Raw genomic sequence first — 72,089 nt, 5'->3', positions numbered from 1 at the left:
GTCACCATCTAAAAATGCTCTAGTTTTTAATTAATGCTCAACAAAAGAAGGAAACAGGTAGTAGTTAAAGTAGCTCAAAGTAGTTAAACAATTTCCTTACCTTAATAGCTGTTTTCAGGTCTTGAATACATCCTTTAAAAAACAAAATATTCTAGGAATTTCTGAAGTAAAGATCCATTCATATCTCCTAAAGTAATAAAGCTCGCACAAATTTATGTGCTCCTGTTGTGAAAAACACACAGGATAAATTTCAGATCACCTACTCTGGTGCCAGTGAGAAACCTGAAGAACAATTAAGAATCTTGGAATGAATTAAGAGAATCCCATCATTCACTGTCCAGCATGATATAACCCTGAATGTGGTCAGATTCAGATTTATCTTTTATGCCATAAAGTCCTTCAGATAATCTTGATCAGAGCAGCCATGGATATTTCCTCCTAACTCTCATCCTCAATCAGTCTTTGAAAGGCAAGTTTAACCCTCTAAAAAGAGGGGAGAACATCCTTATTCTGGTTTTACCAGTTGTCAAGTACAAGATATGAACAAAAAATACGTACATTATTGAGTGTCTATCCACTGCAGAGAAGTGAACCACTAGCCTACAGAGCCATTTTCCTTTATGATCTCCTTGTTAGCATTTTCTGTTGTTGGTCTAAGCTAAATTCACACTCGACACCTCTTGGGAGAGTTCAGGAGAGGAACTTTGCTGCCTAAGGCTCAGACTCAGACTCACCTCACAGGTCCAGATCAGCCCTGCTGCATGCTGGGGTGGCTGATCCAGATGGTCAGAGTAATCTTGAATGGTCATTTTGACTCTGGGTAAAATCAACAACTGCATAGAGGTAACTAAGAACTCCTCAGTTAATCTGATCTAATTTCATGTGCAGGTTTTTATTTATTATCTTTTTTTTTTAATACTGTTTGCCTTACTCTGGGCTCCCCTTTGAGTCCTGGAATCCTGTCAAAAGCAATGAATGACCATGTATTTGGAGGCTGTAGAAAAAAATTCTCAGCCTAAACAAAGTTTCTTAAATCCTGGTAATTTTCTTTAAAGTAAGTAAAGAGTATGTTCTAATCTGGACTACATTAAGGCATATGGTACAATATTTCATAGTATCATTCAGGAAGGAAAGAGAAACAATCATGAGGATTGTTGTAGATAGCCAAAAATGACTATTTGAGGAAGAAGAAGTCACTGAGCTAGCTAAATTTTGTAAAGGCACACTAGGATTCAAGTGAATGAGGAGAAAAATGAAATGTAATAATACAAGGGGCTTCAAAAATTACATTCTGTCTCTCTGCAGTAAATATGCTGGCTTTAGTTTCCCATTATGGTGTCTGATACATGACTATTATGTTTATGATTTCCATAGCCTTCCTATATAACATCTTACACTGCTAAACTACCACTACATTTAGAAGTTTTTAATAAGATCTAATATAAACCTCCTCTGTCTTAAATTATGACCTTTCTTTTTTTTCCTGACCTGATAATTTGATTTCCATTCCCCTCAAAATGTATGTTTGGTATTTTTCAGCTATTATGAGCACTTTCACATTTCATTTCCTTGTTAGTTTATCTTCCAAACTTTATAAAACTTTATAAATCAAGGTTGGTTTTTTTTTTTTATTTTCACTATGACCATTATTTGCATTTTTTTCTAATGCCTAATGCAACTTGTCTTGGGTTTGTTACTTGAACACAATAACCTCCTTGAATATTCTTTATCAATTAATAATGGAAAAATAAATCTAAGCTGTCAAAATTATTACAAATTAAAAAATTTATGGTCATACTTTCAGATTACAAATATTACACTAGATAAATACTTTCAAAATAATCTATGCATTTCTTGCAAAAAATAGCTCATAACAGAGGTCAGTTGCCCATTACATTCAGCTGATGTTCATTTACAAATTGATAATGTGAATGTACACAAAATTTTCATCTAGAATGCACCTGACATTCCAATGAAAAAGTGTGCAACAAGGAGAAAAGACTTTGGCCTCCATTATGAGCTTCTGCACTTAAGTCTAAGAGGCTTCTCTAAGAATATGATGAAACTGAGCACCTTTGAATCTCTTCTTGTATTTCAGCCATGTAATGTTATTTGTGGGAAGAACTCTCCTTGATGGTGTTGACTTGGATATTATCAGCTACAATTCCTTTCAGGTATGCCTGTTATGACAGATCTGTGGCTCTAAGACAGTCATCATATTCAGAAGATGTCTGTATATCCATACAGACTATATATATTCTTGCAGAATATACAGACTATATTTCTTCTTGCCCTTAGTATATATGAAGAAATGAGGCTTTCAGGGTTTTCCTCTTCCTAAAGCCTTGTCTCCTTTTTTTCCCATGTGATTTCCATGTATACCCACACAGACTCAAAGCAATTCAGAACTCAGCCAGTAGTAAAACAGAGGTTTTTCTATAGTGGATCATAATTCAGTGCAGTCAGATACACAGTAACCAATTTTTTTTTCCTTGTGCAGTTCATTTATATTCCTTTTTCTGCTAGAGAAAGCTGTTCTATTTATTTCTGTTGATCTGGCTTTTTGTGTTTGGGTTTGCTCTGCTTCTTTTTCATTCTAAAAGATGTGAGTTCTAACAAATGTTTATTATTTTGACTGCAAGATAAAGAAGCAGGTAGAATTTACCCCAGAGATGGATTCCATTCCTGGTTACAAATTAGATATAACATCTGATACAAAACTGTCTTTGTAAAAGTGACATCTAGATGAATGGTTACAATTACGAATGGTTACACAATTAATCTGGTAATGGGAAATTAAATGTGTTCTCTTGCATGAAGAATAGGGGAAAAAACCCAACCACCCTACACACAAAGAATCTGTTGTAAACCCAAAGATGAATGGATGAATGTGGCTGTCAACACAGGGACATTCCCTGTCTCCCATTGCCCTTGATCACCATTTCAGTTTGTGTTCATAGATCAACCACTGGACTACTTTAACAAAATAACTGATTTTATCAATAAAATTTACTACATCTTTTCATTTCTATGACATGTTTCCAACATGTTTCTATTACATTACAACATGTTGGAAATTATCACTGGCTTTGGCCATTGTACGACTTTTTTCTCAATTTTCCAAACTCTTTTTTTGGAGTACCCATGGATTTCCCACGGACCTTTTGCCCAGCAGGTCCTGGGGTTTATCAGGAGGTCTCTGGTGTGGCTGCCACCAATCCCTGCAGGCAGCCCCCCGTAACCTCTGCAGGCAGCAGAAATGAGTCAGATGTGTTCATGCGGAATTGAACTCTGGAAAAGCTCCTCATCAAGGTCCTTACAGAGAGTTTTCCTAAAATGGGAAGTTGACCTTTGTCTCTTGGAGTCCTTCTGGACATTGCTGACATTGTCAGTTGCCCAACAACTTTGAGAAAATCAGTTTATCCACAGATTCTGCACCAGCTCCTTGCATGGGAGAGGGACACTATGAGGATTCTCCCTGGAGAGCTGCTGAATTTGGAACAGTGAAAAAAACCCAAGAGGATTCTGAGGCAACAGATTTTCTTCTGGTGAGAAACATGCTCATAAGAACTTTTGTGACAATATAAGTGAGACAAAAAGACTTTAGTATTCTTGCTGAAGGTTTTTGGCAGAACAAGATGAGACCTGTGACCTCTGCACTGCACACTTCAAGTATGAAAGAAAACTGAACTGTGGAAGTGTCTATTATTTTTTATTGCCTATAAAAATGACTGAAGGTGACTTGTCCAGATGTAGGCTTGTACACTGTAGGCATCTGCTGACAGTTGCAACTCATGTCAAAATATACATTTCAAGATTGTAGCAGCAGTGACAGAAAAAAAGCTTTATAAAGTATTCATTATTTAAAGTAAATGTAAATAAAAAGTATACATAATATAAAAATGAATAATAAATTATTACATATACACAAAACCTACAAAACCTCTCAGTTTTATCAGTAAGTTACAGACTTGACATGGATATTGGTATGTTAGTCCCTGGCCTACTGTATAAGCACACAACAGTATGTTTTGGATAAAGGGGTAGGGTGAAAGGCAAGAGAGAAAGGAAGGATGAATTAAAGAAAGAAAGAGAAGGAGAGAGAGAGAGAGAGAGAGAAAACTTACATTCTGTTATTGAAAAATTTATGTCAATACACAATTAATGTGTGCATTTGCCATGTAAGGGGTTTGAATTCTATTTAATTTTCACCGAGAACCAAAATGATAATTGGTTTATTATTGTTTCTCAATAAGTACAAGTGGTAGAGAATTATGAGATGTGTTTGACAGGATACTGTGTGTGCAATATTTTTGTTCAAAATCATGTATTTAGAAATATTTATAATATATTTTTCATTATTGAAGTGAATGAGCAAACATATCTAGAATTCAAATTTATATACACCTTTTTTGGGTTGATTCATGGTTTATATGACACACATATAAACCTAACACAGTGCAGTTTGAGGCCATTTTCTCTTGTTCTGACACTTTTTACCTGGGAGAAGAGACTGAACTCGTGTTTACAACTTCCTTTCAGGCAGTTGTAGAGAGTGATCATGTCCCTCCTGAGCAACCTTTTCTCCAGAATAATCACCCCAGCTCCATCAGCTGCTCCTCAGTAGATTTGTGCCCCAGACCCTTCCCCAGCTCCCTTGCCCTTTTTTGGCAAGGCAATTTCCCAATTTACCCTCACTGTGTAAGAACATATTTCCCAAGACAATGATACAGGGAGGATGCTGATCAGAGCCTTGAGCAAAAAATGCTGCTTCAGGATACAGACTGCAGACAGGCCAATTCAACAGATTAGCAGGCAGCAAATCATTGCCTGTTCTCTTCTGAACTCAGGACTTTCCAGCTGTTAGCCTTGAGGATTCTCCACACGACAGAGAAGAATAATAAACTGGTGGGGAAAACAGGAAAATAGCCTGCTCTGCTTTTTGCTTGGTAGTACTTAGAGTTTCAGCAGGAGTGGAAAGGAGCTGCCAGATGCCCACAGAACACTGAAGGAGCACTTTTCTGGATAGAGTTTGTGTTTCTGACTCACACAACTATAGCCTTCCACACGCATGGATTGGGATAGATGGTACTGTAAAATAAAGAGGATGCTGCAGCCTGAAGCACATGCACATATCACAGAAGTTCCTGAACATATCACAGAAGTTCCTGAACATATCACAGAAGTTCCACGTCAGCTCCAGAACGTGTGACTCACACCTATAGGAACTGAGAACAATTATCACAGTCCAGCTCAAGTCTATTAATAAACTGCCACTCTTCAAACCAATCTGCAAGGCAAGCAATCTGCCTTTAGCTGTGCCAGTTTTGTCTCCCAAGTGTATGAACTGTTCAGGGAATGCCAAATTCCTTATTGGGGCTGTCCTACGACATACAAGCACAGAGAATCCAGTTCCAGGAAAATTGCCAGGCACTCTTACTTTTACTAATATAGCTGATGCCTATAAATTCAACATATAACTGAGGGAAGGGGAGATATACTGAGTAAGAAGACATGTTTCTTTCTGTCACGTGCCACCAGATAATCCATGAGAGCAGGTCATGTCAAGGTTCAGACACTGCTGAACCTTACATGTCTGTAATGAATGGTTTAACTGCAAATTGGGAATGTGAACAGAGTATGGGATTGAATTCATACGTATGAGCAGTTTGATCACAAACACAGGAGTCCAGCCCTGTGGCATCTGTGCCTCAGAGAGATTTAAAAACTGAGCAGGTACAAATGAAATATAAGGCCCAAGCAGAGCAGCACCCTGAAGCACGAGCCCTGCTAAGCCAGCAGGACTGTGTCAGGTCTGTGAGCTGGAATCACACAGGGCAGTGCCTGGCATCCCACCAGCAACTCAGCACAGAGGTGACTTTCCATCAGGGTGACTCTGGAGCAGCAGAGGGCACGCAGACAAACAGCCTGACAGGGCTGTGTGGGATATCAGTAACACAGCTTGCCAGCTGCACAGCACATTAAAATAAGAGATAGGCACTGCAGTGACTTTTGAGAAATGTCACCCTGCATCCCATTAATGTGCTGCCACAACAGATTTAGTATTAAATACAAAAACACAACATCCATTGCCAGAATAAACAAAACGTTTCAGACATTGAACAGTACAGCACAGGGTAGCTCAGGTTATCCTATGGAGCGTCTTAAACCTTGCAGAATCTCTAATGAGAAAATTACTCAAACAAGCAAATATGAAAACAGACATTGTACAAAGAACTGGCAGATTCTGCTCCGCATTTCAGTTAAAGGAAGATTCAGATTAAGCTAATTTTGAGACATGAAAGATGTTAGAAAGAGAAGAAATTAAAGAGACATTTTCACAAAGCATCTGTAGCTGCCAAGAAAAAAAGATCTCAAAAGACTGAAAAGTATGTCTACCTAAATTTGTAACTTTGAGAATAAAACAGGAGGGATATTTAATTCTGGAAAAGATTGCCTGGTTTTGAGAAGCAAAAATCTTCATCCCTGAAGGCATAGACTAATGTGCTGTCTGAAGGTATGGTGGTATTCCCCATTTCAGCATGTCATTTTATAATCACCCAATTACATTTCTTTTTACCCTTTGTTGAAGGCACAGACCCACTCCTGTCAGTGATTTCTTAAGGAACAACACTTAGACACTGCTGGCATTCATGAAATGTCTGTCTAGTCTTGTAGGCTCTTCCCTTTCCTTTGTACCTAAGTCCTGACCTCAATTCTTTTAACAGCTGAGGTTTCAGAGTTTTACATTTTCCCCATCAACTTATTGAATGTGGGTGGAGTTCTTAACATTCTTGCTTAGGATCTCCCTTCCCAAATACCCAGGGAGCCTGATCTGTGCTCAGTCCATTCAGGAGAGTGATAAAAACATTTTGTTTTTGTTTTTCCTTCCCTATCTAAGAATGGAACATTCTGGGGTGGAGGTCAGCCTAGCTCAGGAAGGCTTTTAAAGAGCTCAGCTGTTTAAAATTTCTGTAAGGGGAGTGGGAGCTGAAAAGAATGAGATAATTTCCCTTTTCTTTGGAATTCTTCCCAGGACAATTTTTTTTCTAGGGAAAGTGTCAGCTAGAGTTGTGTTAATTAGTACACTGCTTCATAATTAGAATGGAAGAATACTAAAAACATCATTAATAATTAAAATTCCTGAAGAGTTAAAATTCCCAATATTACCTCGATAGGCTGCATGGTTTGGGATGAAGTTTGTCATGTGCTGCAGGATACCATCAAGACAGAAAGCATTTTAGGTCTTTAACTAAAGGCCTTTAAAAGTTAGGGAGATCTGACTATGGAGAAAGACAATGTATAGGACTAAATCAGAGGCTGAAATGGTTACAAACCACAAAGATAATAAGAGACAACTTTGCTTCTCTGAAAAAATTACTTTCAGAAGTTACCCTGAGCAAGATAGAAGAGTTTTTCCAGAATTATTTCGACATTATGGATTCCTAGGAAATCTCTCTTTTGCCTTACCACATTTAGGAGTCATGCTCCACCCTTTTAAATATTTAAGTTTAACATAGTGTTACAATGAAATGAATCTTTAAAAAATGTAACAATGTAAAAAATTTGTTTAAAAAAATCCTCTCTAAAAACTTATCAAAATAAAGTTCTTATTTAGTTATTATGTCCTGGAGTGTGAATGAAAGAACAAATATAATGAATCAGATGTCAGCCAGCTCCCATAAGTATGTAATATAAGAATCCATGAAGAAAAAAAACAGATCTCTTCAGAGCATTAGTTCAGCACCAGAACAAGCTCTTCTGCATTAATTTCTATAGGTATTGTTGCAATATGGCAACATCTCTAATGGAAACTTTGTGGAGAATGCAGAATAGCTCAATTCAACTGATGTCCTGGAAGTCACTCCAAGCTCTGAAACTGCACACTTACATCCTTGTCAGCATCCAGAAATCAGATTTATCCAGCCACTACCCAGCTGTGTCAGGGCAGAGCTGCATGTATTCTGAGGAGGGCACCGAAATCACAAGTTTTCTTAGCTGCAAAAAGTCTGCCAAATTAAAGAGATTTTAATCTGCTGGGAAAAAAAGTCTTTATTTTTCCCATAATTTGTGTTGCATGTTTGTTCAACACTAAGTGAAAAGGTTAAAATATTTGTTATTTAAAGGGCTCTACAAGTCAAATCAGAATTGTGTCTGCTTTTATTCTTCATTAATTTCTGGCTATCATGGAACAATGGGACTTGATGAGTCAATACATAGCTCTGGTGGGAATTGGAATTGTTCAGAGTGAGATGTTGGCAAAATATTTCCCCATTGTTTTAAGCTCTTTTTTTTTTTTTTTTTTATGTACTGTGTTGACTGTTCACCTTGTACTAGAAACTTAATCTTTTCTTCAGAGCTAGCAGGCATCCCCCATTTTCCCATTAAGATTCCCTTTTACTTTTTTTTCTTTTTTCTCCCCCTGCAAAGAACACCAGGTGCACCTCCTACAGGAGTCAGCAGGAGCGAGTCTTGGACGATCCAGTGGGAAACACATGAGTTCAAAGACCACAAACCATTTTATAATGCACTAACTCCTGACTGTTCTTTTGCATTTTCTTGTGTGAATCAGCAATAAGCCACAAGAAAAATTAAACTTACCGCAGCAGAGAGATCATTTGTTAATCTTTGTAGAAAGATCAGAGCCTGAAATATTTGCTGTTTTTATGTGAGAAGTCAAGGGACATTGCCAAGCTCAGTGCAGCTCTGTCGAACACATCCCAGGCATCCTCTAAGCACAGACTAGAACAGGAGTTTAGGAATGTTGGTTCAAGAAGGGGTTTGGGCTTTTATAGCTTTGCACTGGATGTTGCTTTTTTTCTTTTTTTTTTTTGCTCTGGTCAGCCAAATATATATATATCAAGTTTCAGACTGTTGGAATGACCAGTTCTTAATCTGAGCACAGCAGCTCAGCCCCACATCTACTGTCAACAATTGGCATAGGTTTCCTGATACCACAGACAAGGTTTCAGCTGAAGTGCTGACAAACTTGTCAGAACTCAGTGGGTCTTACCTGACCAATACTCAGCCACTGATTCTCCCCTAGTGCTCAATAACCTTTTCTCACACCGTGTGGCATTCCATTGAATCAGCATGAGCTGCAATTACAGAAGGAAGGATAATGAAAGTACTGAAGCCAGAACAGCTCACGTCTGCCATAGTGGGACTAAGATTTTCACAAAAATGGGAAAGCATTACTGTTCATGTCAAAAAAGTTTGACAGGATTTAAAACACAGGAACCCTTTCTTGTTTTTAAAGTATTTTCTTTGATCTGTAATATTGTTTCTATCCTTCCCTTTTTTCACCTCTGTAAAAATGAATGACCACGTCATTCCTTTTACCTTTTGCACAGAATAAATGGCTTTGCAAATATTACAGTACCATCACTGTACTAATATAGAGCTAACATGGCTTTGCAAATATTACAGAACTAAATGGCTTTGCAAATATTACAGTACCATCGCTGTACTAATATAGAGCTAAGGCCCAAATTTCCTTTTTCTTCTGATATTCGATAAAGAACTGAATGGCTTTGCAAATATTACAGTATCATCACTGTACTAATATAGAGCTAAAGGCCAAGATTTCCTTTTTTCTTGTGATATTTGGTAACATTTCCTAGAGAGAAGATGACAAATTAGGGGACAAGGGGCTGAAATGACATAAAAATTAGGTTTCACTTAGATTTTCACATTTATATTCTGTTTGGAAAAAGGAAACAGAAAGCTTCAGAAGAGACAGAGAAAATAAAAAGAAAATCGTTCAAGCTTTATATTTTTGTTAATATTCAGGGTAAAAAAAAAGAAGCAAATCTAAGGCCTTACTGGCTTATAGACAAGCTTTATAAATTAAAGCTAAGGTAAAACTAGTTGAAATTTCTCTAAAAAAACAATAGAACTATTTTTATTGGGAGGGACCTCCTGTGGTCTCTGGTCCAACCCTCAGCACAAAGTAGAAATAAGTTCAAACTTCAAGTTCCCCAGGCCTTTTCATTGCTGAATTATGAAGCTTCTTCAGGGTCCACCTTGCATTCTTGTGCAGAGCTCCCAGGAGGACCAAGATCCACCTGGCCCTTGTCCTGCAGCAGTCAGGCAGTGCCAGCGCCTGTCACAGACATCCTTTTGTGAAAATCCTTTCCTTGGGATTTTTTATTCCTGAGAAGCCGAGAGGCTTCAGGAATAAGATGTAAATAATGGTTATCTGCTGCTGTGGAATGCAACAGGTGCATCTGTGATTGGTCTCATGTGGTTGTTTTTAATTAATGGCCAATCACAGCTGAGCTGACTCGGACAGAGAGTCTGAGGCAGCTGCCTTTGCTATCATTCTTGTCCTTTCTATTCTTAGCTGAGCCAGCCTTCTGAGATGAAACTTTTCCTTCTATTCTTTTTAGTATTGTTATGATGTAATGTATATCATAAAATAATAAATCAAGCCTTCGAACATGGAGTCAACATTCTCATCTCTTCCCTCACCTGAAAACCCCTGTGAACACTGTCACAAGTGCCCTGCCCTGTGCAGGTGACAATGCAGCCCGGACAGGTCACACAGCAACACAGCCCTGTGTGGGGTGACAATGCAGCCTGGACAGGTCACACAGCAACACAGCCCTGTGTGGGGTGACAATGCAGCCTGGACAGGTCACACAGCAACACAGCCCTGTGTGGGGTGACAATGCAGCCTGGACAGGTCACAGCACAGCCCTGTGTGGGGTGACAATGCAGCCTGGACAGGTCACAGCACAGCCCTGTGTGGGGTGACAATGCAGCCTGGACAGGTCACAGCACAGCCCTGTGTGGGGACACTGCCTCAGCTCCACACACACCTTGACCCCATGGCTCTGCTCAGTGCCAGGGATAAAGCTCTCAACAGGTCTCAAAAGCTAAAATAAGTGTCATTGAGCAGGAATCTCTGCGCATCAGTAATGACCAAAGTCTGGATGGGTTTGTCAGTGTTTCAGTGGGTGTTTTTCCCACTGAAATGTTGCCAGTGGATATCTCAGCGGCACGTTGCAAGGAATTCATTAGTCAGACAAAAGAGATGAATGGTTTCCTCTGATTGTAAAAGGCATTGTACTGAAAATTTTTCAAGATTCCTATATTTAGAAGTATACTAAAGGATTTGCAGAAAAAGTTTCTAAATTTAGAGAAAACTATTCTTTCTAAAACTTCCTCCTTTTTTTATCCGTCTCATTCTGCTAAATTTATCAGGGAAAGGGCAAAATATTCATTTTAGTGAAAAAGTGGAAAAGGTTACCAAATTCCAGTGTGAACAAATTGTAAATGCAAAGACCTAGAGAGAAAATAGACAAAACTTTAAAAGGTTTGGATTTCCTAAGCTATTCCTCTTTCTTTGACTGGGACATGTTTAGTACTTTCGGTAGAAACTGAAAATTAGAATGAAAACCTAAGAACTTGAGAATCCTGTTACCAGGACAATCTATATTATTTGCCAAAAAAATCCCACACCTTTGTAACTTTAATATGAAATAAAAATTTGCAACTGGAATCCGAAATGGCCCACCCATGAATTCTGAAGAGATCACTTGAAGCAGCCTCTCAGGCAGTCTGAGAGCCTGTACAGCTGCAGAATGCTTTGGTGAGCACTCTATATTATCAGCACCACCTAGAGTGAATCACCAGAAACAACTTCAGCCCCAAAACTAATATTCTTTACAAAGCATAACTTAATTTCAAAGCAGCATTTTCCAGAATCACCTTCAAAACCTTCCATTCAAAAAAAGGTGGTTGAAACAATAGAAGAGAAATAAGGTGAAACCATAATTTTATTATTGCATCTAGAAGAGGTCAAGAAAAGATTCCAAAAAGCATTTTAGAATCAAGTAAACTCTGTCTATTAGTTCTGGCTTAATCATCGGCAGAAATTTCCTCAATCAAAACATTGTTAGTGATGATGGAGAGGAAGAGGATGTCTAAAGCAAAACAGAATTCTGTTTACTCACTAAAGAAATAGAAACAGATTGTTATGGAGTCTTTTATTAATAAACTATTAAGAGTTTGAAGGTAGAACTGAGTAAATAAAATAAATAATGTAGACACTGCATGTTTATGAAATAGTTGTTTTTTATCTTTATTTGTGCACATTCTCTTTACAGTTTGCTTGATTTAGTCACCTACTTTTTTAAAGCCAATTTTTGTACAGAGTCATAATAACAGAGAATGTTAGGAAACTTCTATTATGGGATGCACATTGATTTTCCATTATTTCCCATCTAGGAAAAAAATTATGTAAATGAGGATTCATTTACACTCATCCAGTAAACTGAATGGTTTACCCTTATCCTCTTCCACTTTCATACCACAAAAATAAAATGCAAAATTAATAGAGTTATGCTAGTAAATATGTAGAACAACTCAGTAGTGAACTGGGCCTGTAATTTGGAGATGATTTTCATCTCCATGATTTTTGATATCAGTTAAAGTTTAGTTCTGTGAGTTTTCAGAAATGTTTACTTTTCAACCATCCTGTAATCCACAGGAACACTGTACTTGTCTACAGTTCTGATATACAGACACCTGGCGCTGATATCACACTTCCACAGTTACTTATTTTCATTTTTAAACAAATCAGTCGCTACTGTGACTGTGTAAAGACCTAATGGTGGCCTGTTTGAAAGAATAAACAAATTAGTAATATAAGATTTACAAAGCAGAGAATTTTCTTGCATTGCATATATGCAAAAATTCAGCCATCAGCAGGCACGGATTGTTCACTTCAGGCAACTCAGTGCAAGGAGACTGAAAACTGCATGGCTTTGTGGGCTGTTGACTGAAGGACATACTGACAAAATTATAAAAGAAGAATATAATGACAAAATATACAAGATTAATATACTGACAAACCCCAGCTTTGTGTCTTTACTGCAGGTTTTGGTCTGAGCGTTGAGCCTGAGAAGTCAGTCAGAGCTGAACGGGATGAGCACAGCCCAGCACCTTCTCTTTTGAGAAGGCAGCTCTCTGCAGCACTAATAGAATAAATATCACTCAGAATTCAGAGTGCATTGTTGATATTTATTCTGCTCACTCTCCTCTTCCCCACCCAGCAGATTTGCCCTCCTGTTGCCTCTGGGGGCCACACAGCTCGGCTGTGGGGAAGTTTCTTTTCTCTAGGAAGGGATGAGTTTGCCTCTGGCTCTCTTCCTCATCTATCTTCTGACCTAAAAATACTTCCAACATAAATCAAAACAACCTGCAGGCTTATTTTGCCCTTAAACATTATTTTCATGCTGAATCTTATATATTTACATACTGTGAAGTTAGAACATTATTAACTAGTATTAGTGGATAATTGGAGAATTGTAATATCATTTCACGTTTATGCTTTTTATATAACCAAAATACTTTATAAAGTGAATAAGTCTAGAATGAATTCTAGTCTTTCACACTCGTGAGAATTATTTAATTTAAATCCTTCATCTGAAGATAAAGGGCAAAAAAAAGTATTTTTTATCTTTTAGTTCTGACAGTAATTCTACACTTTTTCATTGCCACACTATTACAGTAGGTATATTTTCTCAATATACTGTTGACTCCACATGCCAAGTAATATTTCCATCATATCACATAAAACATTTCTATAATATTACTGCACTGTGAAGAAACTAACATGAAAATATTATATCTGTGAGGAGAATCTGACCAATGTCCTTTCTTCATGAGAAAAGGTGCAGTATTTCAGCCAAGACTCAAAACTACTAATAACATATTTTTATTAGCACTTATTAGCATAATTTATTAGCATTAACAATGGCAAAGACTCTGACATTACTCAAGAAATTACTCAAGGAACTTTTGCAAAAAAATATTAAAAAGATATTACAAATTACTGTAGGGTGTCTTTTACCCCTCCAAGAAAACAAATGGACTTGCCATAATATGAAAATGCAGCAAACGTTCCACATGCTAGTTAATAAATCAAAAATAATCAAAAATGTCCTTACTATGTAAATTTAAATTCTGTCATTTAAAAACTAGGATACATATATTTAGAGCTATGACCACTGAGAAAGATGAAAAACAAAAAATTGTAAATGCTAGGTTTTTTTGCTTCAGGGCATGCATACTGCTTCAGAAGCTGAAAAATACTCTGTAGTTACTTCCAATCCTGTTTCAAGACATTTTGCACATTTTTTGGAGTATGTCAAACAAAACCTCCCCGAACAAGAAGGGAGGTCCTTGGTTTGATTTTGAATGGATAACTTTAATTCTCAGACATCATAACACTTCATTTTTGTGTTGCTATGCAAATGCTTGACTACAGCATCTCCAGGTCATGTGACAGGTGAGAAGGAGCATTTGATTTGAAGGCTGGCCAGAGAGGCCCAATGGGATTTCAAAATTTTCCTTGGGCCCTGATGGTTGTCCTTCTGAATCAAAGCTACTGGTCTGATAAGAAGTAAATCAGCTGCATAAAGAGAATTGTTAACATCTCAAGATGGGCAGTGGAGCCAGCTCAGAGAGCAGGGACTCAGCCAGGAGATCCAGAGAACTGGAAAAGAAACTCCAGGAAGATGCAGCCAGGGAAGCCAGGACAGTCAAACTACTGCTGCTGGGTAAATAGAGTAAAAATTGCTCATAATGCTTTTCCATTGAGGGGTTGTTTTTCTCTGGAATTACATTTTAGTACTGTGAATTTCTCACCTCTCACTATTTTATTTGAAGAAGACAATTCTGTAATATATGTTTAAAATATTCTCTTGGTTGTGGTTGTGGCCACTCATGAACTCACAAGGAATAGGCTGGAAATGGCTGTGTCACTGCAAGTATTCAATTTTAAATGTTATAGATCCTTGACTTTGAATACTTCTGAGAAATGAAAATTTGCTGTTTGAATAAATGCTATGATACAAACATACAGAGAACACACAGCACACTTATCTGTTTTTTTCATGGATCTACATGCATTCCTTTGCAGGAGGATTAAGTTAGATAAAAGGTTACATAAAAATCCACGTGTCACAAGATATTGATATTGTTTATCTTCCAAAGTGTTTCATTCCATTTTTTAAAGAAGCAGAAAGTTATTTAGAATGGCTTTTTTGGATGTATAATGTAGAATGCAATGAAAAGTACACAGATAAATATTCTCACAAACTACTGCTTTTAATCCCCACTATGATCAATTTATTAGCAGACAGAGGCTGTAATGGCAAAAGAAAAGACATTCCTTTTCTTAATACAGCTGTATTCTTGCTTTATTTTTTTCCCATGGTGATGTGCAGCTTACAAGAAATATCTGAGAGCACATTAACACCACCACAATATTTTTTTCTAACAGCCTCCTGTAAAAGTTAGCAGTGGTTTCTCCCAATGAATAGAAAAAGAGTCTTTGATCATTGGAGTGTTTCTCTTTTTGCCTTTCTTGTAATTGCAGTTCTTGCAAATGGTTTTAAACTGACATTTATTCAGACAAAACTAGATTAGATAAAGTAAACAACTCTGTTTTGTATCTTATGAAAAGGTCTATTTATACCTGTTAAAATCAAAGAACAATTATTCAAAAATAAATAGGAGAAGAACATGCAGGTTTCTCAAATAATAATAGGAAAGCAGAAGTTTGATACTCTAGATGTAAAATCAGTATTTGGATTGTGGCTTACAAAGCTTTTCAGTCCAGTTAAGGATAGTAAGAGTTTCTGTACCACAGTAACATAAAATATTGCTCCTAATGAGGAAAGCTTAAGTCAGTCAAAAAATCCCAGAACAATATTTTCATTTAAAATTCCATAAATTTAAAGTAATTTAAATTTATTGTTACAAAAAGAAATTGGGACACTGAGTTAGAACCAGGATCCATCTAATTCTGCATCCTGCCTTTGACCTTATCCAACCTTATCCATGAGGAAAAAGTAAGAAATCCTTTAAGAGGAATGTATAGGATAAAGAGGAATTTTCCAGATAAAGAGGAATTTAAAAGTTAAGCAGTGTTATCTTCAAGCTTTTGTGCCCTTACAGTATTACTGAAGGCTGCTTTACAGCAGGACACCAAGTAAATTACCCCCCCACTGAACATATGTATGCATTTAGTATTAAGGACTTAAGTTTTAAATGTTTCCTAATGTATATAACCAGTCTTCTTCTGACACTATTAAGAGCAGCCTTGAGATACTTTTAGTAAAATACTTTGAAATTCAATGCAATCTACATGAAATAAACTTCTATTATGTTCATTTCCAACCTGAACATAGTTCAGTTTCATTAGCTACACAAGCACTCTTTTTATAAGACAAGATGATTGTTTGGATCTGAAATACTTCTTTATAAATTTTTACAATATCTTCCTTTACTAATATCACACATGATAAAAATTCAAATTTTTCAGTGGGTAATGTTTTGCAAGGCTTTTGTTCTCCTGAACAACAGATGAGAAAGTCTTCATTAAAAATATATTGAAGAGACAGAAAAAAAAAATGTTCAAGAACTTAAATTTTCTTCTTCTTAAAAAAATGAGAAGTGAATAAACTGTGTATCAGGGGAGTATTGCTCCACCAGAGTGAGAGAGTCTCCTGAACATCTGGAGCCAGAGATGCTGAAGCAATGTGCAGAATGGGCACCACATCCTTCCACAAGGGCTGTGAAAATGGCCAGGTAGGAAAGGATTAAATCTACCATGATCAGATTTGTACCTGTTATCTTTCTATACCTCTGAAGGGATATCAAAAATTATAGAAATTTTAGAGTTCATAAATAAAGGGCAGCTTTATTCAAGCCAGCCTAGTCCTAGCTTTCTGCTCAGTCAGACTTAATGTTGCCTTTGTACTTCAGACCAGATGTCATAGTTTCTTTTTGCAATAGGCAGGTTGGTAGAAAATATTCAGAAAAAATGAGATTAATATCATAGGCTTTTCAGTGTAATCACTTACACCTAAAATGTAAAAAAAACCCCATGTATTCTGACTTCTTTCTGAGAGTATTATTTAAAATCTAGTGTGGTGTCTCTACAGCCTCCAGCAGATCCCTTTACAAAAAATAGAACTTCTATTCAGAAGAAAAGGCACTATGTTTGTTTATGTCAAGTTCTATGACCCAGACAAACACACTAACTGGGTTGAGGTGATTTACAGTTTTATGGCATGTTTTTATGTGCCTATAAACTGGGGAAGGGGGAAATTATGTGAGGATCTGACGTTCCTCACAAGCTGGCCAGGAGCCAGGAGCGTTAAATCCTCTGTTCTCAGTGCTCCCATGCTGCCAAAGCCATCCCTTCCCCCAGCATTTCCGTCTGGTCTCTGTGTATTCATACTTCAAAAAGATCAGGTTGTTTTTTGAGTCTGGAACAAACTCCAAGGTGAAAGTTTTATATCCTGTGTATCAGGGCGCTATCTGGCTGCCACATCACCTGTAATTTGTATTTTCTTGTAGGATGCCAACTTTCATTTTATAGGTGTGCAAAGTGCAGTGCACGTTCCAAACATGGCCAAAATAGCTGATGCTCACAGTGATGTTCCACAGAATAAGAACTTAGCTTCAGTTTAAACAATCACTAAAATTTTAACTTCATTTTCAAAGCACTACTCCATGTCTCATTGTCTACAGTCTTCAGTGTCAGGAGAAAAGCCACCCTCAACAGCAATGGTCATCCTCACCTGTTGGGGCACAACTCACACAATTTAACTTAAACATCTGCTTCAGGGGAACAGAAATTGAAGTTTAGTTTTTGTAGCAAATATTTCTCTCCACTGACTAGAAGTCTCTGGTAAATAGTCTGAATGTAGAAATTTATAGTACAGATACTTTACACCAGTTAAATGAAACAGTTACTGTAGTATTGAACCTTAAATTCCTGTTACTAACACCTGGCCTGAAAACATGGAGTTTGGGCACAAAGCCCAAAAATCTCACTGATGGGAATATACTGATTTTCTTTTTTGGAGAGTGGGGCAGTATTTAAGGATGTTATTCTCTCTCAAGAGTGTTAGATCTTAGATTTCTTTTTCTCGAGTTTCTTTCTCTCATACACTAAGTTGAATCTCATAAGAGGACCAGGAAGATATGATTTCCATTCTAGTTCATAATATCAAGACTTCTGAATGGCACAGACAAAGATCAGACAGGGGTGTGAAACATTTTCTGATTTTATTTTGAATATTTTCCTTTTTATTTGAATATTTTCTTTTTTTATTTGAATATTTTCTCTGCCTGCTTTTTGCAGATTTATGTAATTGTCGGTGAGTTTTATGACAGGTTTTAAACAAAATATTCAGCAGGGGTTTTTTATTTCCCTGTGTTTAATTCTGGAAAATTTTCTAAATGAAACCTTTCCTTCCACAGGAATAACAACTGTAAAGAGATAATAATTCTTTATCTGAGACACAAAAGCACCTTAATATGGAAGAACCTTCCTCAATGTGTCAGCAGATGCTAATCTTGAAAGCTTGTACTCTCCACAGCTATTCAAACAAATTCTGCATAGAAAAACAAAAATGTCAAATCACAGCTGAGGGCCTGGGTTCTGTTTCCCCTTGAATTTGTGAGATTCTCGCTGGGTTTCAGACACCTCTAGTTTTTTTCTCAATTTCTGCTCTGCCTACATGCTGTAGTGTCCTGCAGGGAGCAGGCGGACCACTCCAGATCAGGAGAGGATTTGTGTCAGATTGCTGGGGGGCAGCTCCTTTGCAGCCTTGCTGCATGGCTGCTCTTCCTGAGCCTGCTCTTCAGCCCCAGGATGCCCAGAAACATGGAAGGCTTGGGACATGGTGGGATGCAGATCTGGAGCACCCAAAGCAAGAGGAGACGCAGGTTGCAGCCAGCCAGAGTTCAGCACCCGCAGAAGGTGAATGTGGCGTGCCCTGGGGCATGGTGGAGCTGATCTCTGGGAAGAAGTGTTGATGTCACCAGCAGTGGGGACATCTTGCAGCTCCCAGGAAGTTGAGAAACTTCCTTAATATCCCTTCAAGTCCTGCACCCAGGTCATTTAAGATGATGCTGAAGAGAGCCAGGCTGAGGATGGAGCCCAGTGGGACCCCAGCAGTGACAGCCAGACTTCCAGGCAGTGACTGGGACTTTTGTGCCAGTGTTCTCTGTGCAGTCATCCCTGTCAAAGGAATAGAGACAGAAATGAGGAGTAAATTTCATCTAGATCTTAAATATGCAAAATATAGAATACGGTGATGACTAAAATAGGGTGATACCTGTCAGGTAGAGGTATAAATCTTCAGAGCTGACTGAACTTCTCAAAACCCTAATTAAGTTCTTTCTGAGCTTCAGGACAAGACTGTTTGTCCTAAGTTCTTATCTATTATTCAGAAAATCTAGGCTTGAAGAAGATGCCTTCAGCTCCCTGTGTAATCACTCTAGGTCTTTTGTGATGCACTTTTGCCACTATTTCTGCAAAGCAGATATCCACTACAGAAGGTGGAAATGCAGTCCTAACTCTGGTTTTCCATACCACAGACTGGCCAAAGAAGGAGGCTACATGGTGAAGGGGAGGAATTAAAGAAGCAAGTGCAAATAAAATTATTCCTGACCCACTTCCTGGGATGAAAATACTGCTACAACTAAGATGATACTCTGTGGCGAAGCCAAAGTCTGAAAGTCACATGTTGTTTGGATAAAAGTATTATTGGAAAATAAATTAAAGATGAGCAGAGATAGAAAATTGCATCCAAAAATTATAAATTACATCTCTTACTCTATTTTAACAGTGTCTTTCAGATCTGGAAGAGAAGTTAATTTCTCTATTATGTTTCCTATCATCTTTCCATGAGATGAATGCACAAATTCTCAGTACAGATTCCTCTCTTCCCTACAAAAAGTGGAGCAAACACTACCTCGTAGACAGGGCTTTACCAAGTTCTTCAGGAGGTCACTGAGAGGATAATAAATGATCTACCAAAAATTTGCATTTTTTCCAAACTGTGGCAGATGGCAGCATCAGCCCATTTTGCATGGGCCTGTTTTTCTCTTGCACTTTCTACCGTTCACATCATGAGTTTCAGAAAATGCTTTGAGTGTGGTTTGCTGTCTCTTGCGGTTCATTTGAGTAAATTAATCCCTGTCACTTGAATACTGTTACCTTTACAGAATGTGTTTGACAAGTCAGTAATCAGTTGGTTCTATTTACTGAGAAGTCCTTGGTTAAAAAGCCTAGGCCTCGGATTTTGGTTCAGTCAGAAGTATTGGACACCATACCATGAGGGAAAAGGTAATCTGCCAAGAGAAAAGCTGTGATGAATCTTGTTGTACTTTAGCAGAGCTTTTGATACTTTCTCTCACAAGGGATAAAACATCCATCTCACAGCTGGAAAAGCGAGTTACACAATGGGAGAGCAATGGGCTCCCGTGCCAGGCACAAAGGTGACAGGGAATGGGGACATGAGGCTGGGGACTGTCACTGCTGGGGTCCCACTGGGCTCCATCCTCACCCTGCTTCTCTTCAGCATCATCTCCAATGACTTGGGTGCAGAACATGAAGGAATACTGAGAAAGTTTCTCAACAAAACTAAATTTGGATGAGCTGTCAATTCCCTCCTGGGCAGAGAGGCCCTGCAGAGAGATCTCAACAAATCAGAGGGATGGGCAGCCACCAACCACATGGAGCTCAACCAGGGAAAGTGCTGGGTTCTGCTCCTGGGCTGGGGCAGCCCTGGATGTACAGACAGGCTGGGGAATGAGAGGCTGGAGAGCAGTGCTGGGAAAAGAGACCTGGGGGTGTTGGTCAGTGGCGAGTTGGACATGAGCCAGCAGTGCCCTGGCAGCCAGGAGGGACAGATCTGTCCTGGGGAATTCAGGCACAGCATCAGCAACCAAGAAAAGAGCACAAATTCTGGTGGTGAATATTTCAGTTTCTTTAAAATATGAAGAATATTTGTCACCTTGAGCCCTGTGTGCAGTTTTGGGAAGCACAATATAAAAAGCCAGTGAATTATCAGAGAGCATCCAAAGGAGGGCCATGAGGATGGATGGTGAAAGGTCAGGAGGGGAATCATTATGAGGAGCAGCTGAGATCTGTTCAGCCTCAGAAAAGGAGTCTGAGGGGAGATCTCACTGCAGTCTTCAACATCTTCCTGAGGGAAAACAGACAGTCAAGCACTGATCACTTCAAGATCAGTGGCAGGACTCAAAGTAGAGCATGAAGTTGTGTCAGGGGAGATTTAGGTTGGATATCCTCATCCAGAGGGTGGCTGGGCACTGGAACAGGCTGCCCAGGGCAGTGGTCTCAGCACCAACCTGTAGAGTTCAAGAAGTGTTTGGACAATGCTCTCAGGGTGTGATTCTTGAGGGGTCTTATTCTCTGATTCTATGAATCCTATCCCATGGATTCACAGAATTAAATTCTCTCTCCAGGTGTTTTCAAAACCCATCTCTTTTTTGGCAGCTCTTGCCAACCCTTATCACCCTGACTGACCAAAGATGATAGTCAGTCACGCGTGTTGATTTGCCATGGACACACTTTGCATTGATTACTCCCTTTCCATGAGATAAGAGGGCAAATTAGCGGTGCATAATCTGGCTAAACCTGTGCCCCAGTTCTTGAACTGGCTGTGTAAGCAAATGCCTGCACCTCCTCAGCAGCTGTGGGGTTTTCCTGCAGAATCATTCCCAAGGTGGAACTGGTGCACTGCTCTGCAGGTTTCCCACTTCCAGCCACAGAGCTCCATGGCAGAGGAACAAAAAACGGCATCAAGACTTTTGCTCATGTGCTGCCTCTGCATCATGACCTAGACCACATACAAATTTTTACACTCTGGTTTTCCAGTTGCTTACAGAAGTTGCCTTAAAGGGCATGGACCTGGCTCACTTGGCTACAAAATGTCATAATACAAATTAAATACAAATCAGGTAATAATGGGACACTAAAAGAGGCTGTATGTTGTTCATGTTTTCCTGCCCATCTGCCAGAGATGAAATCAAAATATTATCCATATTTTATTTACTTGGTAACTAAAAATTCTGTAATTTTCTTTAATTGACTGAATATTCACTTATTTTCAAGTGTTCCTTTGCTTTTCATTATTAATACTTTAACCCTTGACCTTGTTCTTTTTAAATCCAAATGGACATTAGGGAGGGTTTATGCTTGGTACAATGAGAAACTAAGACATCTGTACCTCTCTTCATAGACAGAAAATTCTGTGTTCCAGAGAGTTATTTTTAATACTTGCTTCTTATTCATCTATCAATCATATCTTCTCCACATTCCCCTTCTGCAGGTGCTGGAGAGTCAGGAAAGAGCACTATTGTAAAGCAAATGAAGTAAGTATCTGAATATGCATATCAGCTTCGAATTTGGTATTTGTGGTATAAGCTGTCTAGCTAAAATCCTATTACAATATTTATGCTTATTTGAATAAAATGCAAAGAAACATCATTCAAATCAGGTTTCTATTCAAACACACTATAAACAAAATCACCAAGTGTCTGAGACACACAGGTGGATTGGTAGTCAAATCTGAATGACCAAATCATGCACTGGGGGCCCATGCATGGAGAGCAGGGAATCTGCTTCCTTGGCTTTGGTGGGAATTACTGTGGTGGAAATATGACTGTGAGAGACAAGCAGTGATAGCTGAGGCAGAACCTGTCTCCAGCAGATGCCAGTGAAGGATCTGATGTTTGCAAATCATCAGACCAGCCAAGACAACACATTTGTGCTGGATGCCCTACAGTATCTGATGATCTGTGCCTTGAAACCATCCTGGACCACTCTGTCCCTATAGCAGCCCTCAGCTCATTCATGTCCACCCCTGAATCTCCTGCTGAACCAATGTAAACTAACAGCATCCACAGCACTCTACAGCAAGTAGTTCCACAGTTTCATTACGTTGGTGTGAATGATCTCTCCTATTAATTTAATTTCATTGTATTTCAAGAGTAAATATCAAAATATTTGCATTGTACCATAGAACACAGAGTGCTTTCTTCCTGGTTTTTTGGGGGGGTGAAGTTATTTTTTATTTGTTTTGGTGGTATTTTTTTGTTTTGTTTTGGTTTTTTGGGGGTTTTCTTTTTGTTTTGGTTTGTTGTTGTTGTTGTTGTTGTTGTTGTTGTTGTTGTTGTTGTTGTTGTTTCATTGGGTTCCCCCCAAAATGGCCTCTATAGATCATTCTTGGTCTCCAGAGCTCCTGCTGAGGTTAAAAAGGTCTCCCACAGGCCAGGAGAGAACACATTTAGCCACTAACCTGCTAAATGTGAGCAGCTGCTACCCACAATACCATGGGTAGGGATTAATGTAAGAACTGCTTTTAGTAAGAAAATTATCAACACAAAAAGTTTTCATACATTAATCAATCTGGAAAAAAAAAAAACCAAAACAGGCTGTACAAGCTCATGTGCAGAAATTCCTGCTCGAAATTTGGACTGACTATCTGGTTACAGAGATATTGTGAGTGCATCATAAATGTACTCCAAGAATATTTGTAGCTGTTTGTTCAAAGTGCACAAATTCCCTCACAGATTGAAGTCAGGAACTTCATTTTCCTTGGCTTCAGAAGAAGGTTGAATCTCTCTACACGTGTGCTGATTTACAATTTAGTTTGATAATATTTTCATATAAAACAGGTTACAACTAAATTCATACATGTTTTTAAGGGCAGCGAAAGTGCTAATTATGTATCTGGTTTAAATTAACAATCCACCAAAGTTCAAGGGACCATATTTACACTGATGGCAAATCCTCCTTTACTGCACAACCTGATAAAATATTGCTGGTGTGTCTAGTCTTATTTTCACAGAGAGGTCCAGGTCTGATTCCTAAACCTGTCCAAATACAGAAAAAATTACACAGAATTGCAGCTGTTAAGACTTGATCCCACACTGTAAGCACCAATCTCTTCCTGTGTAAAAATCAAGCAACCTGTTTATGAAATCAGTAATACCATTCTGGACTTAAGTTCCCCTACCTATTTATTATCTTCACCAATGCATTTTAGAGAGTTAAGTAAAAAATATTATGTCATAAGAACAATTTTCTACTATTTAAGCAACTCATTTTGTAATAAAGCAGATTCAGAACCATCCACCAAATACTTTGCTAACCCTTTTTTTCCAGTTAAACAGTAAATAAATTTATTACTGGTTTGAGTTCCATGCAGGAGACCTTCCCTGTTCAGCAAACCATTGAGGTGTGTTGTGTTCAAATCTTCCCCAAGCAGGGGCAAATTAAAGATTTTCCTCTGAACTGAGCACTTTAAGAAGGCTGATAAGTTTTAACAGTATGGAGGAAGGGGAGAACACTGCAAAGCTGAGAGTTAAAGACTTGTGCATTTATGACCTGTCAAATTGATCACAAATATAAATTATTTTACAGGAAAACTGTTCACTAAATTGCATTTTTTCATATAAAATGTTGTTTTTTGGTCACAACCAAGGACTTTTCAAGGGATTTTTTTCAGTTAAAACCCCCAATATTAGTAAATTTTTTTCAGTGAAGCATAAAGTTTTCTAAAGAACACTGATAGATGTTTACAAAAGAAATAATTTTGCTGAAAATACAGTTTCCAGCAAAATCATGGTAATTTTATAACTATATATTTTACAACATATAAAAACTATAACTATAATGGTATAGTTTATAACATAATTTTCTAATTAATAAATCACATTTTTTTTCAGTCTTAATCAATGTTATATCCATCCACTAAACATTAAAAAATATCTTCTGATATTCAAAATACAGAAATACTGCAAAGCCCTTGCAGCATAAAAAGATGAGGATGGTTATGAGAGCTACTAAAAAGAAAAAAAACATTTCTGGAGCTCTGTGCTTCTAACTGCATAATTTCCAATGTGCAATCTAGCTTTTCTAAAACCAAGTTGCATATCTTTATGCTGTGCTCTTATATAGCAGTTTGAACCTTCTACAAATATTTCAGTGAATGAAAAGCAGAAAACAAAATATTTGGTAACTCATTATGCCTGTTGAGACTGAATCAAAGCCACCTATCTGATGAGAAGCCCTGCTTTTGTGAATAAAAGCCTCAGAATCCTCATACATAAGATGGGGATGGTCTCTGCTCCATGAGCTCCTCTTTTTTCTTTCTCCCAAGTTCAATAGGACTCCTTTGAATCTTGCAGAATTCATCTGAATTCATGATGAAAACAGCATTCAAAAAAAAAAAAAAAAAAAAAAAAAGGCAAGGCTTCAAAAGAGAGTTCATAAAGTTGCCTCATCAAGAAGAGATTGGGAAAACATTTTAGAGAGATTTTTTTTCCCTACAGATGCCATTCCTACAGGAACAGGAATGCAACTTTTGAGTTTTCTGACATCCACAAATCAGAGAGATGTTAAGACACTTCAGTTGTCATCTGGGTTTTGTGTGTGTGTATGAGTGAATTGTTTTCTGACAGGGCTGACTTGGCTACTCAGGTATCTCCAGAGTGTATCTCAGGCAAGATGGGGCAAAACACCAAACCCCAAAGCCAGAAATTCTGTATTTAACAGCCTTCATCTCTGACCAGCTGAGGTGAGGGAGAATAGAGCCTTGGTTCCAGCAGCCAAAGCAGTTCCAAGTCTGTTCACTGAGAGCATACCAGGCCAAAGTGGGTGAAGATTTCATCCTTTTCCCCAACTCATGGAAAAAAGATGTCTCTGAGCTGTGATATAATCTGCACACTGATTTGGAGAACTTCAACCACATGCCATTCCCCAGTCAAGGAGGATTATGACATTCTAATTCCTCTGTCAGAAAGATTACTGAAGCTGATTACTAAGGCTCTTTACCCTATGGAGTAAAATGTAAGTCTCTAAAGCCTGGAGATAATAAGACCTTGTTATTACTGTAGAAACTATATCTGATGCAGAAAGAAATACTCATTTTTTTTTTCTTGTTTTTTTGATAATTGCCTCCCAGTGCTGAAACATTTTTGACAATAATTTTTCTATCTAGGTAAGATTCTGGATAAAAATCAGAATGGCTGAACAAGCAGCGACAGCCCATGACTAATATTGCAGTTTCCAACAGTAAAACATTTGGGATCTAAGTACAGAAATGTGTCTTGCCTTATTTCTCCAGCGATGGGCCTGGCTCTTGTCCTAGACTCGTACTTTGTTTTAGATTAACCCCCAAGCAGAAAAAACAGCATCTATTCTCTCAGACTGGCTGCAGACAACTAACCTCACAAAGACAGAAACTGCTGCTTTCCTGTTCTAGCAGAGTAGGCAGATCCACCATTGAAAAATGCTTTTCCAAGGGCCAGATGGATTCAGTTCTTTCTCACACTGACTACAAAAGTGCCTGATCTAACTTTTCATTACTTTTTTTTTTTTTTTTAATGTATCCCATAAGCCTTTTTCTGTTGTTTATTTTGTCACCAGAATCATCCATAAGGACGGTTTCACCTTCGAGGAGCGCATGGAGTTCAGACCAATCGTTTACAGCAATGCAGTGCAGTCTATCCTGGCCATTGTCAAAGCAATGACTAAGTTAGGAATCAGTTATGAAAACCCTGGTAGAATTGTGAGTATGACACCCTTTCTCTTGAAATAGGTATTGGAACACTTTATTTTTTTTTTGTAATGTAATAGTAGAGATTAGTAGAACAAGGAGGATCTGGTATTTTCTTTATGACAGTGGAAACTGAGTTCCATTTGAGTTATATGTGACAAAATGTCCTCACTTATTTTTATATTCTCAAAACTGATGCCTAACTTTTGCATAAACTCCTATTTTGATTGCTACAAAAGAAATTTTCAAGTTGCAAAGACATTAAAAATAAAAAACAACAGAACCTTTTCTTAGCTGCTTAGCCACTTATTTATTGCTATTGGGAAATGTAAAAAATATTTTCCTTTTATGACCAAACGTTGGGGTTTGTGAGGACAGGTTGTGTAGACGTGCTGGGAGTGTTTCAGCCATTGCTGCTGGAACAGAGACCTCCCTGTGGTGTGGATGCACTACTGGCACCACAGGGAAGTGGCGCCCAACATTCCTGACAGAGCCAAAAATCCTCTACACAGGCAGATGGAGGCAAAGCCACAGGAGGAAGACCTGTTTTCTTCTGTCAGTCACACTGAATTTTCAAGGACAGAAATAAAGGGAAAACTTTTCTTCTCCATGCAATGATTTAGTCTTTTAGCCTGTAATTCAGATCTTGCTGAGAATTTCTCAAATGCCTGTCAGAATATCAGTTGATTCCAGTTTTGGCAAATTCTGCCTAATCCCTAGAGGTTTATCTTGGAGGGAGTAACATCTGCTTATCTGAAAGAGCTGTACTTGCTCCAGAAGTACATTTCATTATAATGACATGTGGTACTTTGACCTAAAAAATGATAAACAAAATCTTCAGGGGTCACTAAAGCTCATACAGGCGTTTGAAAAAATGGAAATTAAATATTTTCCACGAATGCAAGACATTCAAACAAATGTAACGAGGCCCAAAAGCAGCACACAGAAAACAAGGCAATGTAAATGTGCTGTACTGCATAAGGAGCCACCAACCACCCTGCTTGGCCCAAGCCAGGGCTCCAGCTGGGCCTTGCAGTGCTGGCCACAAGCCCTGCCTGGCTCAGCCCATCATCTCCTCCATGTGGGGCAGACTCTGCCTCCTCTTGCTGAGATATGTTCTCCCTGTGCCCCAATATTCAGTCTCTTTTCTCAACCCTGACAAACTTTCTGAGATATCTGTACAGGCTCACTCTATGCCAGTTTCACAGATTTCCTCTTTTCAAGGGACTTCACAGCACGGAGAAATTGTTAAATAGCCCAGTTTCTTATATATTTTTATATAATATAAATATAAATATAAATATAAATATAAATATAAATATAAATATAAATATAAATAATATAAAATATTACAAAATATAAAAATATTTTAAAATATTAATTTTAATTAATCTTATTTTAAAACATAAAATTGTAAAAATAAAATATAAAAATTATATTTTTATATGTATATATTATATATATTTTTATATATATAATTTCTTAGCATTATATATAACCAAATGCAGAAAACTCAGCTTTTTAAAGTTTATCATTTATAGCACAGACAGCTGACTCTTGTCATTGCAGAAAAGGCTGCTAGGACCACAGGTAAATCCAGCTGTATAGAATGTTTGCAGTGCCTGTCTTCTTTTCCCCCAGAATGACAGAAGAGAAACCTGCATATGATTTTTAGAGAAAATAGAAATTCTGGTCACATTTATTTGAATAGCCACTAAACATTGCCTTCTCTTCCAAAAACCTCAAAAACTTTATCTTACATTTCCCATAAAATCATAAGAAATTGATAAGCTTTAGTTGTTTTGATATAAGCAGTGATTTCAGCTGGACTTTGTTCTTGCTGTGTGTTCTGGTCCAGATTCAGCTGCTCAAAGTCATCTAGTTCAAGGACTGGGATTATCTTGGTCCCCAAAGCAGTGTGCTTATCCATGTTCCAAGTCTGCCTGCAAAACATCTTAATGGTATGGAAAAGGCCTTAACACTTAATTTAAACAATATCTGTTCTGAAGAGTGAGGTAATTTTTTCTCTTTAAAATATCATTCCCATCTATTTTTGTGTGAAAATCATCTAAGTCTTTGCAAATGCCGGAGATGAACAAAAAGTAGTAAAAATCAGGGTGACGATTGATAAGTTCAATCTGCTGCTATCTTCCTTTATTATTGTCCCGGTTTAGGACAAATTTGGGAGAGAACGTCCAAAGGAGTTCCTCTGGAAAGCAGATTCGAGCAGCCCCTCCCCCAAATGGTTCGGGAAAATATTTCCTTGGAGAAAAGTGGGCAAAAACCTGTTTATTTAACAGGCAAAGCATTCACCAGCACAAAAAATGAACAACATTAAACAATAAAAGCTCTTGCTGCTCCAAAAGCGATGACAGACTCAGAAAGTCCCCTTGGTGGGCAGTAGCTCAGTAGCTCAGCTCACCCAGTGTGTTATCAATCCCTCCTGCATTGGAAATGCTGCATCCCAAACCTGAGTGGGCCACAGGTGTGAGCTCCTGGTGCTCTTCTGGGTGTTCAGTGCAGAACAGGTTAAAACAGGTCCAAAGAAAAAGAAAAAAACACACTCCAGGGAACTTTTCTGCCTCAGCTAGCTAAAAACTAACTAAAAGCAAAGGAGAGCTCTGTCCTGCTGTGCTGCAGAGAGCACAGTCCAGGAGAGGATGCAGGGGAGCAAGTGCAGTTTCTGATAACAAACTGCACTTCTTCTCTCCCCCCTTCTCTCCCAGAACCAGCCTTAAAGGTGCAAAACTTATTTCTGGGCTAAACAGAAAAATGGGGATATGAGCATCATAAAGCCATCCCAGGATATTCTGCCTCTACTTATTATTATTCTTATTACAAGGACAATTATGTAAGCACAAAAATCCACATAGGTTCCCTTTTGCATAATAATCAATGAACATTTACCCTCTACACCTGGAGTCTCTGAGCTCAAGATTGTAGGCCATGCAACACACAAATCCAGCCTGGTAGGTGGATAGCTGTAATCATTCCGTGATATGTCATATCTTGAAGCAGAGAACATTGCAACTCTTATCTTTCTGCTGAACAAGTGTGCACCCTGGAGACAAATGTGAGGCACACACGAGAGAGTGACTCGCTTCTGCTGATCCCAGCACTGCAGGAGGGCATGGGGGTGTAAATGGAGCTGGTGCTGCTTGATGTAGAAGGGCAATTATCCTGCTGTCCTCCCTCTTTCCAGTGAAAGCAATTTTCTAGTGGTTATTTCCTAGTTTTGGTTTTTTTCCTCCATGCCTACTCAATTTCTCTTTTTATTTTTTTTTCTCCATGCCTACTCAATTTCTCTTTCATAAAAAAAATGCAGTGTTTAATTTTTGATCTGTCTCTGACTTTTTATAAATTTTCCATAAACTGCAGTTCCTCTTGAGACATAAAGATATAACACATTCCTAAAATAAATTTGTTAAAAATTTTTGTGGAGATGCCTCTTGGTTTTGAATAAAATATACTCCCTGCCAAAACAGTGTCTGTCAGAATCCATTTATACTTTTGCAACTATTGACTGCAAGTCCCTTGAGTTGTCTACTTCTATGACTAAGAAGGAGCTATATTTTATAATTATCCCTTGCTGTGGCAGTGTATCAAATGACTCTTTTAATCATGCTCTTTATTTACAGTAAATTCCTAAGCTGTTAACTACTGAAAAGAAATATTTTTAATGAACTAGATTATTTAAAATATTTTCATTTGGCTACAAAAGGAAGAAATTAGAGAATAATATATTTAAAATATTTGGGATTTTACTCTGTACAGGTTTCTTCTTCCTCACATAGGGGAAATGCATTCACAAGCTTTATTCACTTTGTCACTTTTCTCATTGGGGTCAAAAGCTAGAATTTTTTTCTTATACACACATTCAAAACCAACTTTAGATATAGATTTCTGCATCAATGTAATTATAATACATTTTAATTTAAATGTCCTTTTTAATTTAATTTTTGATACCCTATTACTTTATTAATATAAAAGCCTTCCATCCAAGTTGGATGGAAGGCTTTTATATTAATAAAATAATAGGGTATCTTCTTCTTCCCCACATAGGGGAAATGCATTCACAAGCTATATTCACTTTGTCACTTTTCTTACTGGGGTCAAAAGCTAGAAATTTTTTCTTACAAACACATTTAAAACCAACTTTAGATATAGATTTCTGCATTGATATAGTTATAATATGTTTTAAATTTAAATGTCCTTTTAAATTTAATTTTTAATACCCTATTACTCTCTTAATATAAAAAGCCTTCCATCCAAGCTGGACTATTTGTGAATGCCTATGGCAAGATGAAACTGAGCCCTCATATCAAAACAAAACAAAAAAAGATGAAAACTCTGTGTATCACAATTTCAGCCTAACCTTGGCACGACCTAAAGGGAAGTGAGCCTGTAAAAAGATGTTTACATGCACAGGCGAGTGCAGCAACCTGCAAAAACCAGCGAAAACGAGAAATTTTTGCCCTTTCGACTCATCACAGACCAAGCTCATCCTCAAGGAGGTGAAGGGGCACGGCGCGCTTGCACAATATTTACTGAAATTTCTCTTTAGGAAGACGAAAGGAAGCTGTGTGCCATGGCAACAGCTCTGGAGGATGGCAGCATGTCCCCGGAGCTGGTGGAGCTCATCAAGCGGCTGTGGCGTGACGGCGGCACCCAGGCGTGCTTCGCCAGGGCGGCGGAGTACCAGCTCAGCGACTCGGCGGCATAGTAGGTGGCACAGCTGCTCACAGCTGGATTCTGCAGCGCTACAGTAACTGTCCCCCTCGCAGAACGGCCTCTGGAAATCATTGCTGGCTAACCGGGAAAAATGAGGGGGTTGATGAGGTTTATAATGTGTCAGAAATGTTTAGGCGGAGAAAGACGTGAAAGCAAAGTTTCAGAAACAATTTGTGTCTGTGGGTTTGTTTGAATGGTTAAAAAAAAAGAAGTATTCTCCTTCTGAGTATTTCTAAGATTGACAAAATTTTGGAAAACAGCTTAGGTTTTATCTAGAGTGATATTTTGTGTATGTTGCAAGATGCTAAATATAAGTCAGGAGGAAACAATAAAACCTTTCCTCTAAACTAACCCAGCTGCAAGGACAGGTGTTCCCTGGGCCTTTACCACCTGAGCTGAACCAGAGGTGCTCTCCAAGCCTGACATCCCCAGGTCCCTTTCTGAGCCCTGGAGGCACCAGGCAGATGAGCAGGGGGCTGACCAGGGCTGCTCAACCTCACCCCCATGCAGGATCACCATCTAGCCGGGGCACATCTCTCACCTCAGATGAATCAGTGACTTCAGACTTTTCAGGAGCCCCTGGCTTGGCCCCAGTCCTGCTTGGCCCCAGTCCTGCTTGGCTGCCTTCTCACCGGGCTCATTCACTCCGGGAAGGGAGGTGTCAATGGGTCAGAGTCTTTCGAGAGTGCTCAAGTCTGACTCCAGACCTTTGTTCCAGCCGAGGTCCATCTTCTGAGACCCGCAGGTGGAGATTTCCCCACTCCTGGAGCTCCTCCTGCAGGCTGAGGGCGCCTGCAGGGTGGGGCATTCCAAGGTGTTAGGTGTCCCTCCTGCAAGGCAGGAAAAGAGAGGCATCATTGAGTGTTGGACCTCAGGAGGCAACCTGAATTGATCCAAAGTTCAAAAATTGTAGATATAGTGCAGGGAATGTGCAGAAAAAAATATTAAAAATTCTTCATCTCTTTATATCTTCCAAACAAGAATGAAGATCTTTTGCAAGAGTCCTAAAGAAAGAAAATATTGCCTATGTTGATTTGTTGATTTGACAGCATTTTATAGCAGTGTTGTATTTTTATAAGGATGGTACAAAGCAATTTTTTTCTACAAAATCCCTTCTGACAGGTTCCGCTGCCATTCCCACTAAAAGCCCATAACAAACTAGTCATAATAAGTAAAAGGAAAAATGCCTCTTAAATTTAAAACAAAATTTAAATCCTGTTTACCAGCTAACACTCTTCTGTGTACCCTCTGCCAGGCAAATAAGGTTTGTTGTCTACAAAGAAGATAGAAGATCATAAATTAATTCCCTTTCAGTGTTAATGTTTGTGTCCTGAAGTAGGTTTCAGTATTTAGGGAGGTTAATATAGGTTGTGTCTGTAGTTATTATTTATTGCTAGACTTACATTAAAAACAGCTACAGTGAGATGTTTTCACTCTGCTGGAACATTTCTGCTAATTTCTTGGAAATCCTGCTTCTCTGGCTTCATCTTTTGGTACCTGATGCTTCTAAAATTCTAGCCTTTGGCTCTGAATCATTAAAATCAACTTAATGTTTGCCCTTACTGCTGGGCTTCTAATGATCAGTTCAAAGTCAGCTACAATCAACCATCTAACGCTGCAGTTCAATGTCTTTTAAATCCCAAACCCTGTTTCTCAGTGCCTGTGAACCAGCTCCTACATAGAATCTTGATTAATACTGAGTAAACTCTGACTTTCTGAGTTTATGTCCTCTGAGATTTCTCATTATTAATTCATGCTAATGAAGTCTGATCACTGCTTTTCCTTTGTGTGTTTTAATTAAAAAAAAATTACTTCTTCTGAATAATAGAAAAATTCCCTCTTTGTCAAATTTGGCTGGAATTTCTCCCTTAGACTCACCTGGAACTATTTCTGTTTTAAAATGGAATGATGGGCATGGAAGGGGCAAGATTGGGATTATAAATGGTGGCTTTACATGTCATTGTAGTACATGGTGAATATTGCTAGCTCAGTAATTTTCCTGTCAGGGTAGGAGTCCTGTCACCTCATCCAAGCCAAGGAAAATCAGCATTTACTGACCCCCAGCTTCCATTCCCTCCTTGCCCAGTGAGGAGATGATCTGCAGTCTCCCCTTGGAGCTGCCTAAGGCTCTGGAGGAGCCTAAAATTGCCTCCTGCTCCTTTAACTGCATAATTGACTTGGTCTAATTCTTTATGCAATTACAATTGGCTGTGTTGAATTGAATTTAGGCATTTGTGGCTAAGAACTGTCAGAACTTTATTTTATATTCAAGTGTTTATTTTAGTGCTTACATGTTTTATAAATAATAAAATGTCTTTTGTTTCTGCCTTTCACAAAAATGAGCTGAGTTTGCCTCAGGCTCTACTCAGAGAAACAGAGCTATATTGCTTTTTTTTCCTTTCCCCAACAGATTGTTTCCTGGCCTCAAATAATGGGAAAACATTGAATTACTTAGATCAGGTTCAACACCCCTTGCAGACTGGATACAGTTTATTCAACTTAAAATAGGAAAATCCCATTTCCAAGCATTACTTGGAAATATCCTAATGAAAGATTACAGCATTTTAAATTTTTTATTTTATTTTATTTCATTTTCTTCTTCTTCTTTTATTTTTAACTTACCGATCTATTAAATATTGCACACAAGGATGATGATCTGTGAGGTTTCTTTTGGAAGGTTCTGGTTAAACTGAGCAGCAAAACTTTCTTCTGGGTTCAGTGTAGAGGCTGTAGACTTAGTGTAGAGAAGAAAAAAGAAAGCATGGAACCTAACAGCCATTAGAGACACCGTGTTTATTTGTCAGAGACAGGAGGCTTCAAATAGGAAGGTACCAAGTGGACACTGAAAATGCTTCAGCTATTGTGTGGCTGCTTGCTTTTGGCTTTGGTCTTTATTTGAACATTGGTAGCTAAACTGCAGGAAGTTACTCAGGCATCACCTTTTTCTTTTCCTTTTGCCAACTCATAACCCCTCTGCACAGATTCCCAGAGCAGCCAGCAGGATTCAGAGGCTCTGCCCAGCCATTCAAAGAAAGGTGTCTGCCCCTATAAGAGACAGGAAAAGTGTTGGGCAAAAACATGCCTCAAAGATCTGGTTTGGGTTCTCATATAATGTAGATTTTATCTGTGTATACCAGAAATAAAAGCAGATAATCCACAGTTTTTCAAGGGCTCTTCAGAAGGGGATTCTCAGCTTCATTTAATCTTTTGGTTTTGACTAAAAAATATATTTTTTTAAAATCACCGTTTACCTTCTTGTTGTAAATTGAGAGGTCTACAGAGAACACAGCCCTTTAAAGTGAATTCCTCAAAAATTTTATGCCCTCCTTTTCACTTAGGAAGGAAAACACTGTTGCAACCAGTCTGACAGCTGAGACGATTCCTTTTGCATCTGCTGCTGCAGGATATTTGTGGTTCTTGCCCTGAGATAGCAATTCCCACTTGCTGAGAGAAAATGGCCAAAACCCCTTTGCTGACAAGGTGGTTTTCAACCATCCTTAGGGAAAATATGGATTTTCCTTAGCTGCAAATGTAAGAAAGATGTTTGCTATGTGCAATTGAATTACACTTCTATATACAAGGAGAAATAAAAAAAAAAGTCTGAATTGTGCAACTCAGTTGTATGAAACCAACAGTACTGTATATAAATTTGTATATTGCATAACATATTTAAAAGGGGCTCGACATGGAGTGATTATGCAACGGACATTTCACTTTTTGAATTCACCAACCACCATTTCTGTCTCACCCTCCCCAGTTACCTCAATGATTTGGACAGGTTGGCAATGCCAGACTATGTCCCCACGGAGCAAGACGTCCTGCACTCCCGAGTGCAGACAACTGGGATCATAGAGACTCAGTTTTCTTTCAAGGATTTGAACTTCAGGTATGAAAGCCACATTTTACTCTTTTCTTGGGTTTTATTTTTCTTAAGCATTTTCTTTAATCTCTTGACTTATTATAATACAGGTGATGTCATTGTGATACCATTGAATCCAGTCTTATATAACATTTTCACACAGCTGAAAAAGCGAGATATTTTATTATCAGTACTCCAACTCTGAGCATATAATTGACCAGTACAAACAGGTCACAGAATACTAGGTTTTAAAAGGGCATTTTTACATATGCAAATGTCTAAAAAGCTTTAGTTATATCCTGCCATTTGAATAATTGTGCCATTTATAAAATTTGCCTACTTAAATGTCCTTAAGAGCATGCAAAAAGCATTTGATTCCTACCAATTTGCACATACTCTCCACCTTTCACTCTTCTTTTGAGAATGGAAATAACGGCTTTTAGCGCAGGAATGCACTACAGTTGGCCAAAATAAAAAAAAAAAAAAAAGAAGAAAAAACCAATCTGTCCCATGGGGAATTTCAGCATTATCAAACATATCTTCATGCTCATTTAAGAAGAAAACCAAAATGCTCAGAAAAAATTTTGAAAATAATGCCTCTGAGAAATTTGACTGAAATGTTTTACACTTTCAGATATTCAAGATCTAGCTATGCTTGGTGAACCAATTAAAAACATCTAATTGCACATGAAAATGGATTTGAATGAATTATTATAATTTCAGAATTCTATAATCCTTTTCTCTGTGGACTTAAATCCATTTAATTCTCAATTTAAAAGCTGGGGCACATATTGAGGAATGCAGTCTAGACAAGAAACTGCCTGTAGAGACAGACAGATTTAAAAAGCATGAGGTTTATAACTTTTACATTTTTCATTTGGCTTCTTTCTTTCTCCTCATGTGCCAATTAAGCATTCCCCAAACCATCTATGCTACCACACAGATGCTTGAACACAACAGAGATTGCACATACAAAATGAGATCCTGAAGTAGATGTCTTACAAATAAATTATTATCATCTATCAATATTCTGGTCACTCATGAAAATTCATGATCTGCCCTAAAATGCTACAGTGCAATGTCATGGACATCATCTTCTTTTTTCTGATTAATGTATTTCCAGCTTTGTTCATTGGAAATTCGAATGCCACCAGTTACAATCATAGTTCATGTATGAAATCAGCTCAGGGTGGAGAAAGAAACCACCAGAGGGAAATCCTCATTGACAAGGATGATGTCAGCCCTGATATGTGAATATCAGCATTAGTGTTTGGGTCTAGCTGAAATGCAGCACAACTGGGAATTGAGTTTACAAAATTTAGTCTGCAAAATTTAGTTTGCAAAATTTATTCTGCAAAAAAGAGGAAGGCTCTTAAAGCCACCACAAACACAAGCCCCACTGGTTTTACCCTCTGCTGTGCATCACAGTGGTGTTATGTGAGTAAATTCATTGGTGGTTTCAGGGAGTTGAGTAATATTAGGTAATATTAGAAAAAATCACTACCAAGGAGTCTGAGGGGTTTGAGCTGCTAAAGGGGTGCAGAACAATTATAAATCCATGTTAACCAGCCAGGAACTGCTGCTTTGCATTGCCATAGCAATGCAAAACAGCTAGAGGATCCTGATGTCTCTGCACCAAGTTTGATAAGTACCATGGAAACATCTCTAAAGAGAGGAACACTTGCACATTCAGAGTGAGTTTTGGCTGATGTGCTGTTGGGGCTTCAGGTCACAAGCCATGCATGGAAACAAAAAACCCATGAACAGATGCCTCATTTACTAAACACTTGTCCCTTTACTGAACTGAATGAGACAGAAAACATTTTGTAACTGTGTAGTAAAAGTCTAAATCCCAGCACTGCTCCCAGGAACTGAATTACAGTTGCACAGAAAACATTGATTTTTATTTGCTCCTTGCTTAGCAGTTACTTTGCTGGTTTAGCGCAATTTAGCTTCTGTGTGCTCTTCAATTTATTTCACTAATGTTGACTTAAAGCTTAGAACATATTTAAATGTTTTTCAAAGGAGATCTGATCTTCATAGTTCTTCTTCTAGTGTCCTTTCTATTGGTGTGCTAGGAACAGTTTGAAATCAGGCAAGCTTTATTTTAATCTTCAGACCTCTCTGTGTGTACCACTGAAGGAGTAGATAGCTAATTCTGCATCTGCAGCTAAGCTTTTCAAGAGCAGTACTGGTAAAATATAGAGATTTCTAGACTAACTTTGACTATCTTGGTAAAACAAACTCATCTCATTTTCTACCATTTATGGAGGGATTTTGGTTTTACATGTGAGTGTGTTAAGTTCTGGGCTGCGAATAGAGAAGCAAACTAAGGTTAGTTCAACCAAAACTCCCCTTAAGCACTGCCTCTGGCCTTGGTCTTGTCCTTTTTAACTGGGTTCTCTTTAATATTCAAAGGCCATATGCTAAAAGTTCACAGGAAGTGAATACTGATTCACATGATTACCAAAACTTTCCTGAAGAATAAATTTTGTAGCTTTTATTATTTGTTTTCCTGCCATAACCCTGATTTCAGTTATACACCACAAATCAAGAAAGGCATGTAATTATAGGTGACTTTTGAATACTAATCAGAGACAAAAGTGAAGATATTTTATTTGTGCTGATCCCATGGTTCAGTAGACCTCCTGAACTGAGTGAAGATATGCTTGGAAGAATGTCATTGCTATTATCAAAATCTTGCTCCACAAAACCTTCCTGATTTCCAAAATAATTCACTTTTATTGACACCCAATTAAAAAAAAAAAAAGATGAAATGTCCCAGAAAAAGAAAAGATTACCCCTCAGCTGCAGAAACATTTCATTATGAGCACTGAAAGGGTTTTTCTTTCCCTAAAAAGGAAGAAAAAATACAAAAAATAACCTTTTTTAACATCAACTGCATTGCTGATGGCGGAGGAAACAAAGGATTAAGATACTGCAAAAACCAGCATTTCAGTAACAAATTATTTTTGCTCTGTTTACTATTGACATGATTGCTCCTTACTGAATTCCATTATATTCATTGCTGTAAGAATTGTTTAATTTTCAGATACTGCAGGATCCAGAGATCTAATGCACATTCTTGAAGGAAGGAGTTATCCAAGGGGGGATTAGGCTTTACAGTATTAAGTTCAACAACAGGAGGCACAGGGAAAAGTCATCATGCACACTAGGAAACAGAAAACCTAAGGGCAGGATAAATTTGATTTTTTATGTTTTCCCTGTTTTCTAACACACTTGAAAAATCTTAAAGTTTGGCACCTTTTGTTTCAGAAAAACAGTGAAAAGAAAGCCCTAGCCCTTATCACTGAAAAACTGCAAATGTAAGTGGGAGTTTTGGAAGTTAGGGCTAAGGGCCTTAAGTCACAGCCAGGTGAGCCCAGATGTCTTTGGATCCCATAGAGAGCCCATATAAAGTTCATATGATTCTATCCAAAGGTAGTAGCAATTCCTGGCAAAGGTGGAAGGAAATCATTGCAGGGAAGGACAGCCCTACAATTCCCTCTGTACAAAGGAAAGGGCTCCTGCTCTCCAGGAATTGCTGCTGAAGAGCAGCCAATGAAGGTGGAGAGACCCTCCAAAGTGGGATGCAGGTCATGCAGTGAGCTCAGATGGCAACATCTATTCATGCACAGCCAGGGGGCAAAGTGTGACTGGCCTTCAGTCCTGTGTCTTATTGGTCAATGTCAGTTCGCTGCAAGCAAAACCATTAAGTAATAAATGAGACTGTATTTGAGGGTTTTCTATCAATGTCTCAGAACTCTGCCCTAAATAAATCCTAGCCTGCAAGTCTTAGTCCTGCAGTGAGCCCCATTTCCTCAACACTTCCTTTTCTGGGCCCCTCAGTTTGGGAAGGACATTGAGATGCTGGAGCATGTCCAGAGGCTGGTGAGGGGCTTGGAACACAAACCCTGTGAGGGAGCTGGGGGTGTTCAGCCTGGAGAAGAGGAGACCCAGAGGTGACCTTATCACTCCCTACACTCCCTGAAAGGTGCCTGTGCTCAGGTGGGGTCTCTTTCTCCAGGCAGCACTGACAGAACCAGAGGACACAGTCTGAAGCTGCATCAAGGGAAATATAGGTTGGCTATTAGGAAAAAGTTTTTTACAGAAAGAGTGAAATAGTTCTGGAATGGTCTGCCTGGGGAGGTGGTGGAGTCACCAACCCTGGATGTGTTTAAAAAAGCCTGGATGGACGTGGCACTGGGTGCCATGGTTTAGTTTAGGTGTTAGAGCATGACTTGGTCTCAATGATCTTTAAGGTCACTTCCAACCTGGTGATTCTGTGAATTCTGTGAACACAAAGTGCCACACGTAAGTGCTGACTATTAATCCTACATGCAGGTATTTAAGCCTTTTTATTTCATTTTATACCCACTACAAAACCATGAGTAACAACGTACAGCACTCCTTGACCTTTTGGGGTAGAAACAGACCAATATTTGGGAAAGCTGGGTATTTGTCATTCATCTCCATTTGAGCTCTGTGCATTAAAAGCATGGCTACATCCTTACGAGTGCTTTACATTGTACATATGCTATTTTCTCTGCAAAGGATGTTTGATGTGGGTGGACAACGATCAGAGAGGAAAAAGTGGATTCACTGCTTTGAAGGAGTCACTTGCATCATATTCTGTGCTGCACTCAGTGCCTATGACATGGTTCTGGTGGAAGATAAAGAAGTGGTGAGTCAGAACACACAAACAACCCCTTTTTGCTTCTAAGTTTTAATGTACTCTCTGATGGTACATTCCCATTGTCCGATAACAATTTAAAGGCTATTACACTCTATTGGTTCTTTCCAGTAAAGAACATCTCAGTAAAAATTATGCATGGAGATGAGATTTTTCAGTCTCATGTTTACCTTTTGCATCTCAACAGAACAGAATGCATGAAAGCCTTCATCTGTTCAACAGCATCTGCAACCATAAGTGCTTTGCAGCCACTTCCATTGTGCTGTTCCTAAACAAAAAAGACCTCTTTCAAGAGAAAATAACAAAAGTTCACCTGAATATCTGCTTTCCTGAGTATGATGGTAAGTTTGGAGTGTTCAGAAGAAAACACATTCAGATGTTTTGTGTAGGCCATGAATGAAACACTGACTTTGACTCATGTCTCCTATTTATAAGCATTTAAATACTAAACCTCTTACCTAAGAATCTTCTCATGAAAGAATGGTATGAGACAGACACAGTTAGAATTCAACTCATCTCACCTACCAACCATGATTATCCTATAGTGGGTTCATTTCTCTCCCTTGAGTTCTTTATTTCTGTCCATTGGTGGTACAAGAAGCTAAGAGTTTAAAAGATTCAGGTGGCTGAAGGGTGCTGTGATGGACTCAGCCAATAATTCAGTACAAGTCAGTATTTTATCACTCGCACACACGTCACAACTGAATCCAAAATTTTTCTTCCCATTTTAAGAACTCATTCCATAAGGGAAGTCTGTCTCTTTTTGTATGTCACAGTAGTGTCTACTGGAAATTAAAAAAACACCAGATGTTCCCAGCTGATGCAAGAGAATATATATGGCTGTGTCAGAAATTTCCAGAGAAAAAACAGTATAGATACAGAATTTTCAAACCTAAAGTATGAAGTTAAGTCAAATAGAAAGAAAGGGGGAAAAACCACAGAAAACATTATTTCTTCTCTTTTTGCAGTTGTGAGGAAATACCAGTTGAAATTTGTCTTTTTATTCATTTACTTTTCTTTCTACTAGGACAAAATACATTTGAAGATGCTGCAAACTACATCAAGAAACAATTTCTAGACTTGAACATAAGGAAAGAAGATAAGGAGGTATATTGTCACTTGACCTGTGCCACAGACACTCAGAATGTCAAATTTGTTTTTGATGCAGTCACAGACATAATAATCAAAGAGAATCTGAAAGACTGTGGGCTTTTCTAACCATTCATCCCCTCGCTCAGAGCTTCAGTCCTCTTTCCTCTCTTCATCTGATGTGATGACTGAAATAGAAAAAGAAATCCTCTAGGTAAGAAGCAATATCAGCTAGGCACCTGTTAGTATCAGTGGAGTGGTAGGTACAGCCTAAGCACTGCAGACCAACAGAGACCTTCCAGATATCATAAGGAGATTTAAAAAAAAATGTCTTGTTCTACAAAGATGACAGCTGCTGATAAACCCTGCTGGAATCAAAGTCACATTCCTATTTAAATCAATATCATAGAATCATAGAATTCTTTGATCTGGAAGAGACCTTAAAGATCATCTTGTTCCAACCCCTGTGCCATAAGCAGTAACATCTTCCACTAGACCAGGAATCAGCACTTCTTAGCAAACTGGGGACTCCTCAATATCCTGTGTCTTCTAGTGATACAGGATGAAAAAGAATTTATAATTGAGGCCTAAAGAAAACTATAGCTTTAAACAGTATCAATACATAATTTATGTTCTGTTTTGTATTCTGTATGTTACATAAACAACTGAAAGTGACCTGCCATTTATTCAGCAAAAGCAAACCCCCAGACTTAGATGATGTATGATGAAGAGCAGTGCAAATCTGAATGTTTAATGATATTGTTTTGTTGGAAGATCTGAGGGACATATGCATAAAACTGCACACATACAAAATTGACAAAATTCCCAGTTTTAGAAAAATTAAAATTAAACACAGTAAGATGGAGGCAAGTTTTGTAAATCCCTAAGGAGAAAAAAAAATTATAATGACTGTCGGTTTCTGCATAAGGCACAAAGGCAAGTTGAAACATTTTTGGTTTGAAATTAAACATGAGACTTTCTTAAAAAGCAATTAATAGCCCTGCTACTCAACAGGAATGGCAGCAGTAACTTCTACCACTGCAGAGCAGATGTAAACCCACCAGTTCTCATGGCAAAAGCACATCCTTGGGACTTTGGCACAGAGCACTTTTCGCTACACAAAGATCTTGCTAATGCAGAACTAATCTCCCTTAAGTCCTGTTGATTTGTTGTGACTAACTATAGGAAATATTTGACTATTTTAAATAGAATGGGACTTTTCCCTGGTTTCAGCTGGGTTAGAGTTAATTTATTTCCTAGTGGCTGTCCCAGTGCTGAGTCTTGCATTTAGTGTAAGAATAATGATAGCACATTGATGGTTTAGCTGTTGCTCAGTGGTGCTGATCCTACATCAAGGACTTTGCAGCACCTCATGCTCTGCCACTCAGAGATGCCACAAGATGCATGCATGGCAAGGACAGCTGGCCTGAACTGGCCAAAGGGATATTCCATAACATGGAACATCATGCCCAGTAAGGAAACTGGGGGAGATTGGCCAGGAAGGCTTGATCACTGCTCAGGGATGGACTGGGAATGGGTCCCTGGCAGGCAATGAGCAGCTGCACTGAGCATCCCTTGTTTTTTATAGGTTGTATTCCTCTCTCTCTTTTTCATTCTCCTTACTATTATTATTATTATTATTATTATTATTACTACTACTACTACTATTATTATATTTTACTTTTTTTGTGTTATTAAACTGTTCTAATATCAAGACATGGACTTGACCTTTTCCTTATTCACTGCAGGTTTTGAAGTGTGTGTGAGCAAGTGGTTGTGTGGTAATTATTTGCCAGCAGAAGTTAGAGCATGACAGAGTTCTAAAAATATTCAACTGAAATTTGAAATTTGGCTTTGAAACAACACTTACTTTTAAAATAGAATCATTGATGAAGGGTTTCTTTCTGCCTTTGTCTTTTTTTTTTTAAATACATTTCAAGTTAATATTCACCACAGACTCCCTGTGATCTGGTTAATCTAATTAGAACAGGGAACTCGGCCATTGAACAGCAGCATCCTGCAAGCTGTCCACATAGGCAGGGCCATCAGGGTGTGTAGGTCTCCAAAAGAAGTGGGAAGTGAAGAGCCAAAAAACATTTTGCATTGCCTGTATTTCTGCTGCTGCCTCATTTGTAGTGCTTCACTTGATTAATTTCTTGTTTTTATTGAAAGTAATGGATTTCCAGTGGTAAGGATCCTGGAGTCATTTCCAGCAATAAATCTAATTTGAAATGAATAATTTGAACTATGGAGACATCAACAATAATTTCTGACCAATATTTGGAAAAGCTGGGTATTTGTCATTCATCTCCATTTGAACTCTGTGCATTAAAAGTATGGCTACATCCTTATGAGGGGTTTACATAATAAAAGCCAAGATCTTTAAGAAAAAAATCCATGAATAAACAAGTCTCAAACATATTCTTCAAGCAAATGTCTGAGAAGTCAAACAGCCTTGACACCACAGGCCCAAAGCTCATACAGGTAAGACTGCTGGGATTGGGTTTCAGTGGGAATCCAGAGCATCCCTCTGGCTGTCCAGGATGGCCAGGACCCCTGCCAGGGGGCTCAGAAGCCCTGGCGCAGAGCCAAAACACCTGTGGGTTTGATTATGACCCGTGGAGAAAATTACCAACCTTATATGAAGATCAGCAAGCCACAACAGTTTAAGCAGAATAATAGTGAAGTTACCACAGCATGGAAAAGTAGATTTTGGGGTTTTTATTGTGCGGGCTCAGGAGACAAGATGGAGGGAACTAGGTGTGTCCAGCTTTTCTTCTTCTTCTTCTTCTTCTTGGCCTTCATCTTCTGCTGTGCTGTTGGCACTTTCAGATTGGTTTAGAGTAGAAGCTCACTGTCTAACATAGGTGACAGATATTGGAAAGTAATTGTAAATATTGTACACGTAGTTTTTAGTATAAAGACACAACACAGCCCTGGGGGCAGGCAGAGTGCCTGGAACTGTCCTGCTGGACAGACCTCGGCCGGCCAGAGAAAGAATTTTATAGATAAGATACAATAAACAACCTTGAGACCAAGAACTGAAGAGCCCTGACTCCTTCTTCAAGCACCGGGCTGGGAAAAGAGACTTTCTAACATATCTCAGGGTCACTCTGACCAGCTAAATATCCCGACAGGTTTCCAGCTCACGTGGAAGAAGTTTGGGAGCCCTAAGCCTGCCCAGGGACAGGAGTGAGCTCTCAGCTCGTGTTCCTCCAAGAGAAGAGGCTGCAGGCAGTGTCACCAGGACCCAGGGCACTGAGGGACGAGCTGGGGACACAGCACAGGACAGGGTGCTCGGTGTCACCTGCAGCCCAGCCTGCAGCTCCATCTGCTGGTGACACCACAGGGACAAGCTGGGGACACAGCAGAGGTCAGGGTGCTGGGTGTCACCTGCAGCCCATTGTGCAGCTCCGTCTCCTGGTGACACCACAGGGACAAGCTGAGATGGGTGCCTGTGCCCAGTGCTGTGTGCAGCAGTGCTGCATGTAACCCTGTGCCTATATCCCAAATATCCCGTTCCAGGGGCTGCTGCTGCCACCCACAGCCCCAAACCAGGCAGGAACAGCACCCAAGCCATGCCCAGGAGTGCAGCCTCATGATGCCTCTAATTCCTTCCTACAGACACACAGAGAAGGAGGCAGGGAAAGGGCCCAAGGCTGGCAGCTCTTACTGCTGGGGTGGAATCCAGGTCACCTGCCCCTGCTTGGGCTGAGCTACCCCAGAGAGAAAGCAGGATCACTTTCTTCTCAGTCCTGCCTAATCCCTTAAGGTCCTTAAGCATTTCTGAATGCACCTTGTGGAGTTGCTGAATTTCTGGCTCCAGACACCCACCTGTGGTCAGCAGTGCCAAACCTGCACTGACACCCAGCCTGACCCTGCATAGCCCTGCAGCAACCTGAGCTTGGCCTGAATTACCTGGAAGGGCCAAAAAGTGAGGGGTGAGGAGAATTATGGAGAACAAGCTGTAGTGGAGGACAGGAAGAAGAGTGAAGGCCGATATCTGCCATGTAGGTTTAGTACATGGTGACTTTTTATCCTTTCCTCTCTATGCACACACCTTGAATTTTTGCCTTAGCTAGAAGCAAAGTTGAACCCATAAGCTGAAAATTATGAAGAAAAGGTGTTCTCCAACAGTCTGAAACCTGCTCTACGCACACCAGCTGTGCTGGGGACAAAATGACCCGAAATGGCCACTCAAGAAACACCAGAGGTTTATTTTTCCTCACTGAGGATTGCAAGAAGATTTTCTACATTGGTGCTAAGAGAAAACTGATGAGGAAAGGTCATGCTCCTTTTCAACTCTGAGTCAGCCACTTGTCCTAACAGATTGAATTAACATCTCTGCAGTTCATACTTTCATCCACTGGGACATATAAATTTGATTAATGTGAATGAAAGTAGCAAGACACTCAGAAAAGCTAACATATCCTTCTTACAATGTGTACCTATACGATGCATTGCAAGTTCTGAAACCACTTTCTGTAACATCATAAAAACCTGCCATAAATACAGTCCTTTTCTGTAACATTTTAAAAGCATAGGAATGGCATATAAATCACAGGACAGTGAGACTCTGAGGATGAGCATTGTGAAAGCTCCTTATCCCAACCCATTAAGAGCAAATCACAAATTCTGAAGTAGCACGTATGAGGATCCTCTGAGACCTGAGATCAAGGGGCACTTACAAGCTGAACAGGCATTGATCAAACCTGTTAGCTCTGTTTACCCCCGAGTGCAAATCCTGTCCACACAGGAGCAGGGAACTGTAAAATGAAATTATTCAGCTACAATGAGATCTTACTCAAAAGATACTAAGCTACAATTTGCTACCTCACAGGACTGTTCAGTGGGTGGTTTTGTGATAGCAAGATGTGTAGAGAGCAGTGAGATAGACTGATACTCTATTTAGTTTATGAGGGGAAAGAACACAGCAGATCTGAGGATATTTTTGCAAGTTGTGTGTGTTGATTAAAGCTGTGATAAAGAGCTGCAGCTTAAGGGGATATCATGTTCATTCCAGTTAGAAGTAGAGATTTGCAAAAAGGAAGACTTAATGTCTCTTTAAGTGTATTTTTTCTCCTGTAAAATAGGCAGTTATTTGGCTTGTGAACTGCACCCAGCATAGAGATGTCATGGTACTGCATTTTGGTCAGAGCTCACCATGAATGAAATGTTACTGGGTTGTTATGTATAATGTCAACAGCATGATGTACTATGACTGATACATTTCCTCCTTATTACTTTGATTTTATAATTTTTTTTTTATACCTTATTGTGCTATCTCTAAGAAGTCAATATAACCTTGTTTAGGAGTTCTGCTTAAAATTGATTCTCATTGTATGTTGTATTTGTAATAAAACAGCAATTAGTAGTTAGTTTATATGTTGGATCTTTGAGAATTCCTGCTGTATTTTTATGTATACAAGTGTGGAAATGACGAAGTTTATTTTCTTGTCTTGATTTCTTAAGTTTTAGCTTTTATATTTTTTCGTTTCTGTACTGCCTTAGGGTGTGACTCTGAACTTCATATAAAGCATTAGCAAGTTCTCCTCACAGTTTAGTCAGACAAAACCATCTATTTCCAGCCCGAGAACCAAGAACACCATTGCAGCTTTAGGCTCAAGAAGTATAAACAGCAGGGAATTGAGGAGAGTAATTTGGGAGGATGGGACTTCACAAGCTGAAGCTGTAATTGGACAATCAACCCCAATATGTAAATGGACCAAAACTTATAAAAGTGTGAAAACTCGGGACCAGTCATCCATCTTGGGTCCCTCTTGGGCAGAGAGACGGCTGGGCTCTTGCACTGCCCAAGGTGTATCCTTTGAAGGCCTTTCAATAAACACCTACTTTATTCCTTTAACTCTGGCTAGCCTCTGTTCCAGGGAGCCTCTCAAGGCGTCAGTAAACAACCAGACACATTATTCAACAGGGTCATTATTGATCCCATGTAAATTGAACAAGGGAAGAGACTGATGCCTAAAGAGCATCAGAACTCTGCAACAGAGGCTAGACAGAGTTAAAGGAATAAAATATTTATTAAAACGCCTTCAGTGGATACACCTTGGGCAATGCAAGAGCCCAGCTGTGGCTTTACCCAAGATGAGCCCCAACTCATGAGTTTTCGCACTTTTGTAAGTTTTGGTCCACTTACATTTTGGGGTCAATTGTCCAATTACAGTTTCAGGTTATGAAGTCACATCCTCCCAGATTGCTCTCCCCAGTTTGCTGTTGTTTATACTTCTTGAGCCTAAAGCTGCAATGGTGTCCTTGGTTCTCAGGCTGGAAAAAGATGGTTTTGTCTAACTAAACTGTGAAGAGAACTTGCTAACACTTTATATGAAGTTCAGAGTTACATATTAATGCAGGACAGAATCTGGAAAATATGAAAGCTGAAACTTAAGACATCATTACTTTAATGTACTTCCATCAGAAAGAAAAGGAAGCCATTAGGTAAATAGAGACAGCAAGTAGAACTTTCATGAAAGTAAAATGATATCTAGATGTTTATAACATACTTTAGATGTCTTCTTTGTAATAAACAAACTCTCATTTGTTTATCAGCGCTCTTTCTCAGCTGGTGTTTTTCATACTACAAGTAATTTGAATTTCTAAATTAATGCCCCTCTGAAAAGGCACATGAGGCAGAGAAAATACTTGCAAAACAGTTTTGGGGCTTCAGAGAATAGTAGCTATGGGAAAAAGGTGAAAGTGGCCAGAGGAAAGGCCCTTTTCCCTTAGAGGAAAGGGGATTAAATTAAGGATATATATGTTTTCAGACTAAATAATTTTCTCCCTTTCAAAACAGTTGTGGGGTTTTTCTTTTGGCTTTGTTTTTGGTTTTGTTTTTGTTTTGTTTTTTGGGATTTTTGGGGGGTTTTTTGGTTGGGTGTTTGTTTCTTTGTTTGTTCATTTTGTTTTGTTTTGTTTTGCACATTATAACAGAAAAGTTTCAAAGTTCAGAATTAAACCCTTGGTTTTTTGAAATAGAATATTGTGATAGATCCCAAATATTTCCCTTGTCAGGTGTGAAGATATACCAGCATCTATTAAAACCAGAAAGAAAAATAAAGGCTGAAAATGTCAGGACCTACCTGATGGGGAATGCCCACTCTTTGCACAGCTCGAGGCAGCAGCATTTGTTTTCTCAGAGTTGGTTTGGTTCAGCAGAGTTTTCCTAAGCCTGACTCCGCAGCAGCAGAGAGCAGCAGTAGCCCCATCGTTAAGGGCTCAGCCCTGCCAGATGTGTGGGTTGTGTTTGATCTGGGGACACAGTGGGGTCTCTGGGCACCAGTGACAAATGGCACCCAGAAAACTCTCAGGATAAGGTCTGCTTGCCATGCCTCAGTTCCCCCAGCTCAGGAGCTGCACAGGTAGAGGTATTTTGCTGTTTTCCTTTATGTTTTTGTTTAGGTTGACAAGAACAGTGAGGAATTATGCCCAAAATATTTGCTTGCCATCCCTGAGCTCACAAATATGAAGGAGCTGCTGCTTTCTCCTTTAAATATTTAACATGCAGTTGCTTTTAACTTCTGTTTACTGAATTTAGGTTTATTGAATTTTCTTGCATAAAACAATGTTTATATACATATACATTCATGTTTATATTATAACAAGATTTCTACTTTTTATGAAGACTGCTCAAGCAAACACAGACTTTGCAGATCCATGAGGCCCCAGCAAATGCCTGTTTGCATTATTCCTGTGATCTGTAACAACCGAGAGCCCAGCTGAGCTCCTACAGATTTACAAGCCCAATGAATCCTTGAGGTTAAGATATCAAACATCCACTGGCTAATGGTGACATTAATCTCACACTGTCTGCTGCTGAGATGTTATTGCTGTACTAGTGCCACGTTGCCATTTAAAGCCATTTCATCCTGTAGTGCAAGTCATGTGGTTCTGTCTGCTGGTACAGATCCAACAGATGCATTGAGGAGAAGTAAGAAGTAGAAAGCAAAATGCAAAGAGACTCATTGATTTTAAAGTATGGCATATTCAGGGCTAGCCTTTGCTTTTCCATGAATTGGTTTTTAGGAACATTAAATAAGGTGGGGGCTCTCATATCCAGTAGTTCAGGCAGACACCCAGATCTGGGTGCTGGGGAATGCTGCAGTTTACACAGCAAAGGGATTTAGACACAGACAAGCAGCTTTTGAAGCAAAAATTACTCCCCTGAATAGAGAGTTAAAGTTCCCTACAAAGTGAGAGGGGAGAGTTCAGCAAGGGAGCATGAGCTACCGAGAGTCAGCATGCAGCAGAAGGAGCTCAGGGCAGTCAATAGGAAATCCTGCAGAGAGGGTTTTGCTGCAGAGATCAACTTTTCTAAACATAAGTGGGAATCCAGACACCTCTTTGAAGGAGCATCTGATGCCAAAAAAGACCTTGCTATGTAGGTCCTCTGTGGAAGGACTGGAGCACTTTGCTGGGAGTATTTAGCACCTGATAGAACTGGAATCTGAAATGTTGCATTCTTCATAAAGAATGGTATATGATAGACTTTGTGAAAATAGGCAAAATTTCCTGAGTCTGAATGTACCTCAATGTTTCCATCTCCATTAACTGAATGCCAAAATCAAATAACATCCACCTAATGGCAGAGAAACATATCTTGGATTTTATATATACAATCAAAAAGAAGTGTAAAAGCTGAACCCTGAGTGGTCATAAGACAATGTTGAAAACACTTTTTATATTGAAAAAAAGGTATTACAGAGAACACATTTCTGAGGCAAAAGAATGTATGGTATCTTTAAAGATTATTGCAGGAATATTTTCATAGACAACAAAAAACAAACAAGGCTTGCATTCACATTTTCAGTGCAAGTTTTTATGTCAGATTCTGACAGACGTGAGGCCAAGACAGGAAAGTTGGGAAAGCTGCAGCCCATTCTAGGGAAGCAGCTGCTTGCAACTGGAATTGAGAGAGAGTTGTCATGAGTGAAAAAATGTTAGCCAAGAAAAAGCTGCCACCTGGAATCTTGTAGAAGGTTCAGCCTGTTCTCTCTCTCCTTCTCCCTCTCTCTGGATTGTTTATTAGCATGTGGATCTTTCCTGCTCAGGTTGAAGCTGCCACAAGCCAGATTTTTCTAGTTTATAGAGTAAGCTATGTGATTCTTCTTGTTAGTTTCCCTGTTTAGCTTCTACCTCCTCAAGTTTTCAGTGGTATATATTAATGTACAATACAAAAGAAAATTTTAATTTAATCAGCTCTGTGAAATGGGATTAATAATGACTGTTCAATCTGGCAGGCTGAAACAGAAGGTTCCTCATAAATAGGTCAGATTCTGTATTGCTAACATCGAGTTTTTCCTCCCCAGGTTCCTCAGCTTCACTTTCTTCCTCTGAGGAAAATGATTTGCAGGGAAACTTTTTGTACCTTGGCAATTTTGTTCAATGAGAAGAAAACATTTCCACATACTGAGGGCTGAACTTACCTACAGAATTTCTCCCAGAGAAGTTTGCAGCCCTCAGTGAGACTGATTCACATCTCCAGTTCATTTTTTTTCCAAGGATCTATGTGAATATTTTCCAGTAACCCTTTTTGCTGTCTGAGGAGAGGGCCGGGTCACCAACACCAGCTGACCACCAGAAAAAGAAGCTCAAGTATAGCACTGGGATAATATTTTCACTCACACCTTGTCACAAACAACCCAAAGGCTTTTGGACCTCCTGGAAAGGATTTCTTTTTTTCCCATTTTTCACAGGGACAAGATGACCTGGATAATTTTGCTGACTAGAATCATCTGATTATAGTTGGCTATACCTAGCACTAATTATAGTCCCTGGAAATTATGTAGCCCCAACTTTGACCTCTCTTCAGGCCAGCTGACTACAAGGGAGGTGAAGATGTTCAGCCAGGTCTCTCTGTAAAAGAAATGGCAGAAGCAATCTTGGCCCACAAGATGAAGCTCTGTCACTGGCCATAAGTCAGAGCAGCAATGTGCCAAAATGTGCACGTGTGCACATATGCATCATCTTTATATGAGCATATGAAAAGTTTAAAGGTCGCTTTTGATATATTCAATTCCACAGAACTCTCCTGGGGGTAAGAATTCCCAATCTCTCCATCTGTATGCAATATATATTTTCTCCCAAACAATTCAAGTGCAACATGCCATTTTCTGCAGCTACAAAAATTACAGCGCAGTTAGGAGGCTGCTAACCCAGCAGCACATACAACTTGAAGCTTTAAACTCATAATCATCTGAAAGCTTTTCTTAGCTGTAGCAAAGTGTTTCTTGTGCTTCTAGTAGCCTATAATAAGGATTCAAACTCTATCCCCCAAAATTGTGAAGCAGGCATTTAAAGTGATAAAGCCATCATTTGCTGTAGAATTTTCTATTTCAAAGAAAAACACAAATTCATGTTTATCTTCCAGCTCACTCAAGACTGGGATTCTGTATGAACTTGTGCTGTTGGGAGAGGTATTGTTTATGAGTTTGTCTGTGTGCCACTATAAACACAGGCCTGCCTTTGTGTGCATCAGGCCTTTGTGTAACCACTGTGAGGGACGTGGGGCTCTCAGAAAGCAGCACAGGCCAGGGCTTTGTCTGCAAGGGTGGGGATCTTTATTCCTGGAAACTGATGGGCTTTTGGGATGTCAAGATGACACTGTTCTCCCTCCTCCCTCCCTTGCAGGCTCTTCAAAAGCTCCCTGCCATTACATTGTCTGCCCACAGCAGCATTCATCACAGTACAGGCTTAGTGGCTGAATCAGAGTACCAGACAGAGCATCTGATAAATTCAGCCTTCTTTTGGCTGCAGAGAGACAGCTCACAGCACAGAACACAGGGGAATGGTAAAGGTGGTGAATGGAGAAATATCTCCCTTCAAAAGGAAAAGCAAAAACCTAGGAAGGACATTTCTCCTTCCTCCTCTGCTGGCCACTCTCAGGAGGGTGCAGCTTGCAGAGCAGCCCTTCAGCTGATCTCGGCAGCCCAGGAGAAGGCTTGCACACAATGACTCCTCCACCTTGGCCTCTGGCTGCTAATTTTAAAGGACTGACTCAGTTGTGTTTATTTTGACACACGAAACAAAAGTAGCCACCAAATATCAGAGCTTCCCTCAGGTCCAGCACTGGGGTAAGGTTAGTCATGTTGGAAATTCCTTGGAAAAATTACTTTGACACAGAGGAGACTCCTGAAGGGAAGAGAAGCATCTCCTGCTCATTCTGCCTGTTTCAGTGAAGCACAGCAATTTTACCATTGTTACTTTTAAGAACAGGAAGCTATCCCTATGTTCACTAAGATGTTTTTCCTTTAGCAATTGCTGTCATTAATGCCTCACTCTGACACAGGACTTTAGACCTGAGGAACTACATAGTAGTGATGTCTTGGATAACCTTTGTTCCATTGGTGTGATCCCTTTCCACAGAGCACTGGTCACTACTTGTCCTTATGTTGCAATGCCCATCACTGCTGAAGCTGATCTTTTAAATCCAAGCAGAATCAACAATTCACAAGAGGTTTCAGAGGCAATACAGCTCCTTTCATCTTCCCTGATAGCTGCTTCAGAAAAAAATGCTGGAGATTTTTTTGTGAGTCCAGATGAACAAGAATGACAGCAGTACATCAATAGCACCAATCTGTAGCTCCATGGAGCTGAGAAAAAAAGTATTTTTACTGCAAAAGACTGGCATATCATTTGTCTGAAGGCAAGATGAAGTAATTCTGCACTTTTACTATAGCCTGGGGTATTTAGGATGCAGAGGAACAGATTTTAAAAGTGAACACCAATCCTGCCTGCTCATGGCAGGATGCTGATGCACAGCTTCTCCCAAAAATAGTTTCCCTGAATCTGCTTAGAATTCTCTTAACATCAGCCTCAGATGTAGGGAGACAATGAAAGTCCAGGTCAGCAGACACTCCAGTGCCCAAAAACCCTGGTACAAATCTCAGCAGTCCTGGGATCACAGCATAAATCATAATGTTATGGAAACTGGTTTTGAAGGATAGACAGACAGTCAGAGCTGGAAGTGCTTTTCCCTGATACCAGTAATCAGTGCTATTTCTGTCAGTGATTATACCCAGTGCTGCCATTAGCAAAGGCAGCATCTATCAAAAATATTTTTAAGTTCCTGATTTAGACTATTGCAGCTGGAAACATTTTAAGCAATCAATGCTTCTCCCTCTACAGATTGTCTGAGAATGGAAGTTGTTTTTCAAAAGAATTTCAGGATTTCAGTGTTCGAGTTTTTTCTGATAGGAATCAGTGCTACAGATTTTTCCTTGAAGATAAGTCTCAAAAGCACAGAAACAAAAGGCTGTAAGTATTCTCAATGTTTACTTTCAGAAAAGCTGAAATACTTTCATACTGACTTTTCAAGATATGTTATTTGGGTAGTTAAAAGAAAAACTCTTAGGAACTAAACAGAAATCCAAATGTCTTTCTCTGAATTTTTCCAAATAAAATTACATTACTGGAATCTTTTCCATTGAAAGAGCTCTGGAGAGATCAATCTGATTTTACAATGTGTTTTAGATCCAGTTGAAAGCATATTCAGATGCAAATTCAGTCCATCAAAATTGCTCTAGCAGTTCTACTCGGGATACAAAAGTTCATCTAATTGGCATCCACCAGGATGCTTATTTGCTCATTCAAGATGAGAGACCGATTTTCAAAGCAAAATTACATCCTCTGAGTAGAATAGGAACCCTGACATGACACTCAGCTTTTCAATAACTATTTTCAATGCAAATAAGGTTTCAAAGGACTATTCTGAGAAAAAGAAAAACTCACAAAGTGAACAAGCTCCTTCCTGTCTTGTTCTTAAAGTATACAGTATGACAGTTTGAATTACTAATATGAAGTATGGGCATAAAATATATTTTCTTGGAATTATAAGGGCCTTTACATGTTACTTCTCTGTCTCTCTCTCCATTCAGTGAAGATGCAAACAAAACATCGTTGGTAGCTTCATTCATTTTGAAATGTGAATGGAGGTAAGAGGGCCCTGTTACTCTGGCCAGCAGCAGAGCAGGGGCTGACTGAGGTAAAACTGAAATTAAAGCACTGTCAAGGCAGCACAACTTCTTGTGAAGGTTTTTAAAATGAGTTTTATGTCATATAAAATGTGACTAAAGCATCTGTTGCACAAGGACTTGTGATTATTTTGTTACTTCTGGTCAGTGTCTGTCTTTCTGTGCATGACAGACCTAGTGCTGCAAGCAGTATTGCTAAGTATCTCATTTAAGCAACACTGGCAATAAAAATTAAGCAGACAGCGCTTTTCTGGGAGGGGGCACTCAGCTGTCAAAAGCACTTCTTGAGTTGCTACATCACACTTAACCTTGCTGCTATACTTAAAGAACCATTCCTTATATAAATACCCTATAAATACCACAGACATCAGCTCGCTCCCATCGTCACACAGAGACTCAGAGCAAAGCATAAATAGAGCAGAAAGCAGACTGGAGAATGAGGTGTTGCATCCACGATAAATTCCCATGCTTTCCTTCTTGGCACACTGACATTTTTAGAAGACTTCATGCTAGCTGAGATAAAGCCCATGTTTTGTTGATGGGAGGGAAAAGAGTTACTTCTTGCTTAGAAGACATTCTGACTCTGTGCTGACAGGCATAATAGAAATGCCCACATAGATTAGAGCAAGAGAAAGAGGGAAAGACTGCAGAGCTCAAGCTCTGCAGATAATCATAACGTAATAGGAATATTAGATCACTGCAATTTTTTTCTCTCTGTTACTATTTGCTGGATTCTTTCTTGGGGCAGAAATGTTTAGGCTGTGATCCTGTTTTTCCTCTCCTCAATCTCACGCTGCTATCTGAATCACTTGTCAGATAGTCACCCATCATGAGCTGTCACCCATCATGCTGGGGATCCAGTTTGTGCTGCATAAAGCAGTGCCTGGGAGGGGTATCTGGGCATGGTGACAAATGAACAGCCATAAAGTCTGAGTTCATTGCTGATGTCACTTTACAGCCAGACTGGAGAAAGAATGTGAAGCCGATGTTGCATCGTAATATTTCAAGTTTATTGATGGTTCTATTTTCATGCAGTTTAGCAGGGAAATTTGCTGCTGCAGTATTTTCCTTGGTCAGAGGATGCTGTGAGCACAGCCTGCTGCCTTTTCTCACCAGGAGCAGCCCCAGGGCTGTGCTGGAGGCACACACCCATCCCAGGACCTGACTGCCCACCTTCTCTCCTGGATTTTCCCTGAGCTCTCTGCAGCCCTGCAATACCCCATGGGCATTGGCAGAGTGCTGCCATTTCCTGAGCACTCTGGTGTAAATCCCACGTGATTCCAGTGGATTTGGGAGATTTATTTTGGATTTGCACTGAATTTGCTGATAGATTGTTCTTAGCCCTTAGTATAAAAAGGGGGTGAGAGAAATAAATTTCTAAGGAAAGCTGAAATGAGTGACAAACTTTGAATAATATTTATATATTTCCCACTGGTTTTCATGGGATGGCCCACATAGATGAACATGCATTTGCAGACATAATCTCTGATGTGTTAGAAGCATAGTTAAAAGGCTTAACTTTCTATTTGCAAGACAGAAAGCAGCTGACACTATAATTACAAATCAACAAAAGCAGGCAAATAATAAAAACTACTTTGTAAATTAAAAAAAATTAATACAAAATTATCTGAAATCTTTCTAAGAATTTTTCTACAGTAAATTAAAAAATATGTAATATCCTAGCAACTAAATGCTTTCCAAACTTCTGCAGAACTCAAGGTTTAACCTCTGTTTTTCCATTTCTATCAGAGCTATCAGCTATCAGAGTTTCAGTCATCCTGAAGTTTCAATGGTTTCTGTAAACATCAAGGACTTCCTATGAATTATTATTTGCTTTCCTCAAAAACTTTGAAAGCTCTTTTGTGAGTAAAGGGATTTTTTGTATGTTTGTTTTTTCTTAGTCTATTTGGAGCTTCAGAAATTAACAATGGAAACAGAAAAAGTGAACTGGCCTTACTTCATTTTAGGGCACTTAAAAACATAAATCCTCTGTTAGGTGATTATTGTTATCTTTAGCATGTAGAAGTGTCATAATTCTGTGTCAGAATTCTTTGGAAGTATTATTTCCAAAGCAACTTTTGTATAGAGTGTGATACTCACTACCAATGGAACAGAGTGAACTAGAGAAAGTACATAATAATAGAATTTTTTCACATTTGTATTTTCCATGAGCTCCAAACTGCACAAGCAAACACATTCACACACAAAAGTACAGGTCACAGACAGCAAAGTGAAAACTGCTGCTCTGCCTGTTTTATAAGAATGGAAAAAAGAGAGCTTGCGTCCTCAGAAGCACTCTCAAAAGTGGCAAAACTTTAATTGAAAATAAACAGTGGAGCATTTCAATGATGTAAAAAACGTCGGCACACACTGCCCACTGCCCACAGGTGTTTCAGAGATCAAAAGTCACACAAAAGTCACACAGACATCCCTGAGGTCGTGTGGGAGGGACACAAGGGAAAAGGAGGTCAGCTGTATTCTGGGCTGTTATGATGAATACCCTTCACCTAATGAAATTCCCCTCTAGCATGGCTAATTAGGTCACACTCTTCAGCAAGTTCTTTCTATTCACACTTTCCAGATTTGAAACTGGCTTCTGCCTGTTCTATGGGTGAGGAAACTCTGTCAACTGAAACTGCATAGAAGAATATACCTTACAAGTCAAAATATTTCTGTGTTTTTCTGAAAAAAAAAATCCTTAAGTATTTTTTTAAAATTATTTTTAAAGGATAACCTCAATCAAAGTCTGGGAGAGGATCCAATCTCCTTTGTGATCTTCCTCATTAGGGACACCTCCAAATATGAAAGACTGGAAGAAAGCATGCCATGGGCTATGCTAGTCCTGCTGTTGTCCTTTATGTCTCTTCTCTGACCTTCTCTCAAGGTTAAAATCAGTATTGGAGTCAAGCTTCTAATTTAGAGAGAGCTGGTATGGCCCAGAGCAGCGTTCTGTTCCCAGCGTGAAGCCTGCTCCAGCCAATGGCGCCAGCCTTGCTGAGTCCAGCCCTTCTCAGAGCAGATATCCCACAGGAATCGCTGACTCTGCTGTCCTTCCTACAGGCCAAAAATCACCGAATGAGGCTTCAGCTGCTAATTTCAGGTTTGAAAAGTTCCGTGCCTGAGGCTCCTCTGCTGTGCTGGTGAAACCTCTGCTGCTCGATGGCGATGCTGATCCCTCGTGCCACTCCCCTGCTCAGTGAGACAAGACAAAATGTTTCTGGGCAAGGAATTGATCTAATGCTGAGTCAAGAAAGCACTAGGAGCAAAGTCTAATGCAAATTGATACCTGCCATATCTGTCTGATGGGTTATGACTATCATGTTTCTCATTAACGTGTGTGTGTGTAAATATATATCCATACACACACACACACACACACATACACACATATATAAATTAAATTTTTCATTAGTGTATGCATCAAACTAATTACTGTATCTGAAAAAATGGAAAAAAAGTATTTTTATATGCAAATATCTGCTTGTTGCATGACTTTATAAGACAAACAATAGTTTTATGGACTTTGTTTTCTGCTGTGGAACATTTATTAGAATCCAGTGTTCATGAGTGAATTGTAGAGTACCTACAAGGGAATGTCTGCCTGTTCACATTATTCATTATTTCTAAACAACAAAAAGAAAAGAAGAAAAGGAAAAAAGAAAAGGGAGAAGAGAATAAAAGACTTAAGTAAGGCTAATATAAATATTTAACTAAGTTCTAAACAGATCTCTGTTAAAAAAAAAAAAAAGTGGAATAGCATTCTCTCTTTTATGACCACTTTCATTTGGAAAGTTCTGTTTTCACTCTTCACAGAGTGATTAGTAGACTTCAATAGAAAACAATACTACTATTGCATATTAAATTCATAAGATATAACCTTAATTTGAATTTAAATTGGTTTTCTAAAGGTGAATTCACTTTGCAGTCTGATACATTTGGATCTCAGAGTACAAGGGCTTGCATACTTCATTTCTCATTACAGGACTGAGGTTTTTGCGTGGTTTTTTTTTTTTTTTTCCTTTGTAGATGAAAAGAAAAAAATGAAACAAAGCACACTTGACTAGAATAACTACAATGATGTGAATGATGCCACAGGAGACAGAGATCAGAGATCATAGTTCCAGCAACATTTCACTTAGGTCTTACATCTTTATTATATTCTACTCTTGAAAAAAGCCTTTCATGACTGTGACTTCCTACCACATGAGTTTTACCCAGTGTATTTAACATTTTCTCCTAATAATTGAAGAGCTACTGCCATTAAATAGTTCCTGACATGGTTTTGGCTCTTTGAATACCAATAGCAGGATCTGTGTGACAGTTTTTATCAAAGGCTCATTAATGCGTAGTTTTCAGTCACAGCCAAAATTTCAAGCTGTGGCACAGGCACTTTTAGGAGCAAGGTGCGCCAGTGTGTAAAGGGCCATCTGAAGAGCTGAATCCCTCATTCAGGGCAGGAATGCAGCTGCTTTATCATTCTTCACCAGTTTCAGCAAGGGGAAAAGATGACATCAGATCCTGATTATTGCACTTTGCTGTAGTCCAGATGCAAAGGGGTTCAGTTGAGATAAGAAGAATCAGATTCTCACTCTTTACGATTCCTATTGGTAAGAGCAGGGTTTAAACAGTTTCTTACTTCCCATCTCCTTATAGAAGTATGGAGACCCTTTATTCTTATCAGTAGGCTGAAATCAAAACACCAAGATATGCTACAGAGGAAGGTCACAGTCTAAATGTTTTCATTGACTGAGCAAAACCCTCTAGAGCAGAGCAAAATTAACTCATCACATGTCCTGTAACATTTCTTGTGTTGGCAAGACAACTCACTTCAGCACAATTTCTCACTGGAAAAGGAATATCTTTTCAGACACAGTGAGGTTTTTCACCCTGGCAGGAGATACCAGTGAGTTGCAAGAGTTGCAAGAGAGTCATCCTGAGCATCCCTAAACAACACAAGGTAATGAAGATGGATAGTAACTGTAAAATACATCACAGGAGTTTCATTGTTTGTGCTAGTGGGAAATATTGCTCAGTCCACAGATGTGTCCTCATTCTATTACATTTCCCAGCAATATCATGTACCCCTTGGACAGAGATGTTGACCTGCAGTTCCCTCTGAAAGATTCCTTACAAAGTTACATCCCAAATTTCTAAAAATTAAAATAAGCTATGCTTTTGGGTGAGTTGCAGTTTGTCTTCTTAGGTTTCAGGAAAGAGAAAAAGAGAGAGAGAGAGATGCATCTTAGATTTAAGATAAGCAAGATAATGAGTTCTCAGTCTCCATGTGCCCGTCTCTCTGTGCTAACACAAGGAAAATTGACAGATCCCTCCGCTTTCATCTGACAACATCCTAGTAGTAACTCCTCCAGAGGGTCCCTGCTCAGTGCAAAACTAATTGAGCTATGTTCACTGGGAGGGAGCTCCAATGCCATCATATCAGTGAACTAGACATGGCACTGCCACTAAATATGTGGTTTCCAAAGCAGAACAGGGTAAAAAGGACAGAATTATCACCCAGGATAAAATCAGGAAGTGAATGGAATGTACTTCTTCTAACTTCTGCAACATGGAAGTTAAGAGCTTCTCATAGAAACCAACAGTGATTTCAGCCACTTTTAATTTCCTGCCAAGAAGGAAGCACAGTATAGGCTGGGAATGGATCTCAGCAAATCAGTCACCTTCATGTGGCTTTTCATGCCATCATATGAGGGGGACAATGGTGCAGGATTGCAATGAGGAGTTTGGAGGTCAGGTAGGTGCAGTTAGTGTGCTCTACTGGACACTGACACTTTCACATCCACCCAGGTTAGCTAGTCAAACACTCTTGAAGCTGCCGCAGGAATCTTGCCTACCTACTCTGAAATGCTTTTTTTTTTTTTTTTTTTATTGGAAAGGATTGGGCCACGGTGTACAGATTATTCATACACGCCCTATTTGGGCCTGCAGAGCAAGCATCAGTTTTACTGAGGGGGTTTGGTGTTATTGCATGCAGGGGCAGGCAAGGAAATGGTTAAAGCTGACTGGGAAAACAAGGAGTCTGCAGCTGATGAATTATTGCATGCAGAGAAAGTGAGCATATAGTGAATAGCTCTTCCCTTGGAGCAGTTCACAGAGGTAAAGCTGTGTTGTTTTTATTGCCAGTATTATCAAAACAGTGTATCTTCAAAGCTGTACAGAAATAGATGAAACACAGGTCCTGCAAATTTTAAAATCCCCTTTGATTTTTACTCCATTCCTTAGTTCTATAGGAGAGCTTCACAGTAACTCAGAGACAAAACAGACTTTTAATGAACCTTTGTTTACAGGGCTGCTAATCAGCACAACTCATCTACAAACCCATTCCCCCAGCAGTCTTACCCCTTGATGGTTGCCATGCTTACATTTCAGACCAGCATCTTCTTCAAATGCATGGTGCTGGGTTGCATTTCCCAGTAAAAAAATGGCAGCAATGGTAAAATCAGATTTTCTAGTGAATCTCCTCCAGCATCACCCTGGACTGCTGCTAGCACTTCCTTTTGGCATTTGAGGAGGAATGTGCACACCTATAGGGCAACACAGACCTGTGCAATTTTAATTCACTGAGGACAGGATGTTTCACTTCACAGTCTTCCCATAATCAGCTACCTTTCTTCTTCAGCCAATCTGTTATATCCCATTCTTTCTGCATCATGCTAAGTGACATTACATATCTTCCACAAAACTTGATTTGTTTTGGAATACCAGAAAACTGGAGAGAAGTAATAGATTTTCCATCAGTATCTTAAACATGCCTTCAATTCCACTGCACACAGTTTGGGAGGAATTTTAGACTCAACCATGCAGAGTAGAAAGTATCAATTTAATTCAAATTTCTAATAAGTATCACACACAGTGCAAATAAAGCTCCTTCTCCTTTCACTGCATTGCATTCAATATAGAAAATAGTGTTAAAGTTTTAGAAAAGAAAAAACATGTCGTGAAACATCTCTTTATGAGACTGGGTTATAGGAAGGGTCTTAATTGTTTATATTACAAAATTGGGTTACAGTAATTGTTTATATTAACTTAATTGTTAACTATATATAAATTTAATTGTTTCTATTACAAAACTGACAAAATACACTATAAAAAAGACTGAAAGTCTTTTGCCCTTAGGCAATTACAAGTGAAACACATGAAGATGACTTTTTCACTTCTGTGTATAATAGGTTAAGCTAGGTTTTGCCACTCCCTCTTATCTCCTCTAAAGGCAGGGTCACTGTTGGGCACAAGGAGGGGCAGAGAGGAAATGTGGTCAGAAAACTGCACTTAGCTAACCCACAGCTCTGAATTTCCCAGTGGAGCCTCTGGCCAGCAGATGCACTTAGGAGCAGTGTCAAGCCAGAGCTGGGCAAAGGACCAGGAAGCCACAACTTTCTGCTTATGGCTTTTGCTGATGAAGTAGAAATTTGGCCCATTATAATAAAAAATGAACTATGTACACTTTGGTATCATCATTGATTAGAGAATTTACTGATGAATCATGTTTGATTCAGTTGAAGGAGTCTTGAATAGCACCCTCCATCTCATTGATCTGTACTGTTTTCCTGTGGGTTTCTTCTATGAAATATTCTCTTGATTGCTGAAAGGTTTTTTTTCTTCCTGAATTAATACCACTAACACACTCACATGCTTATCTAAGGTGCATGCCCTTTCCCATAATTCAGATGGACCACAGGAAAATATGGTAAGGCTTGATTAGAGGCTCTGCATTGCACCCTAATATTGAGTACTGAGTTTGCACACTCCACATCTTCCCACATGCATAGAAATGATGGCAAATGGTAGATAAGTGAAAACTCATTTCTTCTTGCTGTACTCCAAAGCTGAAGCTTCCAGCTGAGCTAAGGTGGCATTTTGAGTTCCATTTGAACTTTGGGCATTGTAGCCTGTGATCTGGTCCTTAAATCAGAGACAGCTGTGACACAGCTAACAGCAGTGTTGTAGCCCTCTGAGCTTCACAAAATGGCATTCTAATGATAAAGTCATAAAATTATTGAATGGTTTGGGTTGGAAGGGACCCCACAGATAATCTCATTCCACACCCCTGCCACAGGCAGAAACATCTTTCCCTGGACCAGGTTGCTCAAACCCCTTCTAACCTGGCATTGAAGATTCCAGGGATGGGGCACACACAATTTCTCTGGGCAACCCATTCCAGTGCTTTGCCGATCTCATAGTAAAGAATTTCCTTCTAATATCCAATCTAAACCTCCTCTCTTCCAGTTTAAAGCCATTCCCCCCTGTCCTGTGATGCTCCAGCTCCCTCATAGACCCCTTTAGTTACTGGAAGCTTCTCTAAAGTCTCCCTGGAGCCTTCTCTTCTCCAGGCTGAACAGCCCCAATTGTCTCAGCCTTTCTTCTTGAACAGGTGCTCCAGCCTTCTGCTCATCTTCATGGCTTCCTCTGGACTTGCTCCAGAGCTTCATGTCCATCTTAAATTTCATTAATATAAGGTCTCAATGTCTTGCACTGGGCAGAATAATTCCTTTAACTTGTAGCATACATCTTCATACCATTTTGAAAGTTTTTTCATTGTGACAGTAACATCTCTAGAGACTATTTTTGGGCTTGCCAGAGATGCTAATGGTAGTGTTTGTTTTAGATAGCTGGCTTTCTTCCAATTAATTATGGCTCTTTATGAGTCATTTTGTTTGGAAATCTCTGATTACATGAACATGACAGAAGGTATTCAGAAAGAACATAGCAGTTATAAATTGGCAAATGCTATTAGAAGGAATTGTCAACATTCTTGCTACAGACAGATACAATCTTTTAAATGCACCTCAGCACAGCAACAGGCTGGTAATAGTCCACTTAGTGTGTGATTTTAACCTTGGTGAGAAAGTATCAGGATTTTAAATCACTGTAATATAAAACGCCAAAATTGTTACCAGGATTTGATTCAGGCATCCCTGAATGGGTTGTGACAGATGATACAAACAGGGGTTGCTGTGGGAACGGTTCATTTGGATTTTGGGACTGTATTCCTGCACATCTACAGGTGGTTTTGTGAATCCTTTCAAATTCCTTGAGCAGCATATTCCATTCTAGTGGTTAGCTGAACAAGAAAAATGAAAAATGCTTGATGTTTGAATGTTACTGATATGTAAAAACAGAGAGGAAATAGCTCTTCCTTGTCAGGAGTGTGGTTTACATGAATTGCAAAGGAATTCAATTTGTGATAAAGCTCAACTTCAGGCTTCTGAAAATCTTTATTTATTTCCCTTTTATATCACTTCATATGGCCAACAATGACTGCTTTCCTACCCATTTTGAAATTCAGGGTCCAAACATAGTAGAATCTCAAAAAGAATTATAATTACTAAATTTGGCTTCTTTTTTTCTTAGAAAAATTAGACAAAAATTATAACAAAGGATTTGACTATATCTTTTGGCACGTAGGCACTGTGAACACTTTGTGCACATCAGTCTCCTCTTTGGGGCACTGCTTAAAAAAGGGGCAAGTGTAGGTCTAAGCCTTACACATGCAGTGGTACAGAAATGACAGCAGGTGTTGACACAATTATTTTTAAAGCCAGCTGTCCCCACTGCACATCTGTTTGCAAAGTTTGCTGTCTGGATATCACACCAAACACTTCACCTTTGCTCACTGCACCCTCACTGAAACGTGTATATAACCAGATCTCACCCTGTGAGAACACATGGAAGTTAAAGGACTGAAGTCATTGCTTTCTGCCCTCTGATGTGGCCATGGCTGTCAGGAAGTAAATTTAAGACTTAATGGTTTAAATCTGGTTCCTCTGCTCCACTCACTGAGTCCTTCCCATCCCTCAACTTTAATTCCAGGCTGCCAAGTCTAGACACTGAGGAAAAGCCTGCAAAGGAACACTGAAATAAAATATCCAGTGGGATATTCATTTTTGAGTGAGCCCCAGAGGGTTGTCCAGAGGAGGGAGAGGATCCCAGTTTGCTTGAAGTCACTCAGTTTAAAGCTCTCCAGCTCAGTTCTCGTCCACAGGTTATGCTCAGTCATTAGGGAAATGCAAAGTGGGAATTTACCTGAAATTACAACATCCCTTTCAAATTTACATGCACCACACAATAATATTCTCCACAGATCTTCTAACCCAATATTTTAAGTCCTTTGTGAGTGACTTGAGTTCCCTGAACAAAGCACTAGGATTAGCACTCCCAGGTTCTAAAACAACACAGAGCCAGCAACTCTCTCCCATTAAAAGCCTAATTGAAGTACAACAGGAGCTGATCACAGCTCACTTTTCGTGGTTTTATTTTCAGCCACTAATCCCTGCCAAGTCCCTCACCTCATGCTGCTCTTCTGGTTTGGGAAAGCTCATCTTGGCATTCCTTGAGGCTTGCACTTGAATGTGACAAGGTTTTATTCTTCATTCTTCACTGGTGCATCAGGAAAGCTTAAGAGCCAGAGCCAAACAATATTTAAAGTGGGGGACTACCTCTGAGATTCAGAGACTCGAGTTCCTTTCATCATGACTGGTTACCTATGGCTGGTTTATACACAGAAGTGAAAATAAATATCTGTCTTGCTTCAGCTCATGTTTTCCTGTGATTAGGAGAAGCAGTCACAGTTCTGGTTAGATTTCTCTTTTAGTGGTCTGGTTCTTCTGATCTGAGAAACCTTTTGGCTCAGACAGCTCCTCCTGCCTGTCTCCACACTGAGCACATCTTGGGGCTGTGTCTGAGCTCCCTCATGGCTCCCCTTGCCTTCTCATGTTAATGACTCCAGCCTGGAGCAAGAGTCAGAGCAGGGGGAGCTGCAGGATTCTCCTCTTTTGCATTTACACACCGAGGGAATCAGGAATAACAAAATACAACAGTTGCTTCTTCCTGAATAATAATTTGTCCTTTGGTAGCAGGCCAGGAATTGCTGCATGTGAAACAGAACAATATCCCTGCTGTCACTAATTTACTGCCACAATTCCTATTAAATTAAGCCCTGTACTTCTAGCCTTGGCATGTGGGTGCCAATCCCTGAGTTTTCCATGCTATCTGTTCTGTATTATCTACATCACAGACATGCACCATACCAATGCTCAGATATGGCATTCAATTCACTGTCTCTAGGCAATTAGAGCAACTACAAGACAGAGGACAAATTTAACTAGCTCATTTTAATGAGACTAGCATTTGAAGATTGATCAATCCAATTTACCTCCCAGGAACTTTCATAGAGTGAGAATTCCCTGAAGAATCTGTCTGGATTAATTAATTTCAGGAAAAGCATGTTCAGGCTATTGATCAATCAGCCTGTCACGTATTTCTCTGTCAAGTTAGATTTTGGTGCAGCTTTCTGGACACTAAAGATTGTGAAGGTTTTTGTAAAATGTCATCTTTTCCAATCTTCTATTTCACCTTCTTGCTTTTGAAACCCTTATTTGAAATCCAGGAGGCATTCTCCACTGAATGAAAACTTCACTTGATTCACAATGGCCCACGAGTGAAATGTGGGGCCCACTGGAATGTGGGGCTGATTGAAAAATGTTGGGAATAAGAAAAGTCTCTGAAAATTGCAATATTATTAAAACATACTGATATCATTATGTCACCATCATATTTTTTGGAGAAATTCATTTGCCCAGGATTTTGCTCCTGGGAAGCTGAGAAACCTCAGAGAAAAATGAAAACAATAATTATCTGATTTGCCTCTTCTGTGTTTTGCTGCTTTGGAATGTGGTTGGAGATTGTTTATCCAACATGTGAATTGTTTTAACTTAATGACCAATGACAGTCAGGCAGTGTCAGGACTCTGGAAGGAGTCACGAGTTTTTCATTATTATCTTTTTAGCCTTCTGTCTGCATCCTTTCTATATTCTTTGGTATATATTAATATAGCATTCTTTAATATAATATAGATCACAAAATAATAAATCAGCCTTCTAAGAACATGGAGTCAGATTCATCATTTCTTTCCTCCTCCAACAGGGGACCCTAAAAATACCACATCAGTATGCCAGGAGCATTCCCTTTGGCTGTGGCAACCAGGTCAGAGCCTGCTGGGAACCAAGACCACTAACATTAAGGATTTGCCCCATCAAACAAACCATGAGAGTGATTCTTCTCTGGCCTTCCATGAAAAATACTCCTCTTAATGTCAGTTAGATAATGCAGCAGTTCTCTGCAGTCTCTCAGGCAATTTTACATTGGACAAAACAAAACCTTTTGGCAGGTTGACTAAATCCCAGGAAAATCCCTGCCTGCAAGTATGTGGCAGGCTCTCTCCCATCTGCCTTCCCAGACAAATTCAGAACCTTCCTCAAAAAGCCATGGATGGGTTGTGTCCAGCCAGGAGGAAATGATTCACACACAGCTGGGACCAGCTTGTGAGCTGTGAAACAAAAGCCTCAAGGAAACCTGTTTTTGCCTTGTTACTTACACTCAGAAACAGGATTTTTGTTGATGAGTAACAAGCAAATATGAGAGAAAACCTAGTGAGAAACTGTGTAATTTGGTATTTCAGAGAACAGCATCAGGTATTGGGAAGAAGAGGCAACAAGAGGCATCTTAGTCCTGGAAACCATGTTTCTGAGAAATTCTAATTACCATTCAGTTTATTTTCATGCTGTGTTTTAAATCTTCTACAATTTTGACTTCTCTGCATGTGTGTTTTTCTGATGAGCATAGAAGGTGAGCTGCTGACAGAGATACAAATCCTCTGTTTATGCATTTCTGGCTGACTTTCCCCCCTCCCTATCCATCCTTACAAAGATAAAAATCCCAGTGCACTTTTCCTAGTAAGGCATGCCTTTTTGGTCCAGAAATAGCATGGAGAGTGATCACTTCCTCCCACTGCCTGCTCACAATGCTTCACAGCAGTGTGGGTGACAAACAGGTACTGGTGTCTCTGTTCCATCAGGAGAGTCTTCATTACGTGGCAAAAAATGTCAGAAACACTGGAACTCATCTCATTAAATGCAGGCATCCCAGGCATAGAGCCAGTCATTAAGGCTGCTTAGTTCATGGAGAGAAAGAATCACTTTTGAAGCAGACTAATAAAGATAAAAGAGGCCAGGTGGCAGACATAAAGGTGCCTGTTTTCCTGGTTTGGGTTTTGCAGGAACTCCAAGGGTGGGATGGAAGCAGCTGTACTGAAGACAACAAGGTAAGAGGATACTAATCATATTGTTTTTCATAGCAATTTGAGATTAAATTGATCCTTATTTTCTCCTATCCCCTCAAATACCTATGACTTAGCTCAGTTTGAGCTTAGGAACTGATCTGCATTTAAAGTCAAGACACATTTTTTTGTGGGAACATAATAAAAAAAGGATGTGGGAAAACATGTGAAAGCCCTCACCTCTGTTCATTCCTCTGTACTGGATATTTCATTCCTCCAAAGGAGAGGGAGAAGCCACTGTAGACAGCAATTGGAGTAATGGCAAATATCAGCAGAGAGCCGCACTGTGGGTCCAAAGTCAGCATCCTGGGGAAGACTTTGGCAGTGCAGTAAGACCCAGGAGGATCACACACAGCTCTGCTCTGTCAGGCCTCTAACAGCAGCTGGGGGACAGCAGGAGGTCTGCCTGGACCTCAGTGATACCAGCAGGTCAGGGCTCCAGTTTGATGCTCTGAAGCTGCTGCTCCTGTTCCGTCACACAATCAAAGCACATCAGAGAGAAGCTGAGCTTTGAGATTTGGTTCTTAACACATCGTGATGTATAAGAAATCAGTATCAGACCAAAGGAAAAAAAAGGGGGAAGGAAGCATGAAACAGAGGATCATGAAAGATTAGTGCAGGTCTTGGTGTAGGAGGTACTCTGCATGTTCTTCCAATGTCCACATTGTCCTTCAGGAGCCATCAGTCTCAAGACATCAATTTGCATTTGAAATCTTGGTCCAGCAAATTACCAATGCAGATTTTCTCCCTTCTGACAGTTAGACTTATTTATGTTGAAATGTTTGGAAGTTCATTTTACTGCCATTTTGTTAATTTGCTGCTTTAGTTAGTCTAGCTTTTTACATCAAGGTATTTCAGGCCTCTCTCAAAGCATACCCATTAATTCCAGTTTCATCTTAAAATTATTTCAGAATCAAAATAAGTCTGTGCAGCACTGCCAATATCTCAAAGTCTGAAAACAGCATTTCCATAGCAAAAGTCCTCAGTTGCCGCAGTAACAAAACTATGAGGTGCAAACAGTAATTACAGAATTTTGGCCATCTTTCTCAGCACTCTTCAATATGACATAATTTGAAAATGAGACTGAAAAAGCATGTAAAGGAACAGATATTTTGTGTGTACAAGCATCTATATTTTTGCACATACAGCGCAACAGGCTCAGCATTACTCACAGGCATTACTAAGTCATGGAATCAGAAACATGGAAGATTCTCAGTTGGTGGAGACTCACAAGCATGAAATTCTGAATCTCAAGTAAGCTACAAAAGTATACTGTTGATGTCAGTGACTAAGTGTTCACCCTTCACTGGTGCCTACAAATGCATAACTGAAGGTTTTATCACACACACATATACCACATCTGGTTTTCATAAACACACCACATCTACATTGCAGGTAAACACCTAAAATGTCCTATTTTGAAAGAGGCCAAGTGCGCATGTGAAGTTTGTGTTATCCATATGTTCTTTTACAAGTCAAGATTAGACCTAATCTTTAACCTGTATTCTGGAAAACACTAATACCTTGATCTTCAAGAATCTGGACTCCATTAAATATGAAAGTGGCAATAGATGCCTTTGAAATACAGATGAGCTGTAAGTCTTGATTAACCTGGTTCCTCACATCATATCTTGACTCCCTCTGCATCCACAAAGACCCTCCCAATACCCAAAAAAGGACTCTGGAAGGGAGCTGAAGAGTCCTAGTAATTTAAATGTCTACTGTTACATGTCTGTGGATAGAATAACCCTCTCATCCTTTTCTTCCCAGCCTCATTTCAGTCGATGCCAGCCAAAGCAGCCACTGCTTGGGAGAGTGCTGGGGGCAGAGCTGATCCCTGTTCTGGGAAAGAAATCAGATTTCCTTGAATTGTGACAGTTTCATCTCAGTGTGCTATACAGGATAGGTCAATGTGATTACCATAACCTACTCCACACACCTTCTGCATCATGAGTGTTTTTCAGTCACATCCCCCAGAGCACCACTGCTGTATCATGTCAGTGCTGAATTGGTCACTACCTGCTATTTACTTAAAAGTTCACGAATTCAAGGCTGTGAGATCTTGCTGGTGTTTGCCTTTTGGGAAGTGTCTTTCTGTAAAAGACAAGAGCCCACTCTCATAGTGACTCATGACCACCTTCACCTTGTGTTTACATTCTTGAGGCAGCCACCAGAAAACAGGATGAAAAACAGATGCTGTAGAGAAGGACAAAAAACTCTCTGTAAAATTATCTGGGTTACAATTATCAGTCTCAACATTTCATGTTTAATTTCTAACCTACTGTACCAGCTCAGGGCCTGGAGACATCGATATTTTATACCTTTAATTTAATCACTTCCTGTGCACTGCATAAAATTATATCTCTTTGTAGGCTAGATATTAGCAACAGCAGAATCATTAATTAATACTTTCAAGTAAGATTTAATTCAAACTTTTGTGCCTTTAGAATACATAAATAGTATTTTCTCATTATCATTTTCAACAACCTTGCTTTTTAATATATTTACTACATAATTAACAATGTCATGTCTTCATAAAGGCACCCATCTATTAAAATAACCAACTTTAGGTCAAAAATTTGGAAAAAAAACCATGAAAAAGCTATTCTAGAAAAATTAAAAATTACATAAGGAACAAGAAATTTTTTGTCTCTGGACATGCTCTTGAAATGCAGTAAATTCATTATATTACTGACAAGTTCATAATTGGTCATCCCTGGGAGGGCAGATGTTGGGAACTGTGAGACCCATGGAATGAAACTATGATGAAATACCTGTAGGGATATGAAACATGTGGGTTCTCTTTGTGTTATTTTTTAATCTCAAAGCAATAATGACACTCCCAGAGTGTCATACTTTTACACAGATGATCTCATCACTTTCTTCCTTCTTTCAACAGAAATAATATTTAGAAGAAATGCGATAAATGTAATGAAGCTGAGCTTCAATAAAAGACTAAATTGTGCAGAATTAAATGTAAAAGAATCTTGAAGACAGATCATCAATGCAGTAATAAACATATATCCATTTCTTTGTTCCATTGTGGAAGAGTGGATGCTGGCTCATGGAGAGCTTGTGTTTGAGCTTGTAAAGCTGTTTTTTGTAATGGGTGGGTGTTGGGAGACCACAAACGAAGGGTCAGACAGGGAAACCAGAAAATTCACTGCCATGGAAGCAAGTCTTAGGTGGAAATTAGTTCCATAAGTGAGCATAGAATGAGTGGCTGCAAAAGAAAATATGTAGTTAGTATTCCATGAATCACACACTGGTTTTATGAAAATAGCAAAAAGACTGAATTAGATTTGAGTGCATGTGGTTTGCTCTTCTCCTCAAATCTGTGAATTAGCCTGCACTAGATGAGGGTGCAGCTGAGAAATGCCAGAGTATATAGCCAGTATTTTGTGCTAGAATGCAGGTGGAGTTTGAGAATACAGCAGACTTAAAGAAACCCAAAGCTGATGAGTGGGACACTCAACACCTACCTTCCCACTTTACCTGGACCCAGTAATTTCTCAGAGAAAAATATCTTGGTGTGAGAAGACACAGGGAGCAAAGAAGGGCCACCAAACTGGATAAGGACATTCCAGAGACTGGCTGAGGGGAATATGACTTTTGTGTGTCCCCCTGAGGGATCACAGTGTGGATGACAAACATCTCAGATGGAGGGACAAAGGTCGAGTTACTTTTACCATCGCTTTTCTCAGAAGAGTTTCCTGTGCTCCAACATCCATAGAAAGCAAGTCCCAGCAATGGTTCACAGCACCATGGATGGGTTTGGGGGCAGGAGAGGGAAACGTGCTCCTGACTCAGCATCTCAGCCCAGAGAGGAGGCAATCTCTGCTGCTCTGTGTGTAGGTGGTGGCAGCCAGCAAGGCAGGGACTTGGCAAAGTGTGTTTGCATGCATGGAGCAGGAGCACTGCCAAAGGCACACAGCTCCTGAGGGCAAACGCTCTCAATGCTGCCTGAGGCCAAAGCCAGGCTGTTTGCATGAGTGCCATGCTTCTAATAGTGATCAGAGATCCCAACATTCCCTCAAAGTGTCCTTTGGTGAAATCCATCCCTGAGGTTTTGGCAGCACATTGAACATATCCACTCATCTCTCAGTGGCAGAACCTGATGTTTCCCAAAAATTCTTAGCCACAGAAACCTTACTCCCAGATTATTCCCATAGCTGTCTGATGGGTGTGGAGGTGGTCAAGGTGTATTTTGTTACAGAAATGTGTCTCCAGCTCAACTGTTGAGTGAAACTTCTTCACAGCAGAACCACATGATGCACAGACTGAGTAGGAATAGAAAAGCCTTGAGCCAGTGGTTCTCTATTATTGATTTCAGGCAAGCAGGGCATACCCATGAGATTTCAACCACAAAAATTATGTATAAGCATCAGACAACAAGAACCAGAAAGAGCAACAGCAATAAACTAGAATAATTAACATGGAGTAATAGTAGAGACGTATTAATACTTAAGGAAGTTAAAAAAAAAAAAAAGGTTAAGTAAAAAATAATATGAGTAAATTTTGGAATTTTCTTTCGCCCTCAAAGACCTTATCAAAAATGTGACACAATTTAATTCTGGTTCCACAACTAATGTCAGCCATGTATATAAATTGGAATCACTGGAGAAAGTCACACACACTTTCAGTTCCAGATTTCTCCTTTAAACGGGACAAACTGGTACACTGGTTTTTTAGCCTCGGTTCCTGTGACTCACATTGGAGGGTGTATAACTTCATTTTTCTATGTAATTTAATTTTTCCTTTTATAATAATGAAATTCACTGGCTTTCAGTAATGTAGAGAAAGGCTTAGACACTCAGAATATAAATCAAAATGTGTGGTCAGGGAGAACAAAGAGAGAGAGGGACAGAGGGAAATAAAAAAAAGAGAGAAAGAGAGAAAGGAAGGAAGGAAGGAAGGAAGGAAGGAAGGAAGGAAGGAAGGAAGGAAGGAAGGAAGGAAGGAAGGAAGGAAGGAAGGAAGGAAGGAAGGAAGGAAGGAAGGAAGGAAGGAAGGAAGGAAGGAAGGAAGGAAGGAAGGAAGGAAGGAAGGAAGGAAGGAAGGAAGGAAGGAAGGAAGGAAGGAAGGAAGGAAGGAAGGAAGGAAGGAAGGAAGGAAGGAAGGAAGGAAGGAAGGAAGGAAGGAAGGAAGGAAGGAAGGAAGGAAGGAAGGAAGGAAGGAAGGAAGGAAGGAAGGAAGG

General features: G+C 39.3%; 1 protein-coding gene across 1 annotated transcript; it reads left to right on the top strand.

The window, feature by feature from the left end:
* The first annotated feature begins 14,452 nt into the window (after positions 1-14,452).
* On the top strand, positions 14,453-40,903 carry GNAT3 (G protein subunit alpha transducin 3). Its single transcript, XM_058805003.1, has 8 exons — positions 14,453-14,570; positions 22,170-22,212; positions 26,273-26,414; positions 30,967-31,124; positions 34,891-35,019; positions 39,547-39,676; positions 39,873-40,026; positions 40,713-40,903. Exons 1-8 carry the CDS (start codon positions 14,453-14,455, stop codon positions 40,901-40,903), a joined length of 1,065 nt encoding a protein of 354 aa, XP_058660986.1.
* Positions 40,904-72,089: the final 31,186 nt, after the last annotated feature.

The sequence above is a fragment of the Ammospiza caudacuta genome, chromosome 5 (assembly GCF_027887145.1).
Source record: "Ammospiza caudacuta isolate bAmmCau1 chromosome 5, bAmmCau1.pri, whole genome shotgun sequence".
Lineage (NCBI taxonomy): Eukaryota > Metazoa > Chordata > Aves > Passeriformes > Passerellidae > Ammospiza > Ammospiza caudacuta.
Note: the sequence above shows the minus strand (reverse complement) of the source record. Positions and strands in the feature narration are given on the sequence as shown.

Excerpts from the sequence above, each read along its gene's own strand:
- GNAT3 (XM_058805003.1), top strand. The coding sequence starts at position 14,453 with ATGGGCAGTGGAGCCAGCTCAGAGAGCAGGGACTCAGCCAGGAGATCC. Across the intron at positions 31,125-34,890 it reads CTCAGCGACTCGGCGGCATA|TTACCTCAATGATTTGGACA; the intron begins GTAGGTGGCACA and ends CACCCTCCCCAG. Across the intron at positions 40,027-40,712 it reads CTGCTTTCCTGAGTATGATG|GACAAAATACATTTGAAGAT; the intron begins GTAAGTTTGGAG and ends TCTTTCTACTAG.